The sequence below is a fragment of the Patagioenas fasciata genome, chromosome 3, assembly GCF_037038585.1.
Source record: "Patagioenas fasciata isolate bPatFas1 chromosome 3, bPatFas1.hap1, whole genome shotgun sequence".
Classification (NCBI taxonomy): Eukaryota; Metazoa; Chordata; class Aves; order Columbiformes; family Columbidae; genus Patagioenas; species Patagioenas fasciata.
The window spans coordinates 17,671,194-17,743,282 of NC_092522.1; the positions used below are offsets into that span (position 1 = coordinate 17,671,194).

Here is a 72,089-nt window from a genome sequence, read left to right on the forward strand (position 1 = left end):
ATATATATACACATATATATTTTAATCATGCATGTCTTCTTATTGAGATTCACACAATTATGTAGCTGCAGGTGAAAGCAGAAGAGGTTTTGAAAGATCAAATCCACAGTTAATGCATTTCTCCACAGAGTTTCCAATTAAATATGTTTCTGGAAACAGTAAAAGAGCTGGAGAGGAAACATGAGAATTTTCATAACATTGTTATGTTTAGAACAAGGAGGCTGCTCTAGCTGTGAAAATTTCAGACTGTTTTTTGTTTGGGACAGTCGGGCAGGGAGAAAGACAAAAATGATCGAAGGAAAAAGGCAGTTTTTCATAAGGAATAACTATTATCCTTCTCACCTTGTTGGCTGTGGGTCTGATTGTGCCACTACTAAAGTTGATAGCAATTAAGTGGCAAAAGACCCTAAAGGAGACCACCTGTCTCATATAATTTTATCTTTGTAACTAATGATAATATGTTTGAGCTAGATGATCACTCTGGTCTGTTTTCTACCTATACCCGTACCTTCTACTCTTACTCTCCATTTATGTATAAGTAATGTTCAGGAAGCTTGTTAGAGCTGATACGAGGTAAGATAGGCTCTGCCATCCAATCTGTAGTTGCCACATGTCATCCTCTCCAGGCTTTTTATGTTATAAACATTTCTTTTTAATACCTCACAGAGAAATACTCTAGTAATTATAGCAGCAATTTCCTTCCTTAGCTTTACTGTTTCTTCTCTCTTGTGCAGATTATTTCATTTAAGCTGATATCCTGAGCAATTACAGTACAACATCATTTGAGACATAATCACCTCTGGATAACCTCTTCAGGATCCCTCGGATATAAATGTGTTGATGTCTAAGCATCCCAGTGAGAACATTTCAGTAAGAAAAAGTGATATGAAATCTAATATTTCCCAGGAAACCTGGTCAGGAATAGAGCAGAACAAGTGCTCTCTGTTAGGGAGAGGCAAGGAATATCAGAAAAAGATATTGCATTGATTTTATGGCCAGAAAGAATAACTGTGATCATCTATTCCCATTGCCTGCAAAACACAAGCCGAGATTTTGGCTGCAGACGGTGCTACTGGCTGTAATGGGCCACATCCAAAACCCTGTGCAGTCACTGGAAAATATGCTATTGGCTTCAGAGAGAGCTTTGGATTAGGGTCAGTGTGAACAGAAGCCCAGCAGCGCAGCACAGCTGTGGGGAAATCCCTGCCTTGTACTGAGCAGTGATCCTCTGCCAGTAAACAGGGAGTATCAGTGGCTTCCTGGAAACAGGACGGTGCCTCTTACAGCATTTCTTCCCTGGCTCTGTGGTTGTCCTCGCTGGGGGGGTGACGGAAATGTGGGGAAAATGGCCAGGGAGGAACTGCTGCTCTCTACCTCCCTGCTGTGTCTGCAGCCACTGCCCCCAGGGCTGCTCTCAGCAGCAGCTGCTGTTGCTGCTGAACACCTGCACAGAGGAACTTCTCTGTTCCCTGTTGTGGATGATATAATAAAGACAGCTGGAGTCTGGTGTGCTCATCTAATGTTTTGGTTAAAAAAAAACAACCAACCAAAAACAACAACAAAAAAACCCAAACTATTTAATTCTTGGGTTTAGGAATAACTTAATAAAAGCTGATGAGAAAAATTGAAAGGTGTTTGGGGGGAGTGGGATGTAGGTCATTTGACAAAAAAAATAAACAGCATCAAATCACTACATCAGGAACGTATTAGATCTATCTGACCAGTCTTGGGGAAAAACACAAACAATCTAAAATAAAAAGAATGCTCAGAAGTGCTCCTCTGGGGCTCCTTTGAGGCTTCAAAGTGCAATAATTCAGAAATACAGCATTTTGTGAGAGAACTGCAGTTTGCATTTTAACAGTGGCAAAACTCAGCATAAATGTGTAATTGATGTTTCCCACTCCTACAAAAAAAAAAAATTAAATAGAATCACATTGTGGAGGAGATAATACAACAGGATAAATCCCACTGATACAGTAAAACCTCTTTCCACAGTCAGGGCTACTCTTCCATACGTGCTCCCCAGCACAAGTCTTTGCAGAAGCAGGGAAGGTGAGTGGAAGCCTGCAGGATTTGGTATTTTGCAGAAAAAATATTCATCTTCAGACCACAGTTTAATTTCTTCCCAGGTGACTAATAACTTAAAAGTGCTAATTGCGGTACAGAGTTTTGTGATATACAAGCAGCTGGGTCCTGCTGCTGTTCCTGATGAACAAGCACACCAAACCAGGCGGCTGGCTGACCCCTTCAGCAAAGGCAGCAGGCATTGCAGTGGACACTGAGAGGGAAAAACTCCCACTTCTCAGAGGATGCTCTCTCCAAGTAAAAGTTACTGTTCCCTTGTAGGAACATGTGTGTTCCCCCCCATGCTGGTCTCTTTGCAGCTTTGGCAAGGCTCATGAGGCAGTGTCCTCCCCCGATTCCCCTCGAGTCTCCTCATAGGTAATGGAGGGATATTTAGGAATACTTTTTTTTTTTTTCCAAGTTATGTTCCTTTGCTGAGAGACTGTCAAGCAAGTTGGCCAAGACAGAATTTAAAATTTAGATTCCCATTGCTGAAAATAACTTGAAGACACTGACATCTGAAAACTCGCCATAGCTGAGCAGCAGGTAGGTGCCTGAACACAAGTGTTTAGCATCATTTTAAATGACCTCAGTGCTGTGGCTTCCAACTGCCTCTCTGCTTCCAGGCAGAGATTTCTCTGTGTCATATCTATCTGTCCTGTGACAGACCCACACTCTTCTGGAAAGGCAAACAAAGGGCAATTAGGTGAAAGGCCCCAACAGCATGAAGGGATTCAGCTGCTTGAGGGGCCTGATGGGACATGGCAGGGTAACCCAGGGAGAAGAGAGCTAGTATTGGTGCTGGACTGTATTGCCATATCATGCTGACTGGGCCCATAAATCCTGCTCTGCTCTGGCAGAGCAGCTTTTTGATGCAGCTGTTTTGCTCCTAATAACTCCATTAGTCCATGGATAACTCTGTTATCCTTGCATAACACTTCATTGCACCACGTAGTTACCCCCTGAAGAACTGTTCTAAAGCCTTTGATTAAACAGGAAGTGAAAAACTATGGATTGGAACTTGGAGCACAAAGTTCCAATAAGTGGCACGGGAAAGCCTGTACTGCCTCTTAGGACTCACAGGCAAATTGAATATTTGGTCAAAACCTTTACCATGGCTGTAGCAGGAGACTGATTTACACCAGTAGCGAATCCAAACCTTTGCTTTTCTCACTCTGCTGTAACATTAAGGTGAGCGTGTGCCAGGCAGCATGGAATAGACTGGGGTATATATAGATTGGCTTCTTCTGTGTGCTGAGGGAAAGAAATACAGCTTGTCTAAAGTTACTTGGTTCCCTTGATATGCACTCTCTTGCAGCAGCAGGAGGAAAGACAGCTCCTTTTGGGCAGAAGTAGTGCCCGCTGCCTTTGGGAGCGGCTTGTGAGCTCTGCATTGATGTTTGGGGCAGGTTTACTTCTGTCTAATTGTTTTTGAATGAGCACCAGTGTGGAGTTATTAGTGACATCCCTATTATGTTTCTAATAGTCTTGTTAACATGCAGGAAATCAATGCTAGGAAACGTTAAGAAGTGTACAGAGGAAAGTTGGTGTACTATGCTTTGAGGCCCATCCAGATTTTGTCAACAATAATTCCTTTTCTCCAGGGATCATAGTGGGTTTTTTTTAGTTTTGTTTTGTTCTCAGACCAAGCCAATAATTGACACTGACTGAGCTCTTTGCCTCTTGCTCAGTTATCTGTGGGCAAAACAGCTATGCCTCATCAACAGGGACCATACAGTTTTTATCTAAGCAGCAGCGTTACAGTGTGGAAGTGAAGAATTGAAGGTATTTAGGAAAATTATTAGAGAATCAGTGAGGAAAAAGAGCCCAGTGGGAAATGAATTAGCCTTACGTTTCAGAAATCTTATTCAACTCTTTCTACATTGCAGGCTTCCTCTAAGACTCCTGGTCCAGTAATTTCGCTTCTGCTTCCATGCTGTTAAATGTGGATACTAGTCCTCTGCAACAAAAAATACTGCAAGGTACTCAGATTTTAAGCAGCTGGGAATCACTCAGGTATGTTAGTGGAGTTTACTGCTCTAGTCACTATCCCGGTTCCTGTTGCCTCACTACACAGAGCCTCCCCCAGCTTATTTTAACCTGGAAGAATCAGAAAACCTCTGTGGCCTCTAGAAGGGAGAATTTCTCCCACCTTATCCATGGAGAGTCAGTCAGTGCTATGTCCAACACTGTATTACACAAAATAGGACAAATAAGGCATGGCATTTTTTGGAGACCAATAGAGTCCTTATGCGGAAGGACAGAAACATTAAGTACCACTTTCCCCAGTATTCCCATGCATAAGGCATTCATGATGCAGGTATCTGCATTGTCTGAGTATAAAAGGGACACTGAAATACCTTGGGGCAACACTGAAATACCCCAAAAGAGTTATCTGGAACCCTCTTTATTAGCACTAAGAGAGGAAGAACTGAGGAATGTCAAAACACAGGTGCAGGTATAGTGAGTGCCTTGCTGGGTATATTGCTCCTCTCCTAGTTTTCTTCCCCCACTGCTGTGTCATGGAACAGTCACTTCATCTTTTCTACTGAAGAAAAGGAAATTTGACACTGTTGATCAGCACTGCTTCTGCCATTGTAATAAAAGGAAATGAGGTCCAATGTCTCAGCCGTCACTTGAGCGAGTCAGACACGGACCTTCACTGTGGCTATTAACGTGCAAAACTCTGTTTTCCAGCTGTAAAAGCTGTGTCTCATTTCTGAAGTGAGAACAAGGAAAAAACAAAAACAGAATAATTTTACAGCTTTGACCCCCCCCCTTTTTTTTATAAAAAACTAACAGTGAGTATTATGTCTCAGTCATAGGTATCACCTAATTCATTACATGTTCCTATAGGATAAAGAAAGACTTGCTGTCTACATACACAGTCCCGGTAACTTATTTTAGACCCTCAAAATAGCTCTGTATTTTCAGCCAGAACCAATGTTTATTTAACAAACCAGATTGGGTGGCTCAGGGCTCATATGCATGGTCCGTTGCGGACAACTGCATGTTAACAGCACCTGCTCAGTACAAGACCGTGTCAGTTTGCTGCCCAGCCTGATGTATTTGAGCACATCCATGCTTTTAAATCCAGCCTTGCTGCTGTGTGGTTTAGCAGCTGGTTAAAGCTGACTGGGTGCCTAACATCTGGCTGAAAGCCAATTGCTGAATCTGCACACACTGCAGCTATGTGGTCCCAGTTTAATGTGGGTGGCTTGAGAGGACCAGCATCCTATGCAGCTGTCCCTGCTATGCAGGTACTCCTGCACAGGAGGGAGAGCTGAGAGCAGGAACCATTTTAGGTGTCTGATCCACATCTCTGACATGGTGTGTGGGCTCAGCTGGATGAACAGAGGTGACATCTTTAGGGAAAGATGATAGGATTACTATGTGTAGTTTCATCCCCTGGGACAGAGAGATGTCTGAACACTTGAGTAATAACTCCTGAGCCATGGCAGTTCACAGTATGGTGTTTCAAGATAATCAAAGTCACTGATAGTGTCTGATAGATATGTGGCTGGAAGAGCTAATTGGTATCCAGTAGGGTTAATCACACCTAAATTCTCGCAAGAAGGCTCTCCTGGGCACCAGTAACAGTAAACCTGTGGGCTGTGTGACTGGCAGTACAGGGCTGTCTGCATGTTTACCTCACCATTCCTGTGAGAACTGTAGTTATCTCCTTAGAAGTGAAATGGAAATGCCATTTAAGCTTTAACTGATTCCACAGAGAATTATGCCAAAAGTTATGTGTTAAGTTTATAAAATCCGATTAAAAGCAAACATATTGTGCTTTGTTCCTGCTTAACTATGTTGGTAACTGCTCTGGGAAAGTGGTGCAGTGTTGAATTTCTTTCTGTAGTAATTACAAATGAGTATGAAAATGAGCTGCAAAACAAGGAAGTGCTTTTATCCTGATTTTGCAGATGGAGAGCTGAAACAGTAAAGGCCAAATCTAATAAAGAATTACAGTACTGCAGCACCTACCTTGCAGTCATCTGGTGCCCATATGGGATCCAGAACACTGTTAGACACCTAATCTACATTTAGAGGAGCCTACATGTGTAGGACAGGCTTATTATCTCTAAACAAGACACAAAATAGCCAACTTACTGAGAAAGAAGGTGCCTAAAATCAGGACTTTGGGGTGGCTCTGATTTGACCTATCCAGCTAAGAAATGCTATGAGCAAGGATAAGTGTTATACTGTGCATCTTATATATACTGAGCTACCTCACTCAGGTTTTTTAGGAGTTTTGGCTTTAGATCATGACCCATGCTTTCTTTTAGATGAGTGTTCCACTACATTCCCAGTGCTCAGTATGGTTCCCTCAGGTCTTGTAAAATATTGGAGGAAAAGGAGGCTTTCTCTCCCTCTTCACAGTGCTTCAGTGGTTTGCTGTGTATTCAGGAAGATCCAAGTTTAATTTCCCTTTCCCTTCCTTACCACACTGAAGCTTTTCCCTCCATCAGAAATAATTCGAGAGCAATCAAGCAGGAGGAGGGAGATCAGCTCTGCGATGTGCTGCCTGGGGCTAGAGTCTGCAGAGCATATATGTGTTCTGGGTATGAACCAGGACCCACTTTGGTGCATCCTGATGAATATCCTAAGTACAGTAGTATGGATACAGTCTCCTTATGCACAACTTCCACAATAATTTTTGCACAATGATGCAGCTGTAACATAGCTGTGGGGATCCCCCTCTTTGGTCCCTCTGGACAGAGACAGTTCAGATGCTTGTATGAGATGGCAGCAAATTCTGAATCCGCTTAAGCAGTTACAGGAACTGGACCTGGCTGTCCCAAGGTGGGACAGCTCTTATTTCAATAGACTGTAATTTTGATGCCTGTCCAAGCTTGATAACAAGGAGCTTGAAGTGCATGTGCGTAAGCTTTTTCCAGACTAGAGTTCTTCCTCCTTCCCTCCGTAGTTGCCTACATCCCATTTAGATTCTGACCTTAGGTAGCTTATTTAGGTACCCAAGAAGAGTCCGTGACAAAGCAAAGAACTAAACCCAGTCTCCCAAGTCTTGATGGATCTTTGGATCTGTCTTTCCCTTCAGCTGACTTGGATAAGGCCTTAGCTTTACTTGCTCCTTGCCCAAGCAAAGCTCCTTCTGATGTTTGCATTCATGGCCAAATATTAATTTGGGATCTAGAGACAGTAAGCCAGATGCTATTCCTCACAAGAGGAAAAATCAAACGCACATTTAAGTGAAATCTTTCCACAAAAGAAGTTTGATGCTCTTGTTGTTATTTTTCTCACCTTATGCCACAAACACAATGATGCCAGCTCCTAACAGTCAGGCACACACAATAACAGCTACCAGGTTTGCTGGCTGATAAAAGCAGGATCAACACCCCAAAAGAAAGACATTTAGCTAGGGAAATCTCTGAAATAAAAAATTCTGCAAGACATTGCGAAACAGGTGGACACCCTGAGCCTCATTTAGCAAGTTCAGTGATTTCAGAGACAGTGCCCAGCCTAGGAGTGGATAGGATATTCCTGGCTGTACGCACAATATCAACACTACAAAAGTCTTAGAGACAAATGCAGCTTGAAATACTGATCCTTAGGGCTTTCCAGAAGGGGATTTTTTTTAGCCACAGCAGGCCAGATTCTCGGCTAATGTTAATCAGCCTCCCTCCACAGATGATTTACAGCAGCTGGAACCTGTAGCTTCAAAGGATCACGTTGCAGTCTCCTGAGCAACTGGGTCTGCACAGATTTTTACCACTAAAATTAACAAAGCCAGTGTGTGTTGCGGGGAGGGGGGAGCAACCTTTAATTTAACAGAAATTGCTGAGACTTAAATAGTAATTTCTCTAGTTACAGGCTCAACAGGCTTTTCTCCTAGCTTCTTAGACCTTTTTGCTGAACCTCACAACACAATCAATACAGAAATAACACATCTGAATGGCCTTGGATGGTAGCAAGCCATAAAAGCTTCTGGAGGCTGTTAAAATGAAAATCTTCCTTTCTAAGTGGAAGGAGTTTTTAAGGACAAGACAGCAGCTGCTTTGAAATGTCTGTGAATTCTTTTTCCTTGCAATTAGTAGCAAACAATAAAGGCCTCTTTTCTGAGCACTGATGGCGTTTCCTTGCTTTTGGCAGCTTTTGTCTTTTCTAAATGATAATAACTGTGCGTGTTTGTTTCTGTTTAGTAGGGAATATGTAGCCCTGTAAAGCACACTGGTTCCACGTGTTAGCTGTAGGCATGTTGTTCCGAGAAACTGTTTCAAGTCTGGGCCTCTGTAATTAGTATTTTTACTGATATATAATATAAACCTAATAGCACTGTTATGTTTGGCTTACATGAAATTGTTAAGTAGTGAAATCTCTTACCCGCCCAGCTGCTCAGCAGTTGTCTCTCAGTCCCCCATGCCCTGCAGAGCTTTGTGCTTCTACCAGGAACAAGAATTTACCTTGTGCAAGTGAAGTAGATTAACAGAGGAAAGGTTTGTTTGGCTGCTTTCAATTATTTGTTGCTGTGTGTAGTTTTTTTCTAAGCTATTGACTCAACCTTCAGGTAGCATTTGAATGGAAAATCCCCAGGGAACTGGCTTGTATCTCCCTTTGGTGGGGATAACAGGGCATTAGTTGGCAACTTAAGAAAACTGAAGCCTGTTCCATGTGCTCCCATGGACCCAGTGTAAGAGCTATCTGTCTACCTGATAACATTTTCAGCTAAAATCCTTTTCTTACCGAGTATAGTACCTTGACTGCTCCAACAGGCTCAGCTCTGAGCTGCAGCTGATAGGTGTCTATAATCTACAGAGCCCTGAGCTGGGGAACATGTGCCCAGGAACACCTGATTAGGTTCAAATATGTCTACTTTATCTCTGGTCCAGGAGGCCCTGTTATCTGCTTTGTTCTTCTACAGATGGTGAAGAACTCTCAGAAAGGTAAAGCTAAACATTTCCTTTTAAGTTCATGTTGTCTATAGAGTTTTCTTTGTTGGGTTTTCTCCTCCTTGAGGAAATCCTCTGTTTTAAAAAGTGAGAATATTGGAACTGGAGAGGACTTCAGCCAGTCTCTTGAAGTACGTTCCACATAAAACCAGAGAGGATCTCTAGTTTCTCCTTCAGCATTTCTTCTCTTCTAGTGAGTGAGGACAAGAATTTCTGCTTCAGAATTTGGCTACTGAAAGCTGAGTTGCCAGGTTTTCTGGGGAGTTCCTGCTACTATACTCTAGAAGATGATGGTAAACCTCCAGCTGGAGGAGATTCCCGCTTTTCCAGTTAGTAATGGTAAACTTCTCCTAGCCCTATGAATTCAAGTGTGTGATTCATCTATCTAAAATCATGAAACAATTTCTCACCTGAGGCTGTATTTTTGTGGTGTTTGAGGCATGTTCAATCTTTATTGCTAACTATGGGTGTAGAGCTGTTCTGAAGGCTGAGTTTTTTTTTTTGTCGTCCTTTGATTCTAGGAGTTGAGGTTTCAATTAAAAGCATCAGGCAGTTAGAAACTCACAGTAAAAGCGTGAGGTTGCCTCCTCGGACTTCAGGAAGAAGAAGGATTTTTCAGAGTATATAAAAGCTACAAAGGTCACTTGCTCAATTTGAGCAAGGTTGTGGGTTGTTTTTTTTTTGTTGTTGTTGGTTTTTTTTTTCCTTTCCCCCAACTAGAATCTCATCTAGGAAAGCTGAGGAAATCAGGGAAATATAACTGTTTTGGAGATGGTCTGCGAACAAAATCTGTGAAGAAAAGCATCCATGTTAAGCATTTAGATAAAGATAGGATATGTATTCAGCTGATGAGTCTGGGCAAAAAAAAGCTTTTAAAGGACAAAAAAAAGCATGAAGTACTGCAGTTTGCAAAGAAGGGAGGACAACACTACAGGAAATGATGTGTCTCTCTGCATATTAGATTCCCTTTTATAAGAATGCATGTCAAAAAGCAATCAGAGCAGAGCTGGGGATGCGGGTAGTAGTTCTGTCATTTGAAATATTTGTATCAAAAACGAAAAAGTTTTTTAAAAGGTATGTTCCGTCTCAAGCAGAGCTGGAGGCAAAGATTACACATCAAATTCTCCATGCTGTGTTGTACGGGAGGTCAGACTTCATGCTTATGGTCTTTTGGTCTTAACATCTATTAATGTGTTTCTGTGAACTTGCAATGTTATGTGCACCAGATTTTCTCACCTCCTTGGGTGAAGTAATCCAAGGGAGAGGGCTCAAGTTTCCTCTGTTTACAGCCTGTGAACTACTCTTAGATTTTAGCGAAAACTCTGCCATCAGAAGGTGTCTCATCTGCTCTAGATGCTGCGAAGAGGTGAATAGTACACACGAGGGGACAAAATTAAGGTTGCTTGAGTGACTTTAAATATACATTTCTATGCAAATAGCTGTGTTGTGTCATTCTGGGCTTCTTTCTTTTTTACTATAATCTGGATTTTCAATTCCCAGGATTTTTTAATGTTGTTTGAGAAAATGCCAGTATTGTCTTAAGGTTTTTCCCTTCAGCAATAAACAGCTGTTGAGAAGCTTAGCTCTAGCTTAATGAAATTGTTTTTGTCTGAGAGTTTTCTGCAGGCCTTGTCGACCAGCCTTCTTTCTGCAGCACCAGTACAATTTAACATAGAGATGGGGAAAGGGATCATCCCATTTTTCATGTTTCCACATTGACCACCAGCCTAGCAAGCGGGGCAAACCCACCTGTCAGCTATACCTGTGCAACCCCTCCTACCCAAAAATCTGATTTTGAGCTTGCTCTGCAGGTCAGACAGAAACATACCTTCAGAGCAGATAAACCACTGCTAGTGGAGACAAAGCAGGGCTGTTGACTCCAGGTGAAAGTGATGTTCAAAATCAATTCTGGATGGCAAACCTTAATGCATGTGTGGTTTTCCTGTGACCAAGGCAGTGCTAACAGGTTCCACAGCCTTTGCAAAACAATCACGCTGGAGACATGGAGTCCGGAGGGATCAGAAGTGTTCCTCTTGACTTCTCACCTTGGGGGATAGATGCAGTTGCTGCATCTTCTAGCCATGAAGATAAATCATAAAACAAAGGAGGAAAGTTTTTTTTATTTCTTTTCCCCAGGGCAGCTGAGTGTCTTGTTCATCAGTATGCTGTACGAGACGTGCTTTCTCTTATAAGAATGTACTTGTTTCACTGTTCATTTATTATATGAAATAACAGTGCTCACATGTGAGTTTTCTTCATGAAGTGCCGCAAAATTCTATAAATACTCTAGTCTTTTCTCCATAATAGTAAAGATATTCTATTTTTGGAGTTAAAATTCATCCTAATCTTTTACATTTTACAGAAGTTAGAGCATTCTTCCTGCTCTCAATTTCTGTCTTTTTTTTTTTTTTTTTTTATCTTAAGTGGTAGGCCATTGTCTGGACTTATTCTCAAGGGATCCTTCCTGAGGCTAAGTTACAGTGCAAGTACCTATGTAATTTCTTATTTTTATAAATTTTTATCTTTCTTACATGCCACATAATTCTTGTGTGTTGCATAAAACCACCAAATGGCTGTTGCTCTTCAGTCTGATGACTCATCAGCTTGTCATTTCAGAAGACCCAAAAGAGAGAGACTAGTTACTTAGGTAGGTTTGGAAACATGCAAGGAGGAGAGTGGGCAAAATGCTTCTTTGGGGGATGGCAGGGATAGGTGCAAGAAGGAACTTTGAAGCCCTCAATGGCAGCTGTATTTCTAGGTCCTTTTTACCTTTTCAAGTCAGCATCAGCTTTTATGATACAGTTTTCAGTATTTCAGGTAGTTCAGTAAAATCTTCCCATGAAAAAAAGAAAAACAAAGGTCTTGCCACATCATGTGAGTCTAATGTGCCACATTCCACAAAGGAATCTTATTCACTTTTTTTTAATCTTATTTTTGCTATTTCTCCATGCTAGAATCTGCTGTGGTTCTTATGAAATAATACAAGAATTGTTACTGAGGTGGAGAATAAGTGTAACAAATTTAAATGAAATCTGCAGAAAGCACCAATGAAAATTTTTATTTGTTCTATACTAAAAGCCAGACGAATGATCATTGAAGAAGTATCACAAAATTTCTTGTCTACTTCTTGAAGACTCCTGCTGTTGCATTGCATCAATGTAACTAAAAGTCTACTCAGAACAAATGAACTGCTATGCTGGAAGCTGGTGCTTTTTATTGTAAGTCTTGCAATGTTCTTGTTTTTCTTATATTCTCAGCTCCTGGGGTCAGGTGATTTAAAAGTGATTTTTATGGACATATAAATATATATGCGTGTGTGTGTGTTTGATCACTTGCTTTTCCATGCTGGTGGAGAATGTTATGAAAATATGACTTGCTTCCTAAAGTCTCAGAAATGAGAAGGCAAACAAGATTTCAAATACATCTATGTATATATATGTATTTTATTTTTATTTTAACTGCAGGATTTCTTTTAGATATACCTCATGATTTTTTTTTTAGATCTGTTGTGTGCCTTGTGAACTTTCAGGGTTCGAAATACTTAGTCTGCATATTGTTTCCAATTACACAGCAATCTGGTTTGATGGCTTTTGATCTAGAGCAATATAATTGAGAAGAAAATTCTCCCTTCAAATGGACTTCATTTTCTTATCCCTGGCAGTGTTTAAAAGTGATCTCCACCATGTCGCTTTGCTTTATGTTCAGTTCAATTTGAGATGTTTATTTTCATCCACCCCTTCATATTATTTATTGCTCCCTTGAACAAAGAAATACATATTTCTTTCTCAGCAGAGGAGCAACTTGGGACATTTTGGAGAGAAGCAAGCCACGGTTGCTTGCAGCTGTACATGAGAAGAGACTCAGCTGTGCCCTTATTGGGATAGAGGTTTGTTGTTATTAATTTAAGGTTCATCAGTGACCTGCTTAATTGAGAAATTCGAAAGGGAGAAAACACAGGCCCTTTTTTCATTCATTCTGCAGTTTTACCCAATGAACAGCTTAGGAATAAACCAAACATTCAAAAAATGGCTTGATGTTACTATGAGTGCAAACAGGAATTGCTATGAATTATGTGTTCACTGGACATTGTTATAGGGAAGAAAAGGACTAGCATAATAGGAAGGAGTAAAGGTAATTACTTACTATCTATAACATTTCAAGAATGGAAAATAGTCTATTTTTTTGGTCCACATGGAGTGCCTTGTTTAGTAATTTAACCATCAGCTTTTTGATGTACATTGTATGCCTCTAGCAAGACATTCTAGCATCCTATTTGCTTCCTTTGTTAGAATAGCAGCATATCGGGTTGAATGCTTCAGGAGCATTTCTGAAATAACTACTAAATCTTTTTCATGGACAGGCTGCTATAACACCTCTCTATTTAGTGTATAATACTCACTTTGAGTTGTTGCTACAAGTCTCATTATTTTATAAGCCTTCACTGGCTACGTATGGCATTGCTTTAAGTAGGTGATGTTTCAATAGTCCTTCCCAGTTCTTTTTTTTTTTTTTTTCAGTCTGCTACATATAGCCTCTCTGTATAGAATATAAGTATAGATTATCACGATTGTTTTTTTCTCCTTATCTGAAGCATACAGCAGAAACAGAGGTGTCTGGAGAGCTAAAAATGATTAGCAGTATGGAAAAGACTTCTGTAAAAACACAGACACAGAAGATTGATACCACTTGATGTAGAGACACAAGGCCATGCTATAGCTACACTAAATAATCAGTGTTACAGGGAAGGCAAATTGTGTGCATTTTGCTTCTCTCAAGCAATAGCAAAAGGATTTAATGCAACTGTCAAATTACAATATAATATATGTAAAAATGCAAGGCAACACTTTTACCAAGAACATGAATCAAGGAAACTCATGGCTACAAGGCAGCGATGACTCTTTTACACCATACTGGGGGCCGGATTCTTTAAAAGCTGATGTGCCATGTAGTTGAAGGACCAAGAGAAATGGAGTAAGTGCTGCAGGAGAGATGCTGGTGGGTGAGCCATGGAGGGGAGTTGCTCTGCCTGGAAGATGGTTGTAGTAAACCTCTGGATGGCTGGCATGTCAGAATACCTGCAGGTGGGTACCCAGTAGCCGCTCATATATACAAACTGCTGTTGCTTTGAAGAGGTCCACAGCATGGCCGAAGCACACAGCCCCAACCATACGGACATGTGGTTCACCCCACCACCTTGCTTAGTGCCTCAGCAACCATGTGCCAAGTGATCAAGGATGCTGTTCCCAAAATTAAAGTGATCCGTCCTAGGCACGAAAACAGCTGTTTGGTGTCACAGCCCTGGCAGTGCCTATTCCCCAGTTGACACCAACATGAGGAAGTTGCTTCCTGTCACTCGAGCAAAACACCTGCATAACCAGCTCTTTCCTGCAGAAGGCCCCAGCCGTGTCCAAAGAGCATGCTTGCACTAGCCCCCAGTGCAGTGACCTAAAGGACAAGCAGGTTTTGAAGCACTGCTGACTGGCTGTTTCCAGAGGCAGGGACTTTGGTGTAGGTGGATGTGATCAGCAGTGACATAGATACACCATTTTCATGATTATTCAGGAAATGCTAGAATCAGACATGAAGAAACCATTGATGCCGCTTCAGTATCAGGCTCATAGTGGTGTGACAGCCTGGCTCCACTGCAATTGTTTTGATTCATGTCCTCCATTAGAGAAGAGGCAAGATATGCATTCCCTGGGGGCAGCCTTGTTCCTGTCGGTGAAAATCCTTTGATCCTAGAGTTAGCCAGGTTGCCAAGTTATCTCCCTGGTTCTGGATTGGTGAGTTGATTTTCTTTTTCATGATCTGGTGGCAAATAGATTACTACAGGCTTTGTTTTATGCTGCTGAAGAGTGGTCTGTAATTATATCATGTAAGTCATTAATATTGAGAGTTCTGGGCTATCCCATTAGGTTTTTGCATGGTGAGGAAGGAAAAATAAACATTCTGTTCTTCATCACTTTCCAGGATTTATAAGCTGCTATGTAGAGTTTGCACTGCATTGAGGAAGCTTGAATGTAGAAACCTACAGAGATTTAACTTTGAACATGAGGGGGAGGAATTAAAATGGCATGCAGTCTGCTGGTTTTTCTTTCTCACCATTATCTAAATTAACAGTTTACTGTTTTCTCTATGTCTCTTGTATTATAGGCTTAAGTGCTTAATCTAAAGCTTAAGAGCCTTAGTATGAACACATTGAGAAAAAGTCCTTAATGAAATACAGCTCTCGTTTTTTGAAATGGGTAGTATTTAAAGGACCAAACACAAAGACGTCCCACCCTGCAACTTTCTGTCACAGGGAGAGCAAGCAGCCTGTACACATGTGAATCTGTGCTGCCAGCACATCTGGAGAATTTGAAGGTGGGAAGCTTGCTGGAGAGAGGTAGCTCTGTTTGGCAAACCTGGTGGCCTTGGGAGCTGTGAGGAAAAAGTTCTCCCTTGGATGATGGGCAGCTAATGAAACCCATGGATGCACTAGACTCAGTTTAGCTGGCTTTGCTAATCATACCTGTACAGCTTTCCAGCTTTGTGAAATTCTTTGTTAAATCCAGAGATACAACCTCACAGAATCACAGAATGTAAGGGATTGGAAGGGACCTCAAAAGATCATCCAGTCCAATCCCCCCACCAGAGCAGGAACACCCAGATGAGGTTACACAGGAAGGTGTCCAGGCGAGTTTTGAATGTCTCCAGAGAAGGAGACTGCACAACCCCCCTGGACAGCCTGTTCCAGTGTACCGTTACCCTCACTGAGAAGAATTTTGTTTTCAAATTTAAGTGGAACCTCTTGTGTTCCAGTTTGAACCCATTGCCCCTTGTCTTACCATTGGTTGTCACCAAGAAGAGCCTGGCTCCATCCTTGTGACACTCACCCTTTATATATTTGTAAACATTAATAAGGTCACTTATTAACACTCTTTAATAACCTCACCCTATTCCAGAGCTGTAAACACTACATTGTGAATATTCACCTGCAGAGACCCTACAAATCCTGATTTGCTACTACAGGAGAGATATCACATCTCTTTGGTAGGCACCGTGGATGGCTGGAGGACACTGCAGAGCACCAACTTGGGGACATCATCTTATCAGAAACCTTTTATGTTTGTTTTTCATAGCAGAGCTCAGGATACCTCATATCAATAGCTTCTAATAAGGTTTTTAATTTTTTTTTTTTTTTTGGATGTTGAAGGCTACTGGTCTTGATGCGTAAATATATTGGATATTTTTATTTCAATATTATTACCTGTATTCTGTTTTGTTAAGGTGCATGGAGAGTTCTGGGCTTGGTCGGTCATTAATTATAATTTATTTTAATTACTGCTTGAATCCCTGAAGAAAAAAGTGCAAACCACATGCAGTTTATCTATAGAACTGGCCTGAAAATACACAGAAACTCAGAATGATAAAACTGTGGTTGTGTGCTTCCTTCCTCTTAGGCTTCTATAGCCTAGCTCTCAATATATTAATGTATGAAGCAGAGACTCAGGGAATGTATTAACAGTGAGATGGAGAAAACATGCTTCTGGAGCATTGTTGCCAAAACCTCCATGTTACTAAAATAGCCTGGGGCTCTGGAGCTGTTATAGTTAAAGAAACTACCCTAAGTCTAACAAGCTGTGGAGGTGGACCATGGATGTGCTTCTGAGTCTTCTCTGTGAGTCACCAGAGCCAGCCCTGCTGGCAGCTCCACTGTGTTAGACCTGTGCTCCGTGTGGAACACCACCTGTTTTGTACTCTTTGAGATGACAAACATTTGTAAACTGGCAGCATAGGATAATTGTGTATGGGATCATGAAAGGCACTTTGGAACAATTGTTTTCCAGATGGTAGCAAACTGTTGTTAGAGAAAGCTGATAGAGACAAGGAACAATGTTGATGCTAATAACCATCAAAGACAAATCCTTGAGAGACTCAATGGCATGAGGAAATTCCCCCAAATGAGAAGTCCAGCTTCTCTGCAAATGGAACTGTAGGACTGTAAATGAGGGAGGAGGTTTGCGTGGCCGGAAAGGTTTATTCTTGATACAGTAAGATCATGATATGGACACTATCACCTGGTTGATGATGTTTCGTTGGAAAGGGTTGCTTGAAAGAAAGCTCTATCTCATCAAATGTGACATTATGTCTCTTTTTTTCGTCAGGAAATTGGCTAGAATGTACATGTTTCTTGTTTGTTTTCAGTTTAAGCTTTGGAAAAAATGCTTTGCTTTCTAAAATATGACACAATCCCCCCTCAGAAAGAATTCTCTTCACATGGTATTGTACTTTAAGTTTTCAAACATACAGTGACCTAAAATTTAATTTCATGTAATAGATTCATTATATGTAATAAGGAGTTTTTAGTTTTCAAAGAAAATGTCTACCAAAGTAGTGTAAGTACTTGGTGTAAAAGAATCCTTTTATAGTTAACCTGAGCTTTTCTATAACAAATTTTAAAGTTTGAAGTGATGAAGGGATGATGCCTCATATACTACAACCCTGACAACTGAAAGGTTAGCAAAAAGTGGTTAAATAGTTTTGGATCAAAATAATATGTCAGAATGCCCTTAGACCCATGACTGAAAAAGACTGAAAAAGGAACGGAGTTGGAAGATGGAACAAAGGAAGCTCTCATCAAAAGAATATAGATACCTGTTGCCTAACCCACTCTCATGTTCTTGTGTTCTGGTCTTATTATAAAAGGGAAGCATCTCAGATAGCAGGTCACTGTGGCCAGCAGCTAAACTGTGACACTGTGATTGTAGCTGGGTTGATCTAGGAGGGAAAAAAAATATGCATTGCTGCTGTGGCAGGTTATATCCTCTGCTGAAGGTCTGAGAAGGTGAGTGTCCTGTTCTACTTTGCCAAGTTTTATGAGCACTATGAAGGGGAAAGTACAGAAGGAGCAGTGTTGCTTAGGAAAACCAGTCAGGAGTTGTACTGCTATTAAAGATAGGCAGTGTGATTAGACACTGTGCATATAAAACAGCTGTACATGATACTTGAGTTATCCAGAGGAGAGGTGTCCATTGTTGCTCAGGAGTTAAGCTGGGTAAAAAATATTTTATTAGCTGAATGTTCTGTTGTCAAAGTCCCCCATCTCTGGAGTGGCATGGGTACAGGACTTAGAAGACCTGACTTTTGGAAAACACATACTCCCTTGGAGGTGCTGGTGTACACAGCTTTCATGGAGGATGCTTTACTCACTGCACTACATCCAGAGGAGGCACCTCTAGCAGTGAGGTTGCAGGGGTGGGCCTAGTTTCTACTGGGGATTAGGAGAGGGCCAGGTGGCTCTGCTCCAGCACCCTCAGGACACTCATAGGTCTTAATCATCTGCCCACCACTTAACCTCAAACACACACCCACTGCTCATGAGCCGGGAGCCACATCTGATCCCAGCCCTCAGTGTAGCCCAGCCCCAGGTCTTTACAAGCTGGACAGTCAGGGAACCAGTTGCCAGGCTGGGTGCTGTGGGATAATGCCCCAGGTGATGAGGGCACTGTCCTGTACTGTGATCTCTCTCCTTGGTTCCCTGCTTGTCCCCTTGTGAAACACCTCTTCCAGCTGCATACTGACTCTCTGGTTTCATGGCGTCTTGTAAAGCTGTATTTATAGCATGAATTAATGAGTGGATTCTCTTGATCTCTACTTCAGAAGAGCTATAGGCAGTTGAGAGTCTTCAGCAAAGGCCTGAATCTCGAGAGGTTTTCTCCAGTTCAGTTTCTGTAAGTCTCAGGATCTTTGTGCTAGAGATTCTAGAGAAACGTTTCTCTGGAAGGTGCTTATCTTTACTGGGCACTTCTGATTTTTGAGCCTTCTTCCATCACGTTGCGCCCATTATTGCAAGGACTCCAGTATGCTTCTCTTCTGACAGTTTTTCTGTCCTCTGTATGCTTTCCTTCAGCAGAAGGAGAGCTGCCCATGGTGCAGATCATCCAACTCTGCCAGAGTCAACAGGAGTCAGCCGTGTCCCAGAGGCTTTCACTGCTTTTGTAGCTAAAAGTACACAGTAAACCAGGGAGAACTGGGGTTCTTCACAACCAAAAACATGTGCTTTCCAGGCTTGGATTTAACTTCTCAGTGAGCCAGCATTTCCTTCAAGCCCTAGAAGGACTTAACACTTTACATATCTGACATCTTCCTGTATAAAAGAGCTCTTTTGGGTCAGTTTTAATGGTTTTATATGATTCTCTCTGAGCTCTCTATGACTAGTAATTACACACCTACTTTTACAGGCAAAAGAAATATGGAAGAACTTCAATACATTTTTAAACTCTCTTAAACTTCCATCAACAAGTTGCGTGGGTTTTTTGTTATGTTGCAGGTTTTTTTGGTAGCATGTCTCCTCCACAAAATATGTGATAATGGAGGTGTTGAAGCAAAAACATTTTTAGCATTTTGTTTAGGTAACCTGAAAAATGTACCTCTAGATACCCCACTATTTTTCTACCATAACTTTGCCACAGGATTGTCTTGGCTTCATCCGTGGGGTCACCAGCATTAATGAGGGGTGTTGTGGTCCTTGTCTCTCAGGGAAATGTGGAAAGCCTTTCCAGACAGCACAACAGTGAGGGAAAATGAGGCGGCCAGATGACAGTGGCTTTGAATAACGCCTCAGCTACATAGCTGTATGCATACTTAATATTAGAGAAAAGGAAGCTGTTTCTGTATTTGTTCTCCCCATCCTGCACCAGTACTGCAGACACTTGTGAGTGGTGTTTCTTTGGCACTGGGTCTCGGAAGAGAAGAAAGTCTTGCTCGCTCTGGTGTTGGTTTTTTTTCATTTTGTTTTTGTTTGTTTGTTTTGGGTTTTTTTTTGTGGTTTTTGTTTTGTTTTTGTGGTTGTTGGTTTGTTTGTTTGTTTTCTATAATCCATAGATTATTTGCTCTGTCCTGCTCTAGTTTCCAAAGAAATTTCGGGGAGAATGTTAGGTGCGTGAGGAAGCAGGATGGGAAATGTTTTTGGGAATATATGAGGCTACTATGAGCAGAACCTATATTGTGCATTGTGGCATTATGTACCGTACCATGCATGGGCAGGGTTGAGCAGATCTCTTAATACTTGGAATCTGGCAGGGTTAGAACTCTCAGGAATAGCAGGAATGTTAAATTACAATACAGAGGATAGCCAGTATATGCCACTGGGTACACCACAGCAATACTGTGTTTGTACTCTGTGATATTTACTTTTTTAGAACTGTAATAAAAGCTAATTTTGTTTCAGCAGATGAAGGATCTGTGACCATTTTTCCTTATGATGTTATTAAAGAAAAGAACATAGCCACTACAAATATATTTTCACATTTATTGCAAGGTTTCTTTGACTGAAGTAGTACATGCCAGATGAATTATCACTGGTTGTCTTACCCAGTTTTTTCCTCTAATATCATGGCTTTTTGTGCCTGTCCCTAGGAGATGCAGCTCCAAGACTGACAGGGAGAATGCAAAAGACCTGAATGTCGAATAAAAAAAAGTGACTGTCAGGAACAGAAGCTGGTAAGTACTGCAATAAAAGTGCTATTTAACCTGCTGGCTAATACAAAAAGGTTATTTCTACAGCAACTAGTGGAACAATATATTTAGCAATTAAATTAATCCAAACAAATAAGGATTTTAACCCCACTTTCCTGGCTAAATTCCAGTTTAGGTAATTATATTCTGGCTACCTGCATTCCCTCTGGAGTTACTGCTGGGTAAGTTATGGCTTACATTGTGTGTACGTGCGTTAGGCTTGTTATGAACAGTTGTGTAGCATGTCAGCATCTGGTAAATTCTATCTGGTAAATAAAAAAAACAGGTGAATGAATTTCAGTGGAAGTAAGGAGCGACTGTTGTGTTGTATTTAACTTGTCAGCAGAATTTGAAGATGCAACAAACACCAGGGCTGGCATGTTACAGTGAAGGCCATAATATAAACGGGTGGGCAGTGGCTAGAAATATACAAACAGGCTGACAGACAAGCTGGATTAGCACTTTCTTTCCTCCCCAGCCTTCCTGTGTTAGACTTTCCTGTGCTTCCTTCTGAAACTGAACGTTTTTCTGCATGTCAAAGCCAGCTTGAAGTGGCTGCCTGTATTTCTAATCATGTCAGTTCATCCTCCTGGTTCACAGGGTAGCCACATAAACAGATGTACAAGTGGAACTGAGAGGTGGCACTGGGGAGAGGAAAGGGACTGGATAAACCAGCTTTAAGACAAAGCTTCCCCTCACAATGGCACATGTACTGCTCCAGCCCTCAGGGAGATTCAGCTGAGACTGGCACGTTTCTAAAGCCCTTCTGGGAAAATGCAATGAAATACTGAATTTGGATCTAGCTTACATCTCCTACTGTATCTGATACAAAGCAGATTCTGACTGTGACTTTGCCATTTTGAAGGGCCAGGAATATCACAATAATGTAATGCATTTTATTGATTGTAGGCTAATTTGGAAAGGGTCTTGCCTGTGAAGTTGAAATACATGAGTCAAGGGTAATATCCTGCATTCTCCGTGAATTTTCCTTTTCTTTTCCTGTTCCATTTCAGAAGATATGGACACTGTGAGCTGATAATATCATTAAGCTGTAGCTAGCACATAGTGACCAGGCCACAGAGTCCTTTTACCCCCTCTGCTTTTTACCGGAGCTGAGGAGAAGACTCATCTTTCCAAACATGAGGCATTAAGAATCCATTCAGATATGAGATACAAGTGGATAAACTCACTGGTATTTGGATGTGCAACCACCAGGGAAATTCAGAACCACCAGAATTTTAATTATGGTTTTGGGACAGATTTGTCAAAATGCACACAGCCTGTTATGATATCCTGGAGTTGGGAACTGTCTCTTCATGGTACTACTTGTAGAAAATGAGGACACATTCAGCTTCTGCTATGAGGTGCAGTTCCTTGGAGATCAGGCATGTGCCTACAACCTTGTAGGGAGTGCCTGAAGGCAGTCAGCTCATTGTTACATGCAGTAGAATGAATTAACAGAAATAACAAGGTCTGAGGCAAAGAAGTAGTTCCTTTCACCTAGACAAATGTTTTAGCAGCTGTGCAAAATAGTTAGGGTTCTTGGGTGAATGAATTAAATGAAATGAACATTGGCAAGCAGATTGTAATAAGAATCGCTTTTAATCACAAAGATCTTTTGGTAATTAAATCCAAAATCTGCAAATTTTTAAATTTGTTTTTATTTATTTATCAAAGGAAAAACAATTTTCGACAGGATAAACAGAAAACAAGTGTAGCAGCTTTAAACTCTTCTTAACAAGTTTAATTCAGTTAAAATGATTTGGCTATCACCATTTCTCTGCAATAGATATTTTGTTGGGGAAACTAATTTGACTGTGCATGATAGATGAACTGCATTGAAAATTCCAATTTTTATCAGCTCTAACCCTTGATCTTAATTAACTCCACATCTGTTGCCATAGAAACCAACAATACAATCAATAAAATACTACAGCAAGTTTCTCGTAATGAAGAAGCATACAGAAAATAATTATTTTCAGTAGTTTGCTTCTGGCCAGTTTGTGGACACAGCAACAAGTGTACTGTATTGCCCTCAAAGGCATTGCTGGGCTTGATCAAGGGCCTGATCCCTGCTACAGTAAGGTATATCACATAGTGAGATGCCCCCTGCTGCACATGTGGGTGAGTAAGATGTAAAATAAGGGTGGTACTTTTCTTCTCATTGTTGACAGCAGTTCTTGTGGGGACAATGGAAGGAGCCACTTCTAAGGTTTTTTTTCCATACAGAGAGGAATCAGACCATTATCCAATAACTATTCCATGGGACAATCTCCTGTGCCTTATCCTCTGTCCACATGAAAAGTTCAAAGCAAAGTGAAGGGATACTGCTGCAGAGTCCTTGGGAACACATTTGGGTAATGTCCTCCGGCTGCCCGACTTACCTGCACGACCAGAGCTTGCAACCCTCTCCCCCCTTTATGCAATTATATTTGGGAATACGTAGACCCCATGCTGAACTATTTGAGGGATATTAAATCAAAAGCAATAACTCCTTGACATCCAAGTCCTGCAGCAATGCTTTGTAAACCAAGTGCGTTGCTATGCCATGTAATTTTCAGCCTTCAGAGTAGTGCACTTAGAAATCTATTAGTGGGCACTCTGATGTACCTTGCTGTTGTTCATGTCTAAGATTGCAGGAATGTACTTTAGCCTAAGTATATTGCTAATTAGTCATCATGCAATATATCCTTGGGTTTTGAAAACAGTTTACTGGAACAGATTTATGTAGAAAGGACCCATGTTTTGTTTGTTTTGGAAGGGCTGATGGGGCTTGGCATATTGTCATGGTGCAGTTTGCCCCTGTGTCTGCCCCATCCCGTAAGCATATCACTTAGTGACATATAATCTGAAATGTATTTACCAAGTGGGATAGGCCTGAAGAGGGGATAACAATTTCTATAGTAAGATTTCTGTTCAAAGACACTTGTACATGACACACACCAGTCAAGGCCCCAGCCCCTCTGGCACAGTCTGGCCCAGCACCCATGGGAGGGAAATGACTGACTGACTGATTCAGCTTCTGGCTTCCAGCTCCTGCATGCAGCATTTCCAGCTCCCGCTCAGCCTTCTGCATGGCATCAGGCATTTGGGATGCATCTCCAAACTTGTGAGGATTTGATCAATTTCACTGTGGCTGACTTTTTGTAATCAAATTTGTCATGTGGTCAGTACTGTGGTGTGTAGTTTATACATCTATATTTTAATAGATTTTTATATAAGGCATAGTCACCTGTTGGTATGTTTTATATATGTCTTAATGTATTGAATACCATGTATTATGGTAATTCCCTAGACAGACAGAACTTTTAACTACCCAGGCAATTAACAACTGGCTTAGTCAAGCACAAGAGAAGGCTGCACCCAACCTGTCAGATGTATGGAGGTTTCCAAAGAGGTGAGAGTAGTTAATAGTCTAATAAGAAATAATTCTACAAAGAAGGATAGGGGAATGAGAATGAAACTCAGAAACTCAATGAATCATCAAGGAAGCTCCCTTGTAGGAATGCAGAAACTAACCTATTATCCCAGACCAAGAGTCTCTTCTGTTAATGTAACTCCAGAGGTAAAGAGTTGGTAAAGAAATGTAACCTCCACTAGAAGTCTGAGAAAGTCTAATAACCTGAAAGCACAAGAGATTCCCCGCCCTCTCCCCCACCCCCGGCAACATATACATATGCTTCGTAATTGTGTTTGTATGCTTTGGACTTTTGTAAATTAATACTTGCATTTGAAATAATTTTAACCTGGCCATGAGTTTTGAGGGGTTTCAAGCTCACTAGCATTAAGGTATCCTATTTCTGTTAGAAGGAGATCTTTACAGTTGTTGGTTTCCTAGTATATTTTTTTTTCCTATACTAGCTCTTAAGTTTCTCCAGGTTGACCAAGCAGTAATAGCTCCAGGCTCTAGAATCCCTTGGGATACAGGAGGTGGATGGAAGAAATTTCTGATGGGTACAGCTGTTATCAAAGCAAGTATCCTGCTGTATAGAGAGATAACAGAGAAAATGTCAGAAGCCTGAGGGTCCTGAGGGAATCTGACACTGAGAGATATTGAGTTTGATCTCATCTGTGTAAAAAACAAAACAAACCCCAAAACAAGCAAACAAACAAAAAAACCAGACAAAATAAAAACCAAGCAAATAGACAAACAAACCAAACACTTGGCTACAGGCTCTGTGCTGCGTTGTCCTGGATGTTAGTGACAGTGTCCTGCAGCTTGCTGTGTATGATGACCATCTGTGTCTTTTGCAATACTAATACAAAATTAAGTGTCATATTATTGCTTAACATTGTGATCCTATTGTTATTAATAGATGGGACAGGGGATTTGGGGGCACAGTTGCGGTGGCAACAGAGGGAGCAGACAGATTTTAAGATGCATATTGTAATTACCATGAGAGTATGAGCACCTAACACTTGGTGATGCATATACATTTAGAAATTCAGCTCCGCTGTTGTACTGATAGTTGGTCCAATGCTTACAAAAGCTAGTTCATATTTTCAAGAGCTGCAAGAGGACTGTATGGTTGGAATATGCATTTGAGAAGGGATGTGATAAATTGCCCGGAAAATTAGTTTTTTCTGCTTTATATATTTTCCATTAAAGAATTCCTCTGGGTGTTTTTATTTAAGCAAACGAAAACTTAAAGCCATTTGTATATGTTCATGTTTCTATGAGTGCACACAGCTAGATTATTAGATTCTTTCTTCAACCTCTAACCCCCCATCATGAAGACGGACACACACACATGTGAAATTTATGCATGTGCGTTCATGTATTACAGGTAGGACTGATGACAGTTTTTATAATTAAAGTTGCCAAACATTTCCCATTGCAAAAAATTGTAACTAGGGTGTTATAGCTCTCCAAAACATGAATTTTGAGGGCAGGGTTTTCTACAACAGGCTCATCCAAATTCTATATCTATATATAAAAATATATACGTATGTATGTTAATTTCAACAACAATGGTTGTTTTACAACTGAAACCTGACAAAACAAGGTTTCCTTGTCTTAAAAAAATTAAGTCAGTCATTAGAAGGCTCTAGTATTACCACTTTTAGAGTGAGGCTTCAAAATCCTAATGGAGCAGGAAGTTTCTGTTAGGGACGCTTCTGTAACGTTTATAAAAAGAAAAGAAGAAAAGTCCCACAATGATTCCACTGTCAGTCAGAATATAAGCCTTTGAAAATACCTGATTTGTAGGAGTTCAACAAAGTTCGGAAGTTGACAGCTAAGTCTTCCAAAGCTTCCACTTGGATGTGGCATAGTTTAGTACAGGGCTGAAACAGCCTGCTTGGTAATTACATATGATATCAAACTTGAGTGCCACCATCACAAGAAAGGATTTTCCTTCCCCTCTCCAACAAGAGAAGCCCCTGCTGAGTACCAGTGGCAGAAATACGACCTCTTTGCAGGACTGAGAGCTGAAATTTGCTGAGGAGACAGGTACAGGCTGGTGCCAATGTGAAACAAGGCCAAACAGTGAAAGCTAAAAGTGTAGAGGTGATGGATGAAAAGGAGTGGAAAAAACCTGAAAGATGTGGGGAAAAGAGATGGGGACTGCTGGGCAAGCTAAGCAGGAAGAGAATAGATGGGTGAGGGATAAAGTTTGTGTGAAGAAATCACAGAATCTACTGGGTTGGAAAAGACCTCAGAGATCATCAAGTCCAACTCTTGGTCCAACTTCAGTCCATTTACTAGATCATGGCACTAAGTGCCATGTCCAATCTCAGTTTAAAAACCTCCAGGGATACAAAAGATTGCAAGGCTGGCTGAACTAGAAAATGGAATTAAATTCATGGAACAGGGGATAGCAAAAAATAATGCAAAGCAGCTAAGAAACTAAGAGTGGGCCTGGTAAAATCATCTGAAAGAGGAATAGAGAAGTGATATTGACACTGGCAGAGGAACTGGTCAGACTGTTTCAGACTGGGAACCAGAGTGAGAAGGGAAGGTGAATCTGGGGAAAGGAAAATACAGACAAGGTGAAGAGCTGGCCAAGTAGAAACCAGACCAATTTGAGAAATGTCTCGATGAACAAGAGAAAAGAATGTGACTGTAATAGAAAGTTCTGTCATTCATTAGTCACTAATTTTTGTTTGTCACAAGCAAGGCATCCAGAATTAGTGCATTTTTTCCCTTATTCTAATTTCTTTGTATCTGTTTCTCTTTCATAAACTGTGGATGGTTCCAGCCCTTCACCTCACAAAAGTGTTGGGAAGATAAATCACATAACGTTTGTGAAGCATTCGCATAAGCTAATGATGAGCACCACAGAAACACCCAGGAGGAAATTAGTACTTCTGTCTTCAGAATCACATTTGTAAATGTGCAGTAAATAAGACCTGGGGCAATACATTGAACAACAAGTAGAAAACAAAATATTGAATTGCTGCTCAGTAAGTGAGTACAGTCCATTTTATGCACAAAAGGAACCAGGAAAAATGGTGTGGAAAAAATACGGCTGTATCATTAAAGGTTCACATGGAAAGGGGAATCTGAGGCAGGACTAGCAATCTTAATACTTTCCTTTTGTAACCCTAAGAGAGTTTGTCTTTATGACCTTAATAATATTCTCTCAGTATTTTTGTGGTTTTGAAGCTGTAGATACGTAGCATAAGATGTTATCTCTTGAAGCTTGAACAACACAAGAAAGCAATATGGTTTAAACAGTAGTTTTCTGTTCAAGTAGCACAAACCCAATTCTACTATTAGAATGAGATTTGAGATACATAATTGCATGTTATTTGGCATGGGTATGCTTAAAACTGCAATATAAATGTCCTGATCTCACTTTCTATACTCATCCAACCTTTTCTAGCACACAACTCTATTGTGAATTTAAAAGCAGCTCTAACGTGCTAGAAGGAATGAGGCAGGAGTATTCATGACAATTAGGATGTTTATTTCCTACAAAGTTGTATTTTGTTTATAAGTAAACATGGAGTTGAAACATCCCCTTCCTTAGAAGGAGTGTTTGCAGTTCAGCAGGTATTAAGTAGCACTACGTTACCTAGCTGACTGAGCAGGATTCCTCTGAATAAGGATATGAGGCATGTACCTAGTGTTCTAATTAAAGCCGAAGGCCATTCGTCTCTCTAATTGCAGCAATGCCCTCCAGGATAATTTCATCCCAAATGTACCATTCTTCTTTTGCTTGAACAAGTGACTTAAAAACCATCTGGAGCCTTGCCAAGCATGAAGAGAAAAAAAATACTGGCTGTGGTATCACAGCAGAAAACACTACAGGACGAAAAATTGAAGAGATCAGGCGAAGTGGTGAGATTTTTCTATCAGGCTTCTGGAAGTATTGACATCTAATGTTTAGACATTAGTGGTCATATCAGCTAATTTTTCCCACAAACTAGAAATAGTCATCTGTTTAATAAGTAAAGGTTTTATAAAATGCTCTGTAACCTTTGGGGCTGCAAAGCTTCTTGACGAACAAAGGTGAGTGAATTAGGCCTGGGAGCAGGATGTGCTGTCAGAGGAAAGCTGCAGAGTGCAGTTGGTGCAGCTCTCTAAGCACGTATGACCCCTTAGGAAAAGGGTTCTTTCGTGAATCAGCTGACTTAGCAAGCAGAAATCATAGGATTATTTGGGCTGGGTTTTACAGACTTAGCATGCTCTCCAGAATTGGAATTCAGTTGCACTCTGTAGGACGTAACCTGAAAATCATAAAAAGAAAAGAATACATTTCTTGATTGAACAGTTTCGGTTCATCACTGTCAACAAAATTTTACATGTCTGGTTGATTCATTTTAGCCCTGGAGTACATGCAATAGATTTTCACTGCTGAAGATTAAGAAGTAACAGTAAATATCACTCACTTGGCCTGAGGGCATGCACTAAGAATTTTCTTTGTTTTTCAATGTGCAAGCATTGCCCCATTAGCTTCAAAAGTTTTCACCTGTTTTTTGGGGTGAGAACTTTCCTTCTGTGCTCTACCAAGCTATTAGAAACAGTGGATGTAACTTTAGAAAGGAGCTTACTAGAACTAAAGAGCTTTAAGACCTCAGCGAGGGAAACTGTGTTTGTAAATTATAAACCTGATGTTTTTCTGTTGTGTATTTTTTTACTTCAACTGGTCATGCACTGCTGCAGCAACATGTGAAAGAGTTGATCTGATGCAAAAATCCTAAAAAAGTGGTAACATCTGCCAACTGATTTTACTGAGAATTGGGAAATTATCACCCTTTGGGCAATGAGATTTTTTTTTTAATTGATCAGACCTAGCTTTAGAACACCAAAAATGCCAGAACACAGTATTTTCCATGCAATTTAGTCTGGTTTTATGAAAAGAAATTAGAAAAAAAAAAATCAACCTTGATCCACCTGAATTCTGGCATTTCAAGTTTTTTTTTTCTGTGTTAAGTCCCAAATGGATCACATACCACTAACAGCCAGATCCTTTGTCTTTTAGAAATCAGTTCGTGCTTCATAGTATCATATGACATGGCAGATGGGACCAGGAATAAATGAATACAAACCCAGGTACATCTTCATAATATTCTCTCTCCTCTCCCTCTTTTGTGTTTTTAAGAGCTGGAGCTTGAAAAGCAGTTTTCAATCCAGACTTTCTTTTACTGTAACACATTGAAAATCAATTGCCTCCATTGAGCGACCTTGTGAACACCAAGAATATGATTTGTGGTTGCTGAGACATAGAGATTTGATGACTTCAAAAAATTGTTAATATGTGTGGGCTAAATTTCATGCTGCTTCTGGATTACTGTGTGTCTCAGTACCCTGAGAGATACAGCTGTTGTCACTTCAAGTATCCTTAGGCAACTACATGCAGGGTGGCACCCTGCTGTTTATTAGCGGTGGCAAAGGTCTTGCTGTAGTGGTCATTGATCAAAATTTTATAATGTAAAGAAGGAAATGGTAGAATGATGGAGGGGGAGGCCCTGCACAAACCTGTAATCATTGTCTATCCCTGCCTCTGGGAGAGAAGAAAGGGAAGATGCTTGCAAAAGCAAGCTAAAAGTGGAAGGAAAACAATTAGCTTTCTCAGCATCCCAGTGAAGATTTCACCTTGGATTTCCAAGAGTTTCTTTCCTATATCTTACCCTGGACACTTACCCAGGAACCAGATGTCAATTCTGGTGGGACAGGTTCTTCTTCCACTTTGGCGTAATCTGGAAGTATGCTGTTAAAATTAATAGTATTATGCTTTTGTCACTTTGAGAGCTACAAATATGCTGATTCTGCAAGATACTAAGTCTAGTTTGTATGCCTGAGTAGACCTATTAAGATCAGTCAATTTACTTAGACACTTAAAATTAGGCTCAAAATTAGTACTTTGCCGAACCATGTCTCAAGTGAAGTGAATTAAAACAAAATTTTACTTTACAGTTGCTGATTTTTCAAAGCCCCATTCAGGAAAAAATGGATTAGTAATTCTTCTTGTTTTATTCTGCAGTTAACAGTAGGCTATAACAAAAATCTTAATGGTCACTGTGTAATTGTGAACCAGATATGAGGTTCAGGTTTCAGTCACTGATACTCTCTGTTCTGTCAAAGTTTGATAGCAAAACAGTGAAACTTTTTATCTTTGAGCAAATTACAAGAGCAAACTTTACATAGACTGAAGTGTCTTTCTTTTAGTGGAATCTATGAGCTATCTAGAAAGGTACATATGAGCCTGGAAAACTGCAAGATGGAATAACATGCCATTCATGATAACTAAATAGCTTTCCTTAAGATACTGTTTCAGAACTCTCATCTTCTGCTCATTCTGATGGAGAAAAAGCTTCAACCCAATGCAGCGACAAAGTTACTGCATGGGTCAAATGTGTGAGGGCAGGAGGTACCAGAGGGTGGTTTATAGCTGGCACAGAACACTCCTGTTTTCTCTGCTGGTGCCAGTTCTGTCCTGTTCCTCAGTGAATGTGTTGCTGCCACTATTTCCACCATGATGTCTGGGGAAGTGTTTTGTTCATATCTTCTTTTTTTTACCTTGGATTTCCCCTAAATTTATTTCACCATCACATTCCCTTTCAGCAGAGGGGAAAAGAAAGTTATTAGTTTGTCCTTGTCTCATCACTACCACAAAAGAACTTGTTGCTGGATTCTGTCTGAGATAATCTAATGTCATTCACAGAGCATGCACTCACAATTCCGTTGAGTTCAAGAATAACAATTAAATACCATGTATTAGTTCTGCTGGAGAGTTAATGTGTATGTAATTTTCATTTTCTCTACTTTTTCTTTCCTTCATGGTCTCATATGATCTATTGCTCTGCAGGGACAGAGATCACATATATCTGAGAAAGAGAACAAGCAATTGCTTATTGATGTAACAGAAGCAAATGAAGATAATGTGAAGTGCAGGTAAAGAAGAGCATCTTTCTGAAAGATATGCAGAACCCCTTCTGCTTCTTCTGAGGCAAATGTTGCCAGTTACTTGCCATAAGATAGGTCTGAAAATGTATGACTAGAGTGAAAGTTCAGAATATGAGTAATTAAGGAAGTCTTCATAAGGACCATTCTTATTTCACCTCTCTTCTGTTTCAATGGTTTTTGTTTCCTTTCCACAAAGATGACAACATCTCTTAATGCTGGTATAACAAAGCTTGGCAGCATCCCAAGCAAGATATCTAGTTCAGGGACTTCACTGAGCCTGAGCTTCTCACTTATCTTGCAGGTATGTGATAATTTTTCTTAGGCTGGACTGACCATCTCTGCTAATAAAGACAAATGCAATTTCTAATTGTGGTTATGTATGTGTTTGGATAAAAATAATAATTCTATTTAAGAGGGTTTTTGTGAGCACACGTAAGATACATATATATACACATATACTGGTCTGCTGCTGTAGAAGAGTTTATTAGCTCAGGCTAGCACCATATTAACTGTGATTACAAGGTCTTAGCTTGGTGTGAAGTACAGAGCAAAGTCACCTGCTGCACAAGCATAACCTTAAGCCAGGGCTGTCAAACTCATTTTCACCAGTGACAACACCAGCCTCATGGTTGCCTCCAAAGGGCCGCATGTAATTTTAGGACTGTATAAAGTAACTACTCCTACTCCTAGGAGTCCTGCCTTAAGTGCTCAGGGTCAAATCCTTCAATATGACAGAGTCACCCCTGTGGGGAGTGACCATGGATCATGTCCACCTCTGTCTTGTCCCATTTCTAACCTGGAATACGTGTGTGCTACCAGTACCTGGATGGTAGTACCTCCTGAAAAGAGAATTTCCCCCTTGATCAGAGGGTGGGGGGCTTAGCCTGGGGTGCTTTTGAGTTCAGCCCAAACTCTGTCAAATACAGAAGATATCAGAGGCATTTTGAGAGCAATCTCTGATTTTCTTAGTTGACTCATTGTTTATAATAATTTGTCATATTAGTTTTGCTTAGCTATTTTTAATGGTTTATCACACAGCTGAGCAAATTAATCTTTGTTTATATACAGGGCATTGCAGTGCTCATTTTATAGCATTAGAAATTTTAAAGGGAATAAGAATAAGTAGCTAATGGGTTGTGCCTTCTGAACCACTAATATAATGAAATTCACCTGAGACCTGTTGGCTGTAATATATTATTGTATAGCACCCTCTTGTTCTGTACTTAGAGGGGAAAAAAAAAAAAAAAAAAGAAGAAAAAAAAAAAATAAGATTCCCATAACTAGTTCATGAGTCCAGGCATAAAACCAGACACTTGTGGGGTTGAGAAAGAAAGATTAAGCATTACAGAAAAGGATCTGGAAAGCCTTTAAAGAATTTTACCAGAGCAAGAAATGAAATCCAAGCATCCCATGTCTCAAACGTTTTTGATAAGATGACTACTGATTAGTTTTCTGTTGCTCCAACTTATATTGCACTGTTTGCAGTACATTTCTGCATAAGACCCTGTGCATATGTTTTCCTCTACAACTTTTATATAAATCAGAATGTTCAGATCCTAGATCCCTTCCACCTTTCAGACCCATCTTCAGATATTCAGCAGGACTGCTTCATAACTTCGCATTTTGACTTTTCTGCAAGTGTCCTCCGGGAAAGCACATGTCACTCTGAGGCATCCTGACATTGCACTGAATCATTTGTAAACGAGTTCACATGTCATTGTTTATTTGAAAAAAATATTAAAAACAAAAACAATTCTGCCAGTCAGAGGGTATATCTAATAATACAAAACTGAAGCACTGGCCAAACTCTTTCTGTGTGATAATTGGGAGCTAAATATTTTTATATTCGTCTCATACATTTGTTACATGCAAAGTTTCTGCCTAACAGGTTTCTTTAGAATCAATATTTACAATAAAAGCTCATTCATGTGTTGTTTTCTAGTTCTTGACAAGATGACAAAAATATTTAAAATAAACCAGCAAGGAATGCAAAGTGTCAGGATGACTTTTTCAATCAATAATATTTCTTGGTAAAACGAATTAATGCTTTGGGACACATTATTTTTACAAATATCAAGCATTTATCTGACATCCACATAGTGTAACTCCACTTGTGTTTACCAGCAAACTTGTAGAACATTTCTATGCCCAAAAATACATTAAAAAAAAAGATAATTTTAGCCAGGTTTGGACACCTGTGATTTGGGGCACTTGATGCATTATGTAGAGCCTGCAAACTCAAGGTAGCTTATTGAAGTATTTATTTTCACTGATGCAGAAATGACACCTAATATTGTTGCTGCTGATGGCTCTGGTAATGTGGTAAGATATCACTGAAAGGGTGCAGTGTAAGAACTGGAGCAGACCAGAGCTAAATACATGGACAAGTCACGATTTGTCTCAAGAATGTACAAATAACTTCAGAGAATCGATTGACTTTATTTCTATGTACCCTACATGTGAAGCACAATGATTATAAACTTAATAAAAGATAAAGACCAAAGCCTTCTTTCCTGTTGAATATTAAACTGGACTCTCACTACTCGGAAAAATCTCTGTGCTCTAAATAGCATGCCGTCTCCATGGCAATGTACAGCTCAATTTTAAACTTTTCAATACACAAAACCGGTAATTTATTTGTTTTAAGCATTCCCGCAGTCTTCATAGCTATGAAAGCCTCAGGATCGGGCGCTTTCCAGGAGCAGTGGAGCCGCCAGGTAAAAGATTGGGTTAACTGCCAGCAAGTACCCGACCTGAAGGTCATTGTTGCCTGATTATATTAGTATTTTCCGTCAGCTCAGCTTGTGAAGTGGCACTCAAAGCATTAGGGAGTCAGCACACCTAGAACATTCAAAGAAATGTTGCTTCTTTTGTTCTTGATGTTAAGGACTTTGCAAATGAACGCAGCCTGTCATGAAGCAGAGGCATAATAAATCCTGTGCCCAGAGTGTCTGACTTTCAGAGCTACTACATTTACAACCTTTTTTTTTTTTTTAATTTGTAATAAGGGCACATGTTTTCAGCTCCTTAAGGAAGCAAGGCAATAAGTTTATATTTCCAGCATTCTTTTTATATTGTTTAATCCTTTGATAGCTTGGCTTTTTGCTGTAAAAATCATTGGCCTTGAGACTGTCAGAGCCCTGCCTGGCAGAGTGCTAAGCATTTTGGTTTCAATCCAACAGAGCACTCAGGCAGATGTTCAGCTTCAAGTATGCAGGTAATTTCTACTGAAGGCTAAAAAAAAAAATAAAAAATCTTGTCCTAACCTCAGAGCCTTCTGTGTTTTTTTCTTAACTAGAACTGGAGCATTCAGTAACTATGGGATTGCAACTACGGATCAGCAATTCCTAAATTTTGAGCTCTGAAAAGAGTTTGAAAGCAGTTCAGCTTTGCTTGATATTTTGACTGGTAATGGGGTTGTCACCCTTTAGAGTTTAATAATTTCATACAATAGAAAGTAGGGTACTGCCGTGATATTTTAAGGGCCAAGGAAGCATGAACATTTATTGCAAATTCATATAATTTAGGACCAGTCTTTAAGATGTACATATTGTGGATAAGAGGGTTAGTTCATTCACTAAAACGACCTGCATCAACACAACCTTTCTTAAAATCTGCTCAACTGAAGTAGGCTAATGCCCACTAACACGTCTGGGCTGCAATAGTAAATACATCCAAAGTGCAAAGAGCTTGAACTGTGCTTAATTGTCTTCCTGAATTCCACACAAATTCTTGGACAGGGCAGGCTTACCTTCAAAACATGATAAAAAGCTTTGTAGAGTAAGTTTAGTTACAATGTATAGTTAAGAGGGTTTTAATCTGAGACAGGAAAATGATTATTTTATGACTGGTACCTACAACGTGCTTGGGTTTTCTATGAGGGGATTCTCTGACTGTGATTTACAGACCAGTACAGGGAACTCTTCTCTGGTTTGCACAATTTGTTTGGAAAACTGAGATGTGGGACACTGAGCCTGGGAAAGAATTGGTAACAGTGTTGACTGTGGATACCAATACCACCAGCCATCATGGAATGGGTTAGAGAGTCAGCACTGCAGAACAAGCCACATCCATGGAGTCTGGTGATTCCCCATCCATTGCCATGACATTATGGAGGTTTCTTTTATTCTCCCTTAGGCCTTCAGTTTTCAAAAACTGAGAACATATTAATATATCTTTGGGAGATAAAGTTACAACAGAGTTCTGAACAAACTGAACCTGGAAATGCTTCTGGCTCAGCTGACAGGATGATGTGGTGGCCTTGGAAAATGACACACTCTGCAGGCTGGCTCTGGGGGAAACGAAGATGCAGAAACAGAAGAGCTTTGAACGTATGGGAAAATGATGGAGAAACAGCTTTAAAATGCTTACCCATCTCCTTCAAATATTCACACTGGACAACAGGAATATATATGAGCTGTAAGGAGAGGTACTTCCCCAAGAGTATGTTTGATTTTAGTTTTATAATTAGCCTCATTGGAGCATGAAACCTGCGATATCTGGACTTGGAGGGAGACATCATTATAACTGAGCAAAACAAGGATTCAGGTTTATTGTGCTACTTATTCACAATGCAAATTTCAGTATGGCTAAAGACAGAGCTTATAGGAGAACTTATAATTTAATCTTGAGTCTTATTATTTGCATATGGGAAAACAAACCCAGACACACACCATAAAAACCTTCTCATAAGGCCAGAAGGAGCATTCGCAGTCACACAGTATCACAGTATCACAGTATGTTTGGGATTGGAAGGGACCTCAAAAGATCATCTAGTCCAATCCCCCTGCTGGAGCAGGAACGCCTAGGTGAGGTCGCACAGGAATGTGTCCAGGCGGGCTTTGAATGTCTCCAGGGAAGGAGACTCCACAACCTCCCTGGGCAGCCTGTTCCAGTGCTCTGTTACCCTCACTGAGAAGAAGTTCTTTCTCAAATTTAAGTGGAACCTCTTGTGTTCCAGCTTGATCCCATTGCCCCTTGTCCTATCATTGTTTGCCACTGAGAAGAGCCTGGCTCCATCCTTGCGGCACTCACCCTTTATATATTTATAAACATTAATAAGGTCACCCCTCAGTCTCCTCTTCTACAAACTAAAGAGCCCCAGCTCCCTCAGCCTTTCTTCCTAAGGGAGGTGCTCCACTCCCTTAATCATCTTTGTTGCCCTACGCTGGACCCTCTCCAGCAGTTCCCTGTCCTTCTTGAACTGAGGGGCCCAGAACTGGACACAATATTCCAGATGGGGTCTCACCAGGGTGGAATAGAGGGGAAGGAGGACCTCTCTCGATCTACTGACCACCCCCCTTGTAATACACCCAAGGATGCCATTAGCCTTCCTGGCCACAAGGGCACAGTGCTGGCTCATGGTCATCCTGTTGTCCACCAGGACCCCCAGGTCCCTTTTGCCCTACACTGCTCTCTAATAGGTCATTCCCCAACCTATACTGGAACCTGGGGTTGTTCCTGCCCAGATGCAGGACTCTACACTTTCCCTTGTTAAATTCCATCAGGTTATCCCCCGCCCAACTCTCCAGCCTGTCCAGGTCCCGCTGGATGGCAGCACAGCCTTCTGGTGTGTCGGCCACTCCTCCCAGCTTAGTGTCATCAGCAAACTTGCTGATAGTACACTCAATTCCCTCGTCTAAATCGTTAATGAATATATTGAATAATATTGGCCCCAGTACTGACCCCTGAGGCACTCCACTAGATACTGGCCTCCAACTGGACTCTGCACCATTGACCACCACTCTCTGGCTTCTCTCTTTAAGCCAGTTTGCAACCCACCTCACTACTCTATTGTCTAGACCACACCTCCTCAATTTAGCTGTGAGGATGCTGTGAGGGACTGTGTCAAAGGCTTTACTGAAGTCAAGGTAGACCACATCCACCGCTCTGCCATCATTATCCTTCTTGATAAAGGAAAAACTGTACAAAGCCACTACATTTCTGAAATCCTAGAATAAAAGAACTGGCTATGGATTTTCTGGGAACGCTGCTATGTTTTCTCAAGTAACTTGTTTTCTTAAACTATGAAGTCACTAAATTCTCTGACATTAGATGTCGTGACTAATATTTTCCTTATTTTTGTCAGCTAGTTCTATTAGAGAAAGGACTTAGATAAACTGGGGCCAGCCCTTTTTATTCTCAGGTATTACCTTTTTCACTTTAGTTGATGCTACATTTGTTATAATGCTATGAAGCAAGTCTGAAGAGCTTTGCAAAGATGTTAAACTGATAGAAGTCATTCTTTTTCCTATAATGAGAACAGAATCTGGCATTTAATCTGTTGCAATAGCCAGATACCATCACGGAGCCTTCTGAAAATAAATTCTATAATCTATATCATTTACAAATAGATGAACAAGAGATCTGGCCTTCTTTCTTGGATATATACAGTGAAAGGACATATATGCAAACAGATTAAAACAATATCAGAAAAGTCAGAAACAGGCTGCATCTTTCAAAACTATTCACTGGATTTGAATGCTTGTGGATAGATCATATTAGAAAATAGGCACGAACAGAACAGAGGTGGATCCATATCAACCCGCAGAGACATTTAGAACACTTTTTCATTGCAAGACACCATTCCTGTAACGCCACTCCTTATTTTGGGATTCATGTCATTCTGAAGAAAATTGTATTTCTATAGACATGGTAATGGCAATTATTCGAGAAATGAATGTGGCAAGGAAATATGCATCTCTCAGATGTTGACCATGTTCCCTACAGATAAACTTGTGACCTTTTGTTTTGTGTCTTGTGCTTAGGTGGATGCTTGTAACATTCTAGTTCATAAGTAAGCCTCATATGTAGAATGGCAGAGATGTGAAACCTAATTTTTTTGTTATCTGTCACTTTTCCTCATAGCAACGAAGTGAACTCCCTCCCCTGCTCAAGCTGCAATATGAATGCGTATTCACGGACCAGTGAAGCACTTGTGATGAGCCCATGCCAAGATGTCACTCAAGGACCTGGGAAACTTGCCAAAAAAACTGTTCTTGTGTTGGGCTAATTAACTCTTGGCATATTTGTAATTGTCCCTATTAGTTAGGGGCATATGTTAGGAGCAGCACTAAAAAGATGGTGATAGGAAACCAGATAAAAGGGAACTTTAGGGACTACCTGTATTAGAAAATATCATCAAAAGTATTAACCAGAACTACAATAAAACTGGCGGGGCACTTGGCACAGTCAAAACTATGGTGGTTAGCATCACTTCAGGTTACTGCTATGTATAAACTCGACCAGCTGGCAAGATTGTAAATGTGACCATCCTTCTTTTCACCCAATACTCTGTGTGGTGCCTGGTAGCATATGCTGTAACATCATGGGATTTCCTGTGAAGACGTGCCCTCTAGTTCTAGGCAACTGTTAGTGGCACTCCTAAAAAAGGCATCATGAGTATTTTAGTGTCCTGACCTGGCACAAATGCTAATGGCAGATGCTGGTGGCCTCTAGTGAGGAAATAGCTGTCTGCTCTAGACAAATTTACTGGAAAAAAGGAGCATCAAATTCATTTTTTACTGATGTGTGCATGAATCAATTCCAACCCACACGAAGCAAAAGGAAATGGGCTATGAACGTGGTAAATCAACATTTTAGCTTATAAGTCACCAAAATGATCACAAATTATTATGATGATTCTTTACTCTTCATAATTACAGTTGTGAGTTTGATTCAAACCTCAGTGAAGTCAAAGCTAGACATAGATTAATTTCAGTGTGCTTTGGGTAGGATGAAAGAAAAAAACTATCTTGTGTTCCATAAAACAAAATGTGTAATACACCCCAGGAGCCTTAGTCTGAAATATTAATGTACATGAGTAACTCTCCTCACATGGACAATTCCACTATATGAACATATACAGCTGCATGCTCTGTCCACCCCACACAGCAGCAACCCAAATTCTTGTTTCTTGCTCATCATCCTTGGTTATTTGTTTGTAGCTTGAAAATTAATATAAATATTAACATAGAATACAAACAAATTAGGCAATTTATAAATGACTTCTTTCTCTGAATGTTACCTAGAAATGTAGAACTCAAAGCACTACAACCATGGAAATGAAACTAACTGCCCACTTGCATCATGCACTAAACAGATTTCCACAAAAGCAAAACATATTTGTCTTTTGCTCATTACAAGCATATTTTTTCTGACTGTATAAAACTACATCTGCTTAGACTTGCCCAGTGCTTAGCCCAGCTTGACGAGCATATTATGCTCTCAGTAGCTTGCGGCTGACTCCTTGGAAGTACGTTTTCATGGATGTTTTTTTCAAAGCCTGTCTAATGTGTTGCATGACTGTCTTTTGTTACACGTTCAGCTGGGTCAGAATTCTGGCATGTGCAACACCAGCATCAGAAATATGAATGAAAATGAAGTATGAGGATAAATATGCTTGTAGCAGAAGGAGTCAGCCCTAACATTAGGGCATGTTACATGTCCAGTCAAAAAGGATAACCCACCTCACTCAGAGAATATGACAAGACACTCATTATTTGTGAAAACAGGAGGGGGCTGATATTGCGCTGCATGTAGATAGGAACCTAGCAGAACATTTTCTGGTCTCTTTAGCCAGTGGCATATTTTTAAGAACTTCTACTTTCTTTCCCTCCATTTCCTCCAAGACATGGATCATATTTTATAGCTCAGAAATAGGAGCCTTAGATTAAATTTTTATATAGTGATTTTTGAATCTTAGATATGAAAAACAAGCAAACAAAAACAAACAACAAACAAACAACAAAACAAGCAAACAGAAAACATACAGTGTTTTGAATGTCTTTTTTTTGTGCTCCTATATAATTTATATCAGATTTGTTATACTGAATCATTTCCATTTTATCAGTGTAAGACTATAACTGACCACTGTGGCATGGTGTGTTATAGGTAGATGAGATATGCACTGTTATTAAGATGTCAGGGTGATCAGAAGTCAGAGAAATTAAATTTCACCCTTTCTACAGAGAGCAGTGGCTTGACTGCTACACAACTTGATGCTTAGCCTGTTGCATATGCAATAGACTCATACCAACCTTTTGCAACAAAACCAAGCTGTGCCAATTTTACTTCTGTGAGATCTACCTCATCCATTCAAACTCGGTATTAATTAGGCTTAAACCGTCTCTCATGATTTGACAAGGCAATATGTTCATTGAAATCACTTTCCTCAAGTCAGTATTTCACCTCTTGGTGTCTCCAATTAGCACTTTAAAAAAGAAGTGAAGAAGAACAGATTAAAAAAATGGAACTTTACTGAACATGAAAATTTTCCACTGAAATATGTATGCTTATGATAGAAAATTCCACATCCTTCAGATAGAGCTGCGGTTCATTGTAAAGCTTTCTGCATATGGATATATAGAACAGAATTTGGAGTTCTTTGTACAAGTTACAGCCTGTACAAATATAAAATACAAAAGCACCACTCTCTGACCTAAAATCCTTTCTCTGTTCCTGTATTTCCTTTGCCCCCAGCCTCATCTGTGCTGTTCCAGGTGTCAATGCCATGGTTCTGCAAAAGCTAAAAGGAATAGGGAGAAGTAATGACAGAGCTGGCAACATCTTGGAGGCCTCTGAAATGGATCTATAGCTCAGGTGGAGCATCCTGCCCTACCAAAACTTTTAGAAGCACTTCTGTCCCACACCTCTGTGTTTGGGCTCAGCCCAGAAACTTCCAGTGAAACCTGGGAGAAGAGAAATCCACTGATTTCTAGGGAGCCTGTCTCTGAGGTGTGGCCAAGTAGGTCTTCTGGGTCATGACAAAATTATGATACCCAACATCCCCCGCTCTGGGGGAAAAGAGAAGCAGGTACTGATGTTGGCGAAGCAGGATGTTATCACGCTATATTTCATGTAACTCGATGGGATTACTGCCATGAGTCCTATAAAAGTAATTGCAAAGTTGTGAGAATAAATCCTCTTGCAAATGCTTGAAAAAATTTATTTTATGTCACATTAACAAATCCTGTTCTGTTTTAACTGGATGTTTATAGATGATGAGAGAAAGACCGCTTCATTAAGCCACCCAGCCTTTATGAAGTGTTGCAACACAAGCAGAGCAATCATAACCCTGCTGTGACAAATCAGAGCCTAATGAATGAATAAAATTATTACAGGTATGCCCCAAACCAGGGTAACTCATTATTGTAGCTGTCTGGCTTAAGCAGTAGTTGGGAGCATTCTGTCCCTATTTCTCATACCTGTAGTTAAAATGACTTTTTATTCCCATTTCCTTATAGATGGCACTGCACTTGAACAATAACATCAATAGCTAATCTACTGGCAGAGTGGGCTGCATTACACATGACTTTGTACCTGCTCTACTCAGGTGGCACAGAAAGCAAGCTGGAATTGCCCTGTGCTGTGGAGGTCAGGCGGAGAGAGCTGCCTCACATCTAAATGAACTGCGGTGTCAGCAGTGAGTGAACCTCATGCAAGTCGTTCTGGCTTGGATGCACATATGCTTTGTGTAACATTGCAGTCTCACTATTTTTTTTTTTTCACTTCTTACCTTCCTCTTAAGTCTGGTTGGTTTGAAGCTATATTATTTAAAAGGACTGATCTTCCAGTAGATCATAGCTTTCTGCAAGATATGCTACAATTTGCTTGTCTTCAGATCCAGTTTTATCTGAATAATCAGATATAGTGGTAGTCTCACTTTACTTCAGGTAAGCATGCAATAGGGAGCTGAGAGGGAAAGATGTGTTCATTGGCAAGAGAGGTAGGATGGCCATTAAATGGGGTTGGTAAGGGGCTGTACATGTTTGAGGCACCACACATGCTGTCTGCAGATGATGGTGTGAGGGCAAGTTTTCCCTTTATAGAGCTGAGGTGCTTGCAAAGCCATACAAACGGGTTGTTGGATTAACTCCTTCATATTGCCCAGAACTGTGTGTAACCATCCAGCTACTCAGTCAAAATTTTTTGTCTGCTCATTTATAACAGCTAATTCACAGATCATATGTTTTCCCCAGACCATAATTTTTTTTACTCATGTCTTGAGTAAAAAAAGTAGAAAGGAAATTCTACCAAATGTTGATGTATCTCCTTTTGCAGCACATGGAGAACACTGGGTGCAAAGCCTCCCAGGGGAACGTGATGTTGATTCATTTCATCTGAGAAGCACTGGAGGTTCAGACACTCACCTCTGAATTTCTTTGATGAAAAAATGACTTAATTTTGAAGATTAAAGGTCAGACTGTGTCATCAGTTTAATTGAATTTGGCTGTGGCCACTTAAACTTTCATTTATAATAGGAAAGGCCAGTTTAGGGTGATTTTAATCACTCTCAAAACTCATAAACAGAGACAAAAAATTTTCTGCTGTAGGTCAGTGAAAATCAGTGAGGACCATAGCCCAAGGCACAGCTTAAGGAAGATTAACCCCAAAGCTTCCCCCTTGAAAAAGAAAACGAACTAACAAAACCACACCTGATGTTGTTTGAGGTTCAAAACCTCAGTGCTGTGGAAGTTTTTAACTTTTTATTTTGTTTCCAAATGCCGGCTGAGACAGCCGTAACTATCAATTTCATTGCATTCTATATCGTGGCATTAAGGGAGTGTGGAAGTTAAAGAATTTGTTCTCCCCTGGGACACTTCAATAGGAGAACAGGCTCCCCTGGTTTCTGTTTCATCCTTAATTGCTTCTGAAGTTACTTTGATGTGTGTAATACTGTATCTGTTTCATGTGTCATGGAATCATATTCTTGCTCAATGTATCGCTGCTTATTTTTGGACACAGAGTAGTGAAATTTTATGTACAGAGTTATTCATCCTGCCAAAAGAAAAAATATCTGTAACAATTCCTAGGGAATACATTTTTGCGGTTAGCAGCATACAACTGACCTGCCATAGTGAAACAAGAAAATAACTATACTATAATGGTTTTACTGATGGGTAGAAGAAGAAAAAAATTGAAGATGTCTGCCTTGCCGTTTCCCAACAGACTTCTTTAACCTAAAAATAGTTCATTTGGAATGATTTCAGTTATTGAGGCACAAAGCAGAAAGACCTATTTTGGGAAGCTAAACAACAGTTTTGACAGCTGTTAACGTGACTTGCACGTTGTCAGTACAGTATACCTAAGTTTGCAGGTGACGAATCCCTGGGCACAGTCCCAGGCTTTCAATACTTTTGGTACAGCAGGGTTTTTCGGGGCTTAGGCTGCAGTCAGGGCAAATTCAGGATTGATCCCAGATGGATTCCTGGTCTGTGTCTCCCTTTCAGACACCTATAGCCCTGCCCTATTGATTCCTGATATGGGAGCAGGGAGGTTGGCGTGGATCAGGTAGTGCTACAGTGCACTGTTGTTTTCCTGTGTTTTGGATGAGGTATCTCTAAACAACCTCTTTCCTGGTGAATCGCCCTACCATAGGAATACCTATATCAGTACCAACTGTATAAACCCCACAGGGATGAGAACAGCATGGGAGTAATACCTAATTAAAACTGCAATGAAGTAGGTCAGCTAATATTTCACAAACAGCAGCAAGTGCCCTAATTGTTAATAGTTCAGAGTTCCTGTATTTACTCTGAGCAATGAAAAAATATATATATTGCCTAGAAATGCAATGAAAGTGCAAGCAGAAAACACATACCACAGTGGATTACAATTATAAATATTCATGGCATCCAGTGAGTGCTGTACCTTAACTCCTGCCAGTAAATTCAGCAGTAGATTAATGTCGTTACTCCCACCCTTTTTCAAGATTGCAGGAGGATTGTCAGAACAGGGTTAAGTAGTGCTAGGTGGAAGAGCAGATGAAAAAGCCCTGCTTTCAGTCAAAATAAAATAAGAACATTTTAAAGAAATGTAATCCTGCTCTCAGGTGCCACAACTGCTTATAATATCATAGGATTATTTTCAAAAGTCTTCTGGTGCTTACTGGTCTGCAAAAATAGATGAAAAATCATAGAATCATTTAGATTGGAAAAGACCTATAACATCATCATCATGTCCAACCATTAACCTAACACTGCCAAGACCACCACTAAACCATGTCCCTAAGTACCACATCTACACAACTTTTTAAACACCTCCAGGGATGGGGATTCAATCACTTCTCTAGGCAGCCTGTTTCAATGCCTGACAATCCTTTCCATGAAGAAACTTTTCCTGATATCCAACTTAAACCCTGGTGCAACTTCAGGCCTTTTTTTTAAAAAAATATTGTTTTATTGGGGTTTTTTTGTTTGTGTGTTTTTTTCTCCAGGAGGTTATTAAGCCTCTCTGCAAACCTGGCACTTTGGTTGTAATGTGAGGTTTTGGAGCCTGATGATCATATTAACTAATATGATTTTGTGGTTGGCTTGAGAAGTTTGCTTGAAACCAAAAAAAAAAAAGGAAAAACGAGAGTTGTCTCTGATAATTGGAAGAAGACTAGGCTTTGATCCTTTGATGTCTTTACTGCTTAGCACTTGATTACTCTGTTTAAATGATGCTGATTTCCATTAGAAGGGGAATTGAGCCTCAAAGAAGGTGTAACATGCTGAAGTTTGTGGCATTCTCAAGGTGAAGTAAGCCTGCTTGTACTGAATCCACACCTGACCCTGCAATGGTTCTGCTGATGGGGCAGCCCTTGGGTGGGAACAGAAACAGCTAACAGGTGGCATGAGGATTTGTTTTAAGTTAGAAGCAATCAAAACAGGTTGTGTTGTAATGAGGGAGCGTGTGACCTTTCTTTTCTTCTCTCTATGGGTTGTAAGTTTTTGAATTGCTGCTCTGTTCTTTCTCTAGAGTCAGTGGTGCTGTATTACATTCAGTGATATCATTGAGGTAAATGTGGCATTAATTGTGTATGCAGAGGAGGAAGACTTTAAAATGAAGTATTTGAAGGAAAACACCTACCAGCAATACAGGTGTCCTTGTAATGCTTTGGTTTCTGCGAAGCTCTGTGTTAGAGGCTTTATCAGGGAAAGGGGTATTTTGATAGAAGCTGGTCAAGGGACTTGCTGTTTCCTTGGTGACCTGAAGTTTGGTCCCTCTCTATTCACCCAATATTTGGTCAGCCATAACAAGGAAGTTCCTTATGAAGGAGGGGAAGACTGTGACTGTAAATTCAGGTTAGATTACATATGCAAGCTAGAGGCTGAAAGCTGTCCACACAGGTAGTGACTGAGCGGAATTTGCTGTAAGAAAGCACAGGCTGTTCCTTCAGGATTTGCAGCAGTCCTTGTGAAGGATGTGCCCTGATCCTGCAAAACTACAACGAGACTCTATATGTGGCAAAAGAGTCTGGACTTAATGCCACAGAGAGCTTATGGTGAAAAAAGACCTATTCTCTGAAACATGACCAAGACAAGGCAGGAGGCATATGCCAGGTAGCTCAGACTGGGCAGTTTCAGGTAGGTACAAACACTATGAACAGTCGAGTAGGTAGATATCTTGTGAGCATAGGCAGCTTCAGATTTTAGCAGCAACCCAGCAGGGATTTTCTGAATCACTGCTTGAATTTAGGAGGCCCCATATACCTGCATACTATTTTAGAAGGGGATATCTTTCAAAGACTTAGTTCTGAATCCCTCTGAGCTTTGAGTCTTCATCTTTAAAATGATGACTGCAATATGCCTTCTGTCATGGCTGTAGTGTAGTCTGGGTAGGTGCTAGCCCGCAGATTCACCAGCATGTTGGAACTCTAAGTTCCTCATGTAAATATAGTAACAGTACGTGCAGGGTCTCAAGGCTGAAGCATTTATATTTAGTTAAAATGACCCACATTTAAAGTGAATAAGATTGAGCCATTCACACACTAATGAGAAGAAATCGCCTCAGCCAATCGCAGTGTGCAAGCTATTGTGCCTGTTTTATAAATGAGATTAATGACTCAATTTGCAGTAAATGCTTCAGCAAGGAGAAACTTATTTTGTTATACTAGTTGTGTCACATATGTGCCTCAAAACACCAACTGTGCAAAACTGGATTTTCCTGTGGTGTGCAAGATGGCTGGCCTCTCTGGTTTTATTAATGCCATTGCTCCAGTTTTTTGCTGCAACTGATCATTTTGATCTTTGTGTTTAATGCTGCAGTATAAAAGCTGGTGTTAGTAAAAAATTGTGTAGTGTAACCCTCTCCATTAGTGAAAGGACAAGAGCCTCTTTCTAACATAAGCTATTCAACCCTCTTTTCCACACTATCATGAATGAAACTCCAATAATACTTATTTAGGCATACAGTTAGTTTTTAATCATAGTGACATGATGAATAGCTGCCAGAGCCTTTAATTTACTCAATAGTTACTGTGATTGTAATGCGTGTTAAAAAAAAAAAAATAAAAATAGTATTGTCCATTTATAGGACACACCATCTTACTTTTAAGGAATAAATTAATTTGGAGAGTGTCATCAAGTTGATCCTTACACCTACTTTTGCATGTTCCCATGCTCCTAATGGTTTTGTTAACGTAAGTGGCAGAAAGAAGGATTTGCTGACAATGGACCAACATCCACAACTGGTGTAAACTAATCTTACCACACTGAAATCTGTAAGTTGCTTTACAGCAGCTAAAGTTGTGCCTTAATTTGCCCATTATTAATCCTGTTATTCTGGTTGTGATATTGAATACAATTGCCGTCATATTTTTTCATACTTTTTACACCATTATAGTTCTGACATCAAAGAAATTACTCAGAATTCACAGGGGAGTTAGTAAGAGAATTGCGTCAAAAAATACCACATTGGGATTCTCTTTCTAATGACAAATCTAAGATATTCCCTTTACCCCTGACTTTTGTATGCAAATATATTTGAGAACTGTAGTGTAGGCTTGAACAGTTTGTTTGGCTGTAGAACTGTTTTTGTAAATCTGTTTCTACGCTTCATGCTTTGTTAAATGTGCTCTGATTTCAGCTGAAACTCTTAGCAGTTGCTATATACATAGCTGCTGTCATAACATGAAGCTCTCTAACCATTTACAGAAAGAAAGGAAAATGTTTGTTTAATTTTGTGTCTTAGCAAAATGCTGAAATAATGAGCACTACCCCATTGTCTGGGCTGTATGTGCATTTCTAAAGTGGTCTATGAAAAATCTAAAGTAGACTCTTGTGCCTTTGAAGCCTGAAAAGAAACCCACAGTGCAAGAGCAGCCTCTTTGTTGCCCATTCTGAAAAACATTCAAAAATAGTGTTTCAGATTCCTTATTGAAAGTTAGCATGCCTCTCAGCTTCATCCTATCCTCCCGTGACAGCAGTAAAAATGAGTAGTTTGTGCTCTGTTATATTTAGGTGACAGTCTTGGATAATAAACTAGGTGTTACAGAGTTCAGAGGCTTTCACCAAGCGTGATGTATAGCCTACAGATGGCCCTGAGGATGGTGCATGGACAGTTCCTTCCTGTAGAATGGTTTGTAACTGAAACACAAATGTAAGGATGTACCTGGCTGTGCTCATCATACCCACATAGCACACAGCTGTGGAGCAGTGCTGTTACCCATCATGGAAGACATGAAGTTCATAGGTGCAGCATGGACCCCTCTCAGGGTGGTGCAGTGCACACCTTCTGCAGCCATGTGACATTCCCTGGAGCAACGAGGTTACAGAATTTCAAGATCCCATGAGCATCTTTGTAAAATTTTGCTTATAAAACGGAGTATTTATGCCATGTTGCCTTGCTTTATGGAAGAGCTTCACAGACTTGAATATTACTGTCACATTTCTTACATACTACTGCGCATAGTTAGTAGACTTCCCTGGTTTAGCAAGCCTCCATGGAGGAAGAACTATATTAATGTGAAAACCTAACCTCTTACACTGTTGGCATGGCATCAGCTGAAAATGTGCCACAGCAATGCAATATGTTAAGTGTGTAATATTCTGACTGGCTTCTTATTGGAAAGACTTTAGGCTGAAAGGTTTTTCTTGACAGAGTGTGTGTATTTGTGTTCTACTCTCTGGTGGTAGAGGGGGTTTTCAGAATACAAAGCTAACTTTAGGAATCATATGGTACACTGATCACGTTGCACCATCTTTTTGCACTCTTGATTCAAAATGCTTTGTATGGAGACAGCTGATTAGTAGTGGTGTAAAACAGAGATCAAAGAATGTGGAAGAATTTAATAAAGAGATTGGGATTAAGTTCCCCCTAGTATTTTACCTCACTAGCTCCCATCTCCCACTTCTGTACCATGGTGTGATAAAATCTGCATCCCAAAATCAGCATATAGGTTTGTGTTCCAACACCTCAACCTCATATGTTAATAGCAAGGAGAAGGAGATAAAATATAGTGCAATGCAGAGTTAAGGAGTGTGTATTTTGTGCTCCACTGCCTTACACAATAGATTTTTCTCTACCTCATAACCCCTTCCTGGGAGAGGTGATTTGATTGCAGTGTGATTGCAGTTGCCTCCATAAAGTCTCCTGGCCAAGACTAATTTTGTAGTTGTTAATACCATAGTATTGGAAGGTGCTAGTTAATATAGTGCTAGAAGCAATATAACAACTGAGATACTCGATTAAAAGAGTTCATGTATTATTATTATTGTATGGGAAATCTCAAGTCATACTTATTTTTTAAATGAAGGTTTGTCAAGAATAACTTTTTCATTTGCATTGAAAAAAAAAAACCAAACACAAACAAAAAAACCACAAACAAACAACAAAACAAAACAAAACAAACCCGAACTAAGATGAACTCATCCTTTTGCTCTCTTTGAATAATTTCAGTTGAGGATTATGTTATTTTTCCTACCCATTTTGCAGCCATAGCTGGCAGGCTTCTTTCTGTTAGTCTCTATGGGTTGCTTTCTCATTTCCTATACATTTCTTGGTTTCTGAGTGGATGCTATTATGGCACATCCAACCTTCGGTATAAATAGTTTATTCTGAAGATTCAGTATGTTACAACATGCATGAAGCATCTTGCATTTATTTTTAATATTTCTGCTTTCTGAGAGCTTTCTAAATCCAAAGCTACTATGAGAAAGAACTGGCAATCTTCAAGCAGAAAAGAAAACTTTTAGACCATATCATTCTATTTTTCTAGCTATAAATGATACGCTTTTGATGAAGAGTGGAACAAACAGTTATTATTTACCATTTTGAAGAACCTGGCTTGGAAAATGTGAAAATGTCTGTTTGCATCTTGTGTGAAGTCTCTGTAAGCAACTCCTGTGCTCACAAGTATACAACTTGTGCTGAACCCTTATGGGAAGCCAATAAAATCAGTGAAATATCAAAGGGCAATTGGGTGACTGATAGACATAAGTGATAAAACAGTAAAAAGAGATGTAGCTAGGGCAGCAGTAGCCAAGAGTTGCTTGGTACTAGAGCACAACGGGGAGATGAACCCACTCCATATGACTGAGGGAGAGACAGTTCAATCCTATGAGGGAAGGTCAGCTGATCTCTGCTGGTAGTGGTGAGGATGGTCATAGCTTTCTGTCCTGTCAAATGAGAGTTTGCTCCTTTCTTTCCTTCCTGGTTCCTTCACAAACCTCAGCCAGCACAAGAGGCTGCTAACAACTAGGATTTAGAAATGTGCAAGAATTACATTTTAGACAGAAGTTATTCAATGGGGACACTAATAGTGGTGGGAGCCTGTTCTCTTTTTTGAGGTGCTAGTGGTTTCGTATGTCTTTGTACGACTTCTAAGGTCTGGTTGACATACCATCCTTGAATTTATGTTGATTTAGTACTAAAACAATATTAGAATTAAAACCCAAACAAACTTATGTGAGACATATCAGACATGATAGTTTAAAATCTACCCTGTCTACAAATAACACAGCAAATGGAGATAGGGACATGACCTCTAGTAGCTTCCCCTAAAAACTGGAGCCTGATGCTCTTCAGTATTTCTATCGACATGCTAGGCAGCAACGTAACCTTGTGATGACAAAATTAGAAGAGGACTTCATGGCTGCAAATCAGTCCTGAAATAATGGAAAATGATATGACAGCAACTGTTACAAGTTCAGTAGCTGGAATGAGAAGTTGAACTAATGCAATTTCAGAATAAGAGGGAGTTTTCCAGACCCAAGGAAGAGAAGGAAAAAAGAAGGTGCTCCCTAGGAAGATGATAATCAAATGCTGAGATCGTTTGCCTGATGAGTGGGCACTAGGAGTCTCTCAAATTCATTCCATGGGCTATTTTAGTCTGTGCTGTCTGTGTGGATTAATGAGGAAGAAATAAAAATTTTCTGCTTCAGTTTATGTGTTCACGATATTTTGGTTTTGAATTCAGCTAGTTAGTACTTTCAGTTAGTTGCTGAATCTTGTGCTTCAGTCAGTTGTCTGCAGGCCTTAAAGAGTGTGGGTTTTTTGTTTTTTCGGTTTTTTTATTCCTCTTCCGCTGCCCCACCTGTGCCATTAAATGCACAACTAGAGAGATGTAATCAGAGCTGGAAAGAGACCAGAACTCAAAGCTTGGATGGTTATGGATGGATGCTGCTCAGTCCATTATCTGTATCATCATTCTTAGCTACCTGGCTGGTATTTCTTTGTACGTGCTCAGGATTAAATTCTAATCTGTTTTAATTAAAGTTTTGGCTTGGTGAATGGGCTGTACTGTCCAGCAGATCAGATTTTATAATGTAATGGTCTTTTCTGGTCTTAGCATCAACGAAGAGAACTAGTACAGTCCCTACCAAATACTGCTGTGCTTATGTTGTTAAATTGCATTGGCTTGTACTAATACGTTTCATGAAAATGTCAGTGCTGAGCAGTACTATAAACTAATAGAGTTGCACTGAAATTAAAGATGTTACATCTGCTTAAAATAGTTGAGAATTTGGTCTGTAGCATATGACATCTAACACAATATCGAAAAAACTAAAATCACCCAAGACTGAGTGCTATCAGATCACAACTGTAGTCCCTCTAAAATGCCAAGTGCAGGTACTATGTCATGTCTCTTTTTTTTTTTTTTAAAAAAAAGTGATTTTGTACATTTGTACACAGAATATAAAATAAAATGTCTTCTATATCTGTTTTTGCCAATACTGTTCTGACCTCGGCTTGATTGAACCAGCAAATTGAAGTTATATTTTTTCTTAAACCTTTCTGTAGACCAGGTCTAATTCATATTTCACTTGCGTTACTTTTATTTCTTTGTTTCTACATTAACTTCAGTTAACTTACTCTAGACTTATGCTGGTCTGAGTGGAAACAGAATCAAGTCTACAGACTTGAGCTTCATTCATTGATTTTTAGAAATTCGTAGCTGCTTGCAAACAGCTCAGGCAAAATGAAGTAGAGAATGATGTTTGAAAATCTGGAGTTACTTTCAGGGTGTTTTCTTTTTATTTAGCTTTGTTTCCAGGAGATCAATCTTTTAATTACATTGTGCTTTCTTCCCAGTCGTGGGAATAGGTAACAATAAGCACGTTAGCACTGGCTATAGCCTTCTCTGCAGCATGTTTATGCTATGAAATGTGCTGATTCCCATAGCTAACACTTTTATTCACTGACTGCATGCTTCTCTAAGTGAATCAGTACTTTCTAAATATAACGTTTGACTGGCTACTTGGAAAATCATTTCCCTATGCCTACCACATTTGTAGCTGATACAACCAGCAAATGCCACCAGCAGTGTAAGTCTAAAATGAACTACCCTGCTGGGCCTTTGCTTTCTGTATATTTGCTATGCTTTACTTGCCCCCGGCAAATTACAAATGATAGTAAGAAACATGACTTTTTCAGGGGGAAAATAAGCTACAGCCTTATTTGAAAAAAAAAAAAAAAAAAAAAAAGAGAGAACAATAAATAATCTGGGTAAATAGTCTTTGCTATGTTGAATTAAATGCACCCACGTTTCTGCACAAGCCACTTGTAGCACAGCATGGGTCTGATTTTTACTTTGCTGTGCTGCAATGACTTCACTGAAGCCCACAGGCCTGGTTTTATGCGACACAAATCTCCATACAGCCAGAACTTCTCGTGGCACTGCCTGCACTCTGAACCCGTGAGCTGCTTGCTAGCTTTATTTTGGGAGGTGTTTAGACCCCAAAGCATGCCCAGTAGCTGTCAGTGAACAGTCGTGCCTAAAGGCTTCTCCATTATTGTTGTGGCTGAGTAACATTTTCTTAGGTCCCATTGCTGGACAATATACCATGGTGTTAGCTTCACTGGTGCCAAGACCCATGAGTTGTACAAGGATGACTATACGAGCACACTGTGATAAATCCAAGCCACTCCTATATAGGCTGCCTTTATGGGTACCAAACCTATTACGGATATGAAAGTTGTTATGAGCTACCAGAGACAATGGGACAGTACAAACCTACTGGTTGGATGCTAGCTTATGGAGTAGTATTGAGCTTCTTGAATGAACAACCTTTTCAGGATACAATTAGTATTCAACAGGCATGCCTGTATGGCAAATGTTTGATGTGCAGAAGCTGCATACACATTGCTTCTCTTCTTGACTGTTCCTGCAAAGAGTTTTTGGAGTAATCTGACTATGTACCACACGTAGGCAAGTCCACCTGACATGAGAGAAGTCTAGACACTAAAGGAGTCCCTGGGGAAAGCTGTGATTAAATCGACAGGGTTTACATGCAAGTGAAAATTGCTTAGCCAGTTGCACCATTCTTCTAGTAGCTCCAGCCTGGTCCTTGAAGTTTATTGCCCACAACTGTGCATCAAGTTGCAATTGTTGGATTACTGAAGTTCTAAAGCAGTGAAGCTCCTGCATCCTTGCTCCAAAGACAGACTGTAGTTTTTGCTTTCCCTGGTATTTCAAAAGGGGTGATATGCATATGGGCTGAATGAACTTTTATTGGTCATCTGCACTGTTTGTGTATCAACTTCTACTTCTGTATAGGTTTGCATAAGCTCAGAGGCACAGTGAGAGGCAAAGCTCAGACTTGTAGTAGTCCAAATGTTGGCCTGACTATACTGCTGAGGTCAATCCCAAGTGCGTTGCCACATACCACACGGATGAAGATATTTTGACTGCCAAGTCCTGCCTTGGAAGGCTTTATGCAGTAGCGTGTTGGCACTGGTAGCCTGTATCCTTAGCTCTGTGCAGGGGAGGCACCTGGCTCTGCAAATGTCCTACAGCAAGCAAACCGGACCCAAACCAGACATTGCTCTGAAAGGCTGTACTTTAGTTGTCTGTTCACCAGTCAGTACATCCGTAGCACTTCATGAACAGAGCCACAGAACAGCCCCATGTCTTGTGGTGTTTAGCATTACCAGGCTAGAGAGTACAGAAACCTCAGGACATCATTGATATACACTTGTCATATTTAACAGGATGCAGACCAGCTGGCAACATTCCTCTTTGGCCTTGCCAACAAACTTCTCATGCTGAATCTATTATGGCCCATATTTCCCTTGACTCAGTGTTCAGGGTATTGCTGCTGTTACTGTGCCTCAGTTACAGCCTTTCTTTGTCATTACAGATAACCTTTCCCTCTGCCAGTACACCCGTGAAGGTGGTGCCCTTTGGATGGCAGCAAACAATTTTTCATACTACCTCTCACATGATACAAATATTGCATCTTGAATTCCTCTGCTTTTCTACATACCGTTGTGGAGCTTTTCTCCCCATCCTACTATTATTTGAACTGCTGCCTCTTCCTTCTTTGCAGACTTACCCAGGATCTTCTCTGTCTTCTGTAACTTCTCTCCTTAAAGTCTCTGATATCCCTTCTAACCTAGGGAGACATAAGTGGGAAGAGAGGGCTTTGTCCCAGTTTGTGTTTCAGAGAAGCCAATCCTGCAACAGCAGGGACTGAGATCTGTTGTACAGGAGACTCAGAGTCAAACATCTTATTGCTGGCAGAGCAAGGACTTTGCTCAGGGTTTCTTCCATTTCTGTCAGTGTCTTACTGTTGAGGGTGTTTGAAACAGTGAGTACCTAATGGCTTTTGGTCATCATTCACTGCCCCCATAGCTTGTTTTAATTCAACCTTGAAATCAAAGTTCTCCAAACACCAGATGATTCATGGGCACCTGTAGATGGTTAAAAGTGTCAGATGATTTAGCACTGCCATCACTTGCTATTAGGTCCATGATCATCTTTGTGTATAACATGCTACAGCTGGAAAAAAAAAAAAAAGGAGTGACCTAAAGGGTAGACTGCTTCAGGAATATGAGAGCAATAAGGAAGTATTTATGCCTTGGAACTCTGCCCCCTGATGCATCCCGAGCCCCTTATTTAGAGCAGGTGGAGCATGATACTCCAGGCAGTAAATGGTGATGGGGATCCTAAGCAGAGAGCATTTAACTTGTCAGTTACAATTGTGTCCTCACCTGGAGTGTGGAGATCCACACAGAGGGGACCAAACACCTGACCTTGCCATCAAGCCTCGCAGTGCCTGGAGCCAGGAGGCAATGAGGCAGCAGCAAGAGCTGTCTGCCCTTTGTCTCTGTTACAACTGACAGGTTTTATGCCTGAGGAAGGAATGAGAAAGCAGTTTATTTAAATAGGATTTTACATGGCTTTGTGTATGTGTGTGCTTGCACATATTTGGGGAGGGCAGCTTTAGGGGGAAATGTGGACCTACCTGATTAAAATAACTGCATGTGTGCCAATAAGCTTAGGAAATAGTTAAATAAAACAGAAGCCAGTCTATATAGAAGACTAACTGCTAGTATTTAAAAAAATGTAGCTCTTCAGCAGCCCATCTCATATACATGTCTCTGAAGCAATTCCCACCTTGCCCTGACTCGTTTCATTAGGGGACCCTGAGTAGAGGAAATGGTGTCTAGAAATGTGGAGCTGTCCAAAAGACAGGCTTTCTCATTAGTGTCAATGAAATGATTTCTAGTTTCATAATAAAACCCTCTGCATAATTCTCCCACTATTTATACATCTCAAAGATTCAGCCTTCATGGAATGAAAAGCAAAAGGGAAGAGGGAGGGAAAGGCTGGAACTGGAGGGAGAAAAACCCCCAATAATTAATCAGATAACTTGTAGACTGGGGAACTGACAATGAGTGTACCCTGTCCTAGAAAAATAAATGGTTGAAACCACATCATATTTATTTCAGTAGTGCAGATGAGAGATATGTGTTGTATTACATTTCTATACTTCACATTGTGTTTTCTCCCTCTGCTGGCAGTTGGATACAGCAAAGTTGTACCTAACAGAAAACAACAAAACTCTGAAAAGACTGAAGCACTTGGGAATCTCTAACTCTGTGGCATATACTTAAAAATTAGATCGTACCATACTTTAGTCCAATTAGTCCTGGAAATGGCTGACAGACATTCCGTGTACAAATGAAAATAAGTCTTTCAGAAGATTTAAAGTACAGCTAAATGCAGCTCTCTCCTTTAGAGAGACAGCAGAAATTTCACTTGTTAACGTTACAGCAAATGTAGCCTACGGAATAAAACTCAAAAGTTTCTGGTGGTTTTGTTTGCTTGTTTGTTTTGTCCTGTTTTTTTAAAGAACAACTTCAGGTCTGTAATTTTAGAAATAGTATTTCTTGGCTTCATTTTACAATGACATTCTGTGTACTAACAGAGGTTACTGATTATTTCTTTCTTTCTTTTTGTTTGTTTATTTGTTCTTTTTTTACTTGCAATTATTTCCATAACATACAGATCTAAGGGGAAAAACTTGCTAAAGCAGATTCTGCCCTATGTATTTTAAAAAATAAATGATGAATTTTGTTTCAGGGAAATTCTTTGATACAATGAGTTTCTAAATAAATCTATATAAGCACGCTGACAGTAAGTATTTATTAATTATAATGCCCTGTAAGAGAAAATAAGTGCTATGGACTTAATTAGAAGGAATAACTAGCAAATAAAAATATAATCTTGACTATAATGTGGATACTACTTTCCAGTCCATAGAAATGGGGTATTAACCTTGTAAAGAATATTATTCTAAAGACTACAAACCATAAACTATAAATCTTAAAAATATATATCAGGTTTGCTTGAAAATGTTTATATATTCCCTGTAGCAATTCAGAACCAGTAGTACTGACATAATAACATGAAGCTTTTAAACTATTCTTTGAGATATTGTATTAAACATAGCCATTTTGTGGTTGAATAAACTGAGGGAGAAAGAATGTTGTTCAACAGAGGCTAGGAATGCTGATTTCTAATCCCCCTTTTATTGATACACATATTAAATGCAGGGGAAGGGTTTTTTCTTTTGAAGGGATGCATTTAGAGCAGTAGCTGATGAGACTTATAGAAATGTATTTAGTAGGAATTTAGCTAGGGAAAAATTGCTGACAGATGCTAAGGAATATTCAGGTTAAACAAAGACATCTGCAAGGAGTGGCAGTGCTGGAAGAATAATTCTGTAGTCAGCAGTAAAGAAGGACTGAGTTAGAGCTGCCATGGCAGGAGCAGGTTGGAGCTGGGGTGTCAGGGGTATTTTTCGGCAATGTTGTAGCTCAGTTGAAGGCACTAGTTAAAAGCACAGAAAGTGTACAAATGGGGAAAGCTTTAAAACATAGCATTAATAGTAGCAGTAACACTAGGAATAGGAGCATCCTGGATTTTTTTTTTATACCGTTTCACCACTGAACAGTTGTCTGCCCAAACCTGAAACTTCTCAGTCAAGGGGTGATGCTCCTTCAGCACAGGCTATTTCTTACCAGTTCAATTGCTCTGTGAAGATTGGCAGAGATTCTTATCTTCCCTGGAGAGGCACAACCTCTTTTATTCATTTGTTAGCTATCATCTGCCATGGTAGGCACCAATGCAGTGGTCTGGCTCATTGATTTTGTTAACTGCCCTGCACCCCGAAAACTGAATGTCTTGTTTTGTTATTTTGCTGAAGAGTCAGCTTTATTTTGACATGTAAAGATTAGAGAAGATCTATAGACCCAAACTGTTTCCAACAGTGGACGGGGAAGGTTCACACAGACATTTAACACCTTTGCATTGTTAGGGCTGTACGCAACAATAGTTAATCCCCTTCACTGCATCAGGGTCTCCCGCTGTGACCACAGCTTGCCCAGAACAGCACAGGTTGGGGAGTCCATAGAGCTACATCCTCCCTGTTCTTATGGCTGCAGTGACTACTTTAAACCTGTTTCTGTAGTCTGCATGAAAAGACCATTTAAAAAACAATTGCTTCTTCCTTTTCTCCCACTGTTAATTCACTGTGATTGCATGCAGTGAGAGCATGTGTAATGTGCAAGGCTCTTCCCCCCGCCTATAGATACCAAATTAGTATTTCTGTTTCCCAAATACATTAGTATCTTCCTGACTTTAGTGTTCAGACTCTTCGTTTTACTTTTTGAGGATGAACTGGTACAACATTGTCATAGAATAAGAAATATTAAATGCACTCTCTTGTTCCTAGATTCATTACTGTTCTCTTTGGGAACCTTGTGTAAAGGATACATAAATCCTACATATTGAAGAATAAGGCAGTGCCTAAGAAAAGCCTCTTAAATTGTGAATGGAGAATCCTGGGCACATTTCCACAAAGCTTAAAGGGAAGATACCTAGTAGAGTGTTTTGGAAAGAGGTGGTTTGCTACACCCTGAATTGTGATTGCTGGATGAAACTGTAAATAAACCTGTGCTCATAGATCAGTTGTGTTTTCTGAAAGGATGAGTTCTCCAATAAGTCCTTAAATACTTTGCATATCACAGAGAAGTTATTTTCTTTTATGTAGGTACTTTGAATATTACCAAGTTATTTGTGAAACACTACTATTTTTGTAGTATGTATCTTTAGTGTTTTCTGTCAAGGGAGTAGGTGTTCTAACCCAATTAAAAATCACTGTATGTGAGCCATAGCCGACTTTGAAATACACAAAACATTTTGAACTGTAGGTCTTGATGAGAATTTGTAACTCTGACTTTTTCTTTAGGGATTATATGTCTATTGACTTCAGTGATGTTCTCCTTTCACACCAGAAGACAAAGCCTGGTCTTCCAGCAGAACCTGTCTAAATTCAAGTGTTTTCTGGATCGTCTGTTTACTTGTTCTTGTCTTCTGTTCACTTCTGTTGTCCCTGTGGAGTACGTTGCGACAGACTTAATTGTATTCCGTCTTTATCAAGCTGCATGTGGAAATGATATGCTAAATAGAATCTGAAGATTGTCTCTGATTAGCATTTAGCAGTTAGTAATGGTGACTACTGCCATCCCCAAAATACTGGTGTTGCAGTTAGCAACCATTTCTTCTGGATGCTAGAAAAAGTATGCTGAAACTGGTAAGAGAACCAATGCTGATTTGAACAGTGTATTGAAATACTAGGACCAGTCCAAAGGGATGCCAAATGCTTTCAGCTTCCATTGGCCTCTGGGATTTTGGAAATCAGTACTTTTTAACCTCAGACCTTTAGAAATTACTTAGTTTTCTTTTTGTTATATTCCGATAGAAATGTGGGTGCTTCTCCCTCCTCCCTCTCTTTCTCCACAGAATTGTATGTAGGAAACATTTTCATTTTCTTTGCCATAAGGACAGTTCCCCGATTCTATGCTCTGTGGTCGAATGTAGCTTCAGATGTTGGCCAGCTGATTGTAAGGATTTTCTTCACCAAAATTATGTTAGCAAGCAGGACATGTCCTGCAGCATCCTGCAATTTGGAGGATGTGTAAATGACAACAGCTAGAAGATGTGCAGTTAAACATGAATTAACAGGGATTCAGCTAAACAAGTGTGAAATTGATTCAAGCACATATTGAGATAACTTTTAGATGGCTTTTAGATGAGTGGACAAACATAATTTACAAAGGAACTGGTCTTCAAATCAAAAAGACCTTTCAATTCCCTAGGTGTATTTTTGAAGAACATAGAAATGTGGTAAGAAACACTTTGATAGCAAAGGGGGAAAATATAGTCATACATACTAAGATACATGTATATGACTAGTAAAGTTGATATGTATATGACATTAAAAGGAAATATATCTGCAGTGTTTTTTCTTTTTAATCATGGATAGTGTCCTTCTCCTTGCCTAAACATTAATTTTACTGAAGCAAAGGCCAAATAACACAACATCTCATTATATGGAAGACTTCTTTGAGTGCTGGAGGTAAGTCCATTTTTTAAAAAACAGTTTTATTATTTTTGCTTCTGAACACTAAAAAATTGAAATAATCATATATTTCTTTCAAATTACATACCACACATGCAGTATAACCTTCTACATATGTGCTCAAGTAGGCGATTGTGCTAAAGAAAACGCAGCTAACTTTGACAACTGCCTAATTTTTACACGCAAAACCAGGTTTTGCTTGTACATTGAGTATGTCTTCCTGTGTAGGTGGTTCTACATCCCTTTCAGGCACTTGAAAAAAATGAACCATTAGTCACAGGAGGTCTTTTCATTTTTGTTTATTTGTTTTAGCTTAGCTTGCTGTTGTTAGCTCCAAATAATTTAGTTGCAGAAAAGGCAAAAAATTTAAGAACGGCTAAAAACTGTGATTAAATGTTGATTTTTTTTCTTTTTTTATGTCTACTTGTGTTACTATACATTAATGGTATTCTTTTATGAATAATGGTGCAATGTATGTTCATGCTGACCCAGCAGTTCACCTACTGTGTATGCTTGGCAGACCAGTCCTAATAGCTTTTTGCACTATTAACATGTCACAGTATGGAAAGACACATTAATGTGGTTTTAATGTGTTTTAACTGTTGGTCTTATTGGGCATGTAAGATGTTGTAGCAGATGGATTTCATGTAGATAACAAGTACGTTTAACCTAAAGAAACAGAAAAACATGTCAGCTCACCAGGAACCCTTACTTGCAAAGTAGAAGAGCTCTCTCCCCTTCCTGGTGAAAGCTGGTTGAGATGTTTATGGGAAACAGATTATTGTTTCATCTCTTAGTGCCCAGTATTCACTGTGTCCTTATTAATGTGCACAGGTAGATGTCTCACAACTGACCTTAGGAAACAAAAGGTATGATGTGAGAAAGCTAGCAAGAGAAGGAAGCGAGTGATGAAAAGGATTGGAGGGAAACACCATGAGATTTCCTGCATGAACAAAACCAAAAAATTATAGTAGTGATCATTTGTAGTGCATTTGCCTCAGCCATGAAGAGTTTCATTTGTGTTTTAACTCTGTTCCATATATTTTCCTGTTTCTCCTTTGTCAGCGCTAGCATGGCATACTTTTGTTTGCGTGCGTACTCTGCTATACAAATGTACTGCATTATCAGTCCAAATTGGGTGTCTTCCTGCTAGGTGAGGTACATTTTATTTGTATGTCCTGGAATAACCTAACTCAGGATGGGACCAGCACGTGTGCAATAAAACCCAGGCAATAGCACACTTCTTCGACACTGGGTATGCTTGCTTTATTATGAGTAAGGGAGATTCAAGAAGTTCACGTAATATACTACAAGGCATGAATTATTCAATTAACTATTTCTGGTTTTACTTTTTTTTTTTTTTTTTTCAGAAATCCCTAAAACCTGCCAAATATTACCAGCAAGTCAATATGTTATTGAAATAAATGCTTCAATTTATTTTTGCAGAAATTTGTAAGCAATACTGAAGTTTTATGGAGAAATTTCTAGCAAAAATAAACTGTGGTTTGCACGCTTCTTGCAGTCATTTACAGAAATTCTGTATTACAGCAGGTGGCAAAATACAGCATGTGATGTGGTTCCTGTCTTCTGTCAGAAAGGACTATGAGTAACCAGTGAATTTGAAAGTTTGGATCTGAAAATAATTTACCAGCTGAAACTTAAAGGTGTAAGTTAAGGATTGCATGGATACTTCTGGGAATATGGGCATAAACATACTGATTTTTCTGTTTAGCTTTTTCTAAGTAGTCACACAATCGAAAAATTATTAGGTAATACACTTAGAGTATGTAAATATAATGAGTTGGCCTCCTAAGTAAATCTGCAGCTCTGTCAGAGTCCTAAAAGAAAAGTGAAACAAAGAGGGGAGAAATTGGCATTCTCAGATATAGCGGGGGGGGGAAAACTAACTATAAGAATCTTGTAACTTCCAGAAAAATCATATACATGCATTCTTTTAAAATGGAACTTTTTCCAAAGGAAAATTAGGGCAATTTATATTGCTGTGTCTCTCCAAAATACAATTGTGGAAAAGTAACTCAGGCTTTGCACTGAATTTATGTTGTTAGATTCAGCAACTTTATACAGCAATAACAGAATTCCCTGTCATTGTGTTTCTGTAGTATGCTGTGCATGTAACATCTTACACTACTTTTTCCGTCAATCCGCTAAGCCAACTGTTGATAGATAAACTCATTTGAAAATCTACATAATCTTTCCTATTTGGCATCTATGAAAAGCAGATAAATGTTATCGTGTCCAAATTAGAAGCAAATGTTCTCTATTTCTGTTCTCACCCTTGATTATTGTCATTGCTAATATTGGTATTTCAAATATTTTGTTAGGCTGCCACCAGGCTAATTTTTCCACTGTCTTTGCAATATGGCCTTTTTACAAGTTCCCTGGAAAAAAAAATTCTGCCTTGATACTAGAGACTTGCTGCACAAAGGGACACTTCAGTTGCAAGTGTTAATGAGTTGCTGTTCTGGTTAAAGGGTTGCTCCCTGTGGCTGGGATGTCTCCACCAGCAGAAAACTGCAGTGGGGAGGGAAATCCATGGACTGAGCAGGGGGTGCCCTGCACTTCTGCAGGCTTGCAGCCTGGGACCTCCCTTAGCCTGTGACTGTGGGTGGCACTGGAGTGAAAAGAGACATTACAGATCTGAGGGGAGGAAAAAAAATCATAGAAGACGAGTGGGAAGGCAGGGTTTTAGTGCATAATGTGCACTTAATGAGCAGAAAAAAGGGAGAAGGATCAAACAAGGGTGCTGTGTCCTCAGACAGATTTCCTTAATTCCCCTGAAGGCAATTATGTTTGTTCCACCTGTATAATTCAGCTCAGACCTCCAAACCATCAAAGCTTGAAGGAAATGATCTTTATCTTTACTGTAAATAAGGTGTTCATGCCTGTGACAGCCTTGAAGCAAGCCCCCACCCCCACCCCATCCTTTGCAAAACAAGACTATATTATGCCTTAAACATCTGTTTTTTGTAACTTTGGACAGAAAAGATAGGTGGCTGTGGAGGCAGACAATCCATCTTTCTCAAGGTTTCTGCGAAACGAAAGCATACATTTTTGAGATAGAGACAATTAACGATGTTGCTGTCAAGGCCTCCTGATCTGACTGGAAGATCAAAGATGGTCCACATGGCGAACAATCAACCACTAGGAGAAACCACAAACCAACAGCTACCCCTAATGAACAACACAACTCACTTCTGGTCAGTACTGTGACCATTCCTCTAATTTGTTGAGCTCTGATTAACTTCCAGTAACCTCCTCTTAATTTGCATGAAGAGTGAGAAGAGGGAGTAGAGAAGCTGCCCCTCTCTTATCTTGCATGTAAATGGACTAGGTTATAAAACAATCTCAGTCGCGACTCAGGTGTGTGGTGTGTGCGCTGCACAGCATTACCAAAGTCTGCAATGCATCCACCCCCGCTCCAGAGGATGCCACAGGACCAACTGACCTGTGGAGTGGTGATACTGCACTTTCCTTCTGATACCTTGATCTGCCTCTTTTCTTTTCCTCTCTCTCTCTCTTTCTCTCTTCCTAGCCTTATTTCTGGACATGTAAGAGTAATATCATTCTAGGTTTTGCTGTCTAAGCCTTACTAAGTTTTAAGATACAGTTGCACACTTTTGGCAAGTCACTACTTACTGTAATTTGTAATTCCACTGAGTGCTTTTAGTAAATTTGTGATTGTATTGGATCTCTGGGATGACTGTCATCACTTTGTGTTACCGTGCAGAGTGCTCAGAGTTAACCCATCTCTAATCTCACACTTGGTGGGACAGGACAATGCCACCCGCATTTAGGGGTATTGAATTGCCCTGTGGAGCCTAGCATGCCTTTTCATTTTCTGTGTAAGGAGGCTGGAAAGATTAGTCTCCCAAGGAAGGTTTATAAAAAGCTTGTCCATAGCTAAAGGTTATCCCCTTTCCCCAGTACACCTTCCTTTTATATTATTCTCCACCATGATATTTTGGAACAGAAATATTTTGTCTGGTTTCTCCCTTAAGAAGGTTATATTTGTACAAGAAAAAAAAATCTCTGCAAAGTGATGCAGAGTATTATTATTTTTTACCCTCATTATTTTTTACTTGCCTTGGCTTATTTTTATAGTTCTGCCTTTATTCCTCCTCACCAGATTGTTTATACTTTAAAAGAAATAATCCTTCTGCTTGTTTCATAGTCAGTTCTCTTCACATTTTTTTAAGTTAACGCTGGTTTCTGTTGTCCTTTTCCATGTTTAGACATAGCCAGGATAAATTTCAATGACAGCCTTTCCTACTGTTTCTAAATATTTCTCACTGTTCTCGCAGACCGATTTCCATATGTTATAAAATTCAAATAAAAATTCCATAAGGCGTTCTCTCCATCCCTCCAGCCATCATCCCAAAAGTGAAAGAGGTTCAGTTTGTTCAGGTGCAGCTCGCTTTCTACGCCCCCAGCACCAGCAAATCTGTTGGGAGTGGGAGGACGGTGGAGCACAACGCCCACTGCCACCTGCTCTGCCAGAGGGCCCTGCCGCCTCGCCAGTGCCAAGCCACGGCACCCGCGTGGGGTGGGAGTCTGCAGGAGGCACAGATCCACCAGGAGATGCGCTCCTTCACTTCTCCCTTGCTCGCTCTCTCCTGGGTAACCTTTGCTGACAAAACCTGCTGTGTGGGTGTGGAATTTTTTATTTATTTATTTTTTTAATTTTTATTTTTAAATCTTTCTCCTGGCAAATTACTTGCTCATCTTACCTATAGGCATAGAATCATTTCAGTTGGAAGAGACTCTCAGGATCACCGAGTCCAACCATAATGGCATGTAGGCAGTTGGATGAGTATAGCCTTAGTTTTCTAGCAAGACAGAAAATTCTGTAACACAGGCATAAAGTATATTAAATTACTTCCTCAATAAGCTGGTTAGTGGTGTGCACAGCCTTGCTATTGGAATAATAGCATCTATATTGAAGGTATGACTGTCAGGAGGAGGCTTCACTGCATTTAGTAGGACATTTTTCTTTTTATGTAGATAAAACCTTAAACAAGGTCTTATCAGGTGCTTTTCCAAAAAATCCACAAACAGCACCAAACTGAAAAACAACCCACCAAAAAAAACCCAAATCCCACTAAACCATTCCCCACTCCCCCTCAAAAACAAAAAACAAAACCAAGTCTCATGTGCGAAAAGTAGAAGCTACAGGCTCTTTTTGCCGTATAAGACCTGACTGGGATCAGTGGGGTGGATGTTGCTGTTCAGCTGTGCTGCCTGCAGACGCTGCAGCTTTGCCATAGTCAAACCTCTGTGTTCTCTTACATGGGCCCAGTGGTAGAGAGAGAGGGCAGATCAGCTCCAGCCCGGCATTAGGAAATCTTACAATGCATAATTGCAACTGTGGCATTTCAAAGCGGAAATCATGAATAGTTCTCAGGAAGAATTGTCCTGGCATCTTCCCTTACTCACTGGAAAACAGGTGTTCTCACATCAAAGACAATGAGACTCATAAAATAGAAATTAGATCACTGATTACTGTTGTTTTAATATTAGCTGAGCTTACTTCTCAGTTATCCATTAGGTTAACTACAATTTCATGAATTAAGTTCCCTGATATGTCATTATTATTGACTTCCCAAACCTACAGAACTCTAATGCCAGGATATAATAAAACATGCAGTAGCTAGAAACAGATTGCTCCAAATTTGGCTTCTGTCTATACTGGAGGAAAGTGGGGCAGTTTCCAGGACATCTTCCCCAGCCCTGGACACCTGAACTTGCCCAGTGGTTCAGGGTGATCTCAAGCATCTTGGAAAGTGCACTGTGGGTTGTACTAAACCCCGTTCTCCTGCAGCTATCTCAAAAAGCTTAGTGATTCCTTATCTCTGCCCTTTTACATAATTCTTTCCCTTTTTTCCACAATTTTAGAAACATTCAGTTTTGCTCTGTGAACCTGTAGGGTTGTGAGTATTAATATTATCTGATATAGGCCATGACTGCTTTCTCTGGGACAACTCTTCTAGTTTTGAAGAGCATAGTGGTACTTTGTGGTTTTGGGGTAAAATGGCATGGCTGCAGATAACTTGACACAGAGTCTGACTTTCACATTGGCCAAAGACTACTGTAGCATCAAACAACACTGGGTACCAGGGTCAGTGATGCAGGGAGCACATCAGACACCTGACTGAACCTGGGCCTGGGGAGGTAACTGCTGATTTGCAAGTATTTCTGTGGGATGTACCTGATTTCTTAAGAATTCTGGGGTGTGGGGAAAGAGCTGGGAGACAATGCAGTTGTCAGGACACATGCACTTTGCCATGCAGACATGGACGTCTGCAGGGGCAGCAGGATGGTGGATGCATTGCAGAACAGCCTGTACTCACAGACACTCTAAAAGTACTTTTGCATCACCAGATATGGTGGCAAAGCCACTGAGCTCTAACAGGTCCTTTCCATAGGCTTGAGAGCAAGGCCACGATTCTCCTCGTCTTTTGATGCAGTGAAGGAGTCAGTAATAATAATCCTTACCTAGATTTTCACTTTTTCTTTTTTTTTCTGGTCCTTCTAAATTTCTTTACAGTTTAGCTAAAAGACAGCTGTGATTCAAAAAAAAAAAAAATGCTTGTGAGTATTCCTTAAGAGCTTCTAAACTATTTGCATTTAAAAAAATGTCAAAAGATGTAGTGAACAGGCTATTGTCTTTATGGTGAGAGACACAGAAACATAAGAAGTACAATACCTAAAGAATAACATGAATTTATATTAGGCTATAAAGATAATAATGTTGAGGGTTTTGCAGTCCCTCAGTCTCCCAATGACTTTTGGCAATAATGTGGTCATTTTGCAATGCTTTCTATTTTCATTACTTTCATTGTCACATAAATAAGGCATCAAAGTTTTAATATTTTGTGAACAATATTCTCTAAATTACAGTAATGTAATATACTACTTTGACCTTTTCAATATTGTGTGATTTGGTTGGCTGCTCTTTCTATTTATAGCTATACTGAGTAGTGTGGCACGAGTGAGTGGGTACCAGCTAATGAAAATATAGAATACTGGAAAAGTCAAGTGAAGGTACTATGTTTGAGCATAATATAATATTTCACAAAATGTGTAGCATGAAGTATTGAAATTCTGATAAATCATTCTTGTGACAAAAGGTATAATGAGATTAGAAATTGCAACAAAAAGATTTAATCCTTTCTAATAGCATAGACTGTGCCTAGGTGGGGAAATGGTGTGAATTTAACTTGATCTCATTATACTCCTAAATTTGTAATCTCATTTTCCCCCTCAGATGCTTCACTTAAGAAGGCAGCAGCGTGTGTGTGTGTGATTGGGTGTGATACATTCTATATTTGGGAAAAGTTACTTAATCCTTCAACTTCAGAGCACCAGGAAGTGAGTAATCCTTGAAGCAGAGGGAAACTTCCAACCGAAGATTCCGAAGAGTCTTTTGATTCTTATTCAAGGTTCTGCAGAATGTAACCAGTGTTGACTGGCTCCATAAATCTTCCCCGTTTCAGTGGTCTCAGCCCTTAGAAAGCCTGCTCCAGGATGTGAGGAGGGACACATGCAGAATAATTAGAGCAGAGAACTCCACAGCCAGGACATAGATTATAAAGACGAAGCTTTGGCCACCAACGCTGAGCAAGAGCTATGGTTTGAACCTTAGCACGCCTGCAGTGGACCTAGGAGACTCTCTTATCCAGCCATTACCCTCTGGATCAGTTGCTCCATGAAGCAGATGGCTGAGGGGGAGGCAGGAGGGAAATGAAGAATGTTATTTCTTTGGAGCAAGTTATGTCTCCTCTCTTTCCCTGTTTATCATGCTCTTTCAGATATGCTGCCCGAGTACTAAATCATTGCACTCAAGGCTCTGACAGTTTTTAGCTGTCGTCTTTTGTCGTGAGAGGATAAAGGACGCAAGAAGAAACTGCTTATTCCTGTGCATCCATAACCATAAATGTGAGCACATACAGGAGCATCTTTCACAAGGCATGTGTGCATAACTCAAGTCATAACTGAAGTAACAGAGACCCAACCTAGAAATCTTGTATGATCTCCTGCCTCCTCACTGAGAAGGAAAGAAATAATGTAGAATCCAGGTTTTAAGTTGCTGTCAAGGCTGGATATGCAGTGATTTCTTTCTCAACCTTGGACTAGGAATATGCATGAGTAAGTAATGAGACATTTAGGAACTCAAATTAGTCTCTTCTCTTAGCAACATCCTTCTTCCCACACCTCAAAACACTCTAACCAGTCCTTCCCTCTTTATAATCCACCTCCAGCATTTGAGCAACATAGATGCTTCCAAAATGCAAGTGCTTTCAACAGGAATCCATCTAAAATGAGTGTCTGGCCAGAGAGGGAAGATGTGGGGAGAGCTGGATAGCAGAAGCACGTTCCTGCCCACCTAGACACCAGGGCCAGAAGCAGCTTACCACCAAGAAGCTGAGTGCATTGCACACAGACTCTGATCTCCTGGCCATACTGCCTTACCCTTGTAACTAATAGCTATAGTATAATTCCAATGCACAATTCAATACTATTTTTTTTTGCTAGTTTTGTCTCTGTCAGTTCATGGCTTGTGCACCACTCACTAGAGGATATCTGTTCTGTGGGAGACCCATGCAAAACTTACTGCATGTGTGGCCATGCCTGCACTAGTCCTACCAAGCAGAGCCCTCTCTCCTGATGTGCTTGTTCCTGTTACCCAAGACTCTGAACTTGGATCATGTCCTTGCTCAAATTGTGTTGTCCTAAAACTGTGCAGCAGCATGGGTAAGGACCAGGCTCTTACTAGGCTGCCCCCTCATTTCCATTTAGCTGCCACTTATTTGTTTCCAGCTATCCTGCTCGTTCCTGTTTGCCATCTCTTTTCCAGTGTGTCTTTTAATGGCTACCAAACAACTTGTTGTACCCCTTCTTTACTCTTCCAGTTTCTGTCTCTTCCCAGTTGTCAGCTGTAAGGCTCCACTTCCCAAACTTTTCCCTGTGTCTCCAGTATCAGCCCCTGCCCACCTGTTTTATTACTGCTGACACTGAGATCTCTCTCTTGTCTTCCTCTCCGCTGCCTCAGTCCAGCAGAAATCTAAGCAGATGAGCACAAGATTAAAATCTCCCCTGCCAAATTCATGCACACAGGCTATGTTGCAGTAGATCATCTCTGGGACTTGGGGTCCTGAACTGTAAGTAGCTTTTCCTGAGAATAAGCATGCTGATAGTAAGGGTAAGGGGAAATGTACAAAAGCTTTTAAGATGGTTGATTTGGTACAGATTTTTAGAAAAATAGCCATGAGTATCTTTTTAAAACAGAAACACTACCTCCTGCTATTATATATTTCAGATCCCCTCATTAAAGTGTGGCATGGGCAAGAGGATTTTTTTCAATTCGTCACATACAATTTCTTCTAATCTGGGACCCGCAACATAAGAAGGGCATGGATCTGTTGGAGTGGGTCCAGAGGAGGCCACAGAGATGTTCAGGGTGATGGAACACCTCTCCTATGAGGACAGGCTGAGAGAGTTGGGTTTGTTCAGCCTGGAGAAGAGAAGGCTCTGGGGAGACATTATAACAGCCTTCCAGTACTGAAAGGGGGCCTACAAGAATGCTGGAGAGGAATTTTTTTTTACAAGGGCATGTAGTGATAGCACAAGGGGTAATGGCTTTAAATGGAATGAGGATAGATTTAGACTACGTGTAGGGAAGAAATTCTTCACCATCAGGGTGGTGAGGCACTGGAACATGTTGCCCAGAGAAGTTGTGGATGTCCCATCTCTGGAATGGGGCTTTGAGCAACCAGATCTAGTGGAAAGTGTTCCCATTCATGGTGGGGGGTGTTGGAACTAGCTGATTGTTCAGGTCCCTTCTAACTCAAACCATTATATGAAACTGCCAGACCCATTAGCAGCTGAAAATGTGTTTAAAATTTAAAGTGTTTGGCACCATTAGTATTATGCAGAATTAAGTCATGCCTGTAATAGTTTGTTAATAGACAGTGGCTGGACACAGCATTCAAGAAGGTGTATAACTGTGAGTTATGCAGAGTCAGAAAACTTTCTGCTCACTGAAAATTGCTATCTTATACGGTTCTGTGTGTCTGTAACATTACAAAATGCATGAGCATTATGTTCTGTTGTTTTAATTACAGGTGACTTGAAAGTGGATTTTTTTTTTGCAGAAAATGTTGCAGATTTCCCTTTTCCTCAACCCGCCCAGTTCCCAGAAACTTCATGATTTTTTAGCTACCAATCAAAATGAAATCAGTAACACAAAATATTTTTTGGCTACAGATTTATTTGGATTTTTAAAAAGTTGCCACCATGTCTCATCATCTCCTAGTTGATTGATATGTCTGGAAAAAAAAAAAAAGCCTCTTCTGTGAAGCTAAGGAAAAGAAATTTCATCATGGGAATCTCTAGTGTGTGCATCAGGAGAAAGAAAAAGTAGTCTAGCTTTTGACTCAGCCGCTGGGGAGATGAGAAAGCAAGTGACTTCAGTGACTTCTGTGGGGAATCTGGGAAAGTAGTTTCCCCCTCAACACACACGCTCTTCCTGTACTTTTGCAAAGCTGTTACACATGCACACTGCCCTTCATGACTTTCTGGTGCCAGAAATGGTTAAGAAAAATTGCAGGACTTTTAAGGGTGCTCACACAACCTGAAAACTGGATATGTAAGAAGGAGTCTCTAGACCTCTTGGGAAACAGAAATGCCAGGAAAGGGGCTTTAAGGCAGCAGCTGAGCACCCTGCTGCTGTTTTCCAGCATTCCTCTGAGTTGTGGACCTATGGAGAAGCATAGACTAAGACAGGAGGCAGCCTAGTAAGAGCCTAGTTCTTACCTGTGCTGCTGCATGGCTTTAGGACAACACAAATTGAGCGAGGACATGACCCTATTTCAGAGTCTTGGGTGACAGGCAAGAGCACCCATGGGAAGAGAGGGGCAGGGCAGTGCAAATCCTGAAGGGAGAGCTGAAGGAAGGAGCCGAAGAGGAGAAATGTCCTCAATGAGGCTCCTGGGTCAGAACCATGAAGTAAGTGCCCTGTAATATAAGGCTTTCGTTTTTCCTCTGGGGACATGTACCTATGTTATTTATATATATATATAGATACAGATATGTATTTCTTCATTCATGAGTTTGTGTATTCCATGTCAAGTTCTGCAACACAGAGTTCAGTAATTCTAACAAGAAGCTGTTGGGTTTTTTTTTTTTTCCTTTTCTTTTTTTTTTTTTAAATTTTTGATGGAAAGGGTCATAAAAGCAAGGTATATTTTTTGTTTTACATCTGGTCTAATGGACAGAAAGCCTGACTGGTTCCCTGCAGCTGTCTGACCAGTCTCTCATGACTTGTTTGGGTCTATGTCTTGTGGGGTTCCCTCACCAGACCCAAGACCTGGGGACACTGTGAACTCACACCTCTCACCTGGCCCCTCCTTCAGGCTTTTTCAGTTTCTCAAAGTATTTTTCTCCCTGGGCTGCCCAGCTTCTTCTGCTGACTGAGCCAAGGAGGCTTAAGGTTCAAGCCATGTGGGATTCTGAGCCCAGGGCAGTCCTGGGCATTGGGACAGACATTCTGTTCCTAAAGCACCTTCCCTTCAAGAAAACGTGTTGGAAGTATTTATCAGATTTTGTTTAACACAAGCCCAAAAGAGAGCAAGGAAACTTTAAAAGCAAAGATATTCCTTTTGAAGACAGCTCTCCTTTTACATTGCCTTTTGTTTCGCTCTTTACCTCAGCTCTTGCAAAATGAATCCTTTTTGCCTATCTTGTAATAAAGCTGGTTGAACAGAGCACAACTCGGAATGCCACTGTGACCTGGCAGAGGATATTCAAGCCCTTAGAAAAATATACCCCTTTTTTACCTGCAGGAGCTTGTATTTGTAGGAGCCTGTGCTCTTGCTGCTGTTCTGGTGTTGGAGATGGAAGAGCAAGCCCTCCTTGCCTTATTCTCCCCCTGCTGAATCTTCAAATTCCAGTAATTCTCCCTCTGCCAAACCTACCCCTTTCCATCACAGGTGCCAGAAGGTCACCTTTTGGGAAGGATTTGTGAAGCAGCCATGTATAGCTTGTGTGTGTTCCTCCACCTCTTGTCCTAAATACATGAGGAAATACCATACTACCATTCTCGATTATAGTATCTTGCCCTTCAGGTGGAAAAATAAAAAGATAACCAGAAACTCCACAATTACCATGCACATATATCTCACATACCGTGTATAGGAAACAAAGCTGAAATGTAATGATGTATCTTAAAATTAAAAAAAAAAAAAAAAAAACAACAACCCAGGTTTCTGTATTGAGCAAAACTGGTGGTGATAGCGGGAACCAGGTGGGTTTTAGATTGAATTGGATGGAAACTAAATTATACTGCGCTGAAAGTCCACCTCCAGCTGGAAGCACAACCTCAGTGTACCCTGGTATGCATTCATGGTTTTCCACGAGCTTAAAGACGACAAACTTGATTTTGCAGCAAAACTATAATTTAACATAAAAATGAGAATGTTATGAGTTTAAGTTAATGTTATGCTTGTTATCTTTTGTTTTCCTGCATTTATGGGGTTGGTGATGCTTTGTGTGACTTCTGTTCCTCGCTGCCCCATTTCCCCACCCTCCATTAGAGCCACCGTAGCAACATTCACACCTAACTGAACAAATGAATTCATAGCTTTTGTTTCGATATACAGCCAATTAGGTAGTTTTCTGACAGCGTTATATTTCATTAAAAATATATATATTGACATTTAGGACATCAAAATAGAATGCAATTAACAGAACAAAAAGACTTTTTGAACCATTATCAATGAAAAAAATGACTGAAGTACAGTTTTGAACTCTCTACAAAATCCTTAGGAAATGTAAAATTCTGTTGCTTTGGAGGACTTCTAAAATATTAGACCAAATTCAATACCTGCACTGACATGCAACAATCATCTCGTGGCCTAAAAACAATGAGTTGGCTCTTTTTCTGTTCTGAAAACTTGTGCAGCAGACAATTTATAATTCCCTGTCTTTCATCAGTGTTTTACTGTCTTAATGATGTTTGAATATAGCATATCCTAATGCAATTAAAAAAAAAAAAAAGGAAAAATGAAAAAGTAGACAAGCTCTTGAACTGAAGTCCTTCCTAATTTTTCCCTGAAGATTGCATCTGTTGTTAAGAAGTGTTAACTTGAATAGGCAGAGACTGTGGTGATTATGTGTATTATCTACATCCTGGGGGAGCTGCTCTGTATTATTATTATTTGAGGAAAGTTCATGCTGTACTATCAAACTTGGATCCAAACCTTCCAAAAATGTGGTGCTGTTTACACTGAATGTCAGAGTTCTGACAGTTAAAAATCATGCTTGAAGTGG

At 40.1% G+C, this 72,089-nt stretch overlaps 1 long non-coding RNA gene across 1 annotated transcript; it reads left to right on the forward strand.

Moving 5' to 3' along the window:
- The first annotated feature begins 20,387 nt into the window (after positions 1-20,387).
- Positions 20,388-30,817, forward strand: LOC139827696 (uncharacterized). Its single transcript, XR_011738612.1, has 3 exons — positions 20,388-20,459; positions 28,904-28,974; positions 30,731-30,817. It is a non-coding gene; the product is annotated as an uncharacterized lncRNA (long non-coding RNA).
- The last annotated feature ends 41,272 nt before the right edge of the window (positions 30,818-72,089 follow it).